General features: G+C 43.3%; 2 protein-coding genes across 2 annotated transcripts; one reads left to right on the plus strand and one right to left on the minus strand.

Moving 5' to 3' along the window:
- Positions 1 to 32061: 32061 nt before the first annotated feature.
- Positions 32062 to 45583, plus strand: LOC143127944 (C-type mannose receptor 2-like). The gene is made up of 7 exons (XM_076289631.1): positions 32062 to 32102; positions 40626 to 40672; positions 42445 to 42831; positions 43014 to 43352; positions 43841 to 44188; positions 44370 to 44470; positions 44969 to 45583. The coding sequence occupies exons 2-7, from the start codon at positions 40636 to 40638 to the stop codon at positions 45092 to 45094; spliced, it is 1338 nt and encodes a 445-aa protein (XP_076145746.1). The 5' UTR covers positions 32062 to 32102; positions 40626 to 40635; the 3' UTR covers positions 45095 to 45583.
- A 3257-nt stretch (positions 45584 to 48840) lies between these two features.
- On the minus strand, positions 48841 to 60717 carry LOC143127874 (putative C-type lectin domain family 20 member A). The gene is made up of 4 exons (XM_076289588.1): positions 60681 to 60717; positions 60143 to 60505; positions 49636 to 49983; positions 48841 to 48878 (listed from the first exon to the last, which is right to left on the minus strand). Exons 1-4 carry the CDS (start codon positions 60715 to 60717, stop codon positions 48841 to 48843), a joined length of 786 nt encoding a protein of 261 aa, XP_076145703.1.
- Positions 60718 to 63395: the final 2678 nt, after the last annotated feature.

The following is a 63395-nucleotide window of genomic DNA, read 5'->3' on the forward strand; positions in this document are numbered from 1 at the left end:
CAATGCAATGGGCTACCTGCAAAACGGGGCTTTCAGTTGGTGTTAATGACTGCTCATTCTGCACCCAGATAACAATTAGTCATTGAATCTATGTTAAATCAACATTAGGCTACTTTGTCAATGTTAAAATCATTGAATCAACCTTGCACCGATTCTACATCACTTTTGCACCCTTCATTAATATTGAAGCAACATTAAAATTCTAACTACAGATCAACGGGATTTCAATGGTATTTCCACTAAAATGAATATTGAAACAATGTTGAAAGTACAACCAAACTAAAGATCAACGGAATTTCAATTGATATTAAACCTCAGTAAACCACTATTAGCCTAATCTGGCAAAATATTGGGAAATTCATACCCTGCTTTATCTACAGCCAGGATAAATTTGTCTGGTGTAGGCTACACAAGCTAGCATAAATAACCATTGACAACTTATCAGCTTAGCAAGTGCATTTATTCACTCTTCATTTAGTAATTGAAGTGTGCTGTTTCGTCCCTTTACACAGGTGTATTAATCAAGCACCATGCAGTCTGCATTCATAATCAAGGTGCATGATTGTATACACCTGTGGAAAGGGACCTGATGAAACCCATGAATAGCATCCATAGCAGTTGCAGTCAGCCTGATCCTCCAGTAGCAGAGTGAAGCGGCACCTAACAGATATAAAAGGGGGGGGAAGAGACAGTTGTTAGATAAATATGTTCAACTGAAAAACAAACTAACAGCTAAGCCTACAATCAGGTCATTTTACGCCACAACCTACCACTCATATTTAAACGAAGGCTAAGTTTCAGCCAGTGACTGTTTGCCATAGAAGGCCATTTCCCTCGTCAGGCCAGCTAACGTTATCGCTAGGAAAGGCGGCTGACAATTTGAGTGTGAAGGCTTAGCACTATCGCCGTCACTGCACACAATCGCGAACCTAGAAACATTCCTGAGGTCTAGCTAACGTAATATAACTTACCTACTGAATCCTCGGTTATCGCTTAATCAAGAACTTATTTGACGTAAGTCCAATATTATCAAACTAACTAGAGTTAAATGTAACATCCTCTCTAGACGTAGCAGCTACGAGTGTGTTGCTAATTGATGGCAGCTAGCGCCAGCTTGCTTGCTTACTTGTCTAGCCGAGTCTTCACATAGATACTCCATTCAAATAGAAAATACAAATGAATTTCAACTTACATTGGGTGTGGTAGGAAAACGTCCGTTTCGTCGTAGTTTGTTGGACGAAGCAGACATCAAGAACGTTAACGGTCTTGAAAAGAATTGAGCAGTGAGCGATTACAGGATGTGTAGGACTAGAGAAAAAAAAATAAATTTAAACCTTTTTAATCCCCTATTTCTCAAAAAGTATAAACTTTTTTAAAAATCTGAAATGATAACTCTCTTGTCCAACTCCAGACCTACACAACGGTTATTTCAACATGTCTGTACGTTAAGCAACAGTTAGACCTGCATTCATTTTTGACAAGGTATAAAGAAAAGGTTATAATAATAAGAAGCCAGGAGATTTCAAGATAGTGGATTCTATCCACTATAATAAAATACATTAGCTGGACATCACTGCCGATGCAATAACACAAACGACATGACACAAAGCCTTTTCTGTACTCTCTGCTTCTGTTGACATTGCATAGGCCTACTAGGCTAGGCCATCAGACTAAGGTCTGAGCGTCATTTCATGTTTGTTGTCAAATCCTTTGCTTAACAGCGTAGTCATGTTTTTCATACAGATTATACACAATTCAAGCCATGATTTATCACGAAAAACCCATGTATTCTGCTGTGTTTTGTATCTCCTGCAAACATAAGCACGAGTCATCACATTAGCCTGTTTCAGAACCATGGAAAACGCATTAGGCTAGATTCCAAGTGCTTTTTCGCCCTGTCTTCTCCTTTGCCCATTAAAAGTCAGGCTGTTAAAACATGTGAGTTTACAACCGCGAAGGCTATCTCTTCTGTGTTACTGCCACGTTCAAGCCCACCGTCAGTAGGGATATTAACCTACGGCTTCATGAAACTTCTTTGAATACGGCAAAGGTGGCCAAGGCCGGCTTTACACGACAACGCTCCCGGGTGAAACCGACAAAATATTTTATCAGATGTGCCTTTCGTTTAGACGGCGACAGCGTTTTGGGGGCTTAAAAACGCAAAAAAATCAACCCACCCTCCAGAGTGGAAATCTTAAAGACGCTCCACAGTCGCGTTCCCGTCTAAAGGGTTGAAAACGCAAAAGTGTGCTCTGAGCTGCTCACGATGGCTATCCTTGCATACGCGTTGATGTCATATCCATGTGCAGTACAGCCAAACAACAACAAACGTCGGATTATTTCCATCAGTCGGACATTCAAGTTGCCTTAGCTGCTATATAGCTATTCAGGAGTCCTTTCAGTAGCATAATGAGTGTCTCTACATGTAAACCGAAGCATTGAGAACCTTGTACAGGCAGTTTATTAAAAAGAAACACATTACCGTTCACGTCTGGTTCACAGGCAGGCGCCTTGGGAAAACAGAACTCTGGGATGGATGTACCGATGTGAAGCACTACTACGGAGAGAAGTAGAAGGAAGTTTCAACGCGTGCGCTCTTGGTGTTGTTGTATGGCAGTGTTTCACAGTACCACCTAGCCACATGCATACTATTTCACACACTTTTGCGACACCGTGTGCATGCAGATTTCCACCCAAAGACGCTTGTCTAAACGCGAAATAAAAAGTGGGAACGCAACGCCACTTTTGCGGATTGTGTTCAGATCGTTGTTGTGTAAAGCTAGCCTAAGTTTAAGTCTACAAACCACAGCAATAAAGCCTAAGGATAAAAAACATGCTATTCAATTTCTGCCTATTACCCAAACTAACCCCACCCCCGCCCCCCCCAAGTCACCCCCAAAACAAGACATGATTGAGAAAAGATTGAAAGAAATCGTAAACTTTATTTTAAACAAACAAATGCAAACAAACAGAACTCTTTTTTTTTTCGATTTACATTTTTTTTTTTTTTTTAAACCAAGTCAACGCAACCAGAACAAAAATCAAACCAACACATCAAGCGGTCCATTTGCTATCCTCGGCAAAGAAAATGTCAAGGTCTTCACCAGCCTTTTGTCCGTCAGCCACCGGACCCTCATGGGCTGGACCGCCAGACGCAGCCGACACAACCTCGGCACCCTAGGCAACAGTCAACGGTACAGACGCAGCTGGCACAAGCTCGGCGTCTTTGGCAATATTTGTCAAATGTCCAATGGACAAAATCATCCCGCTTGAGTTGACGCATACCTCAATTTCTCCGGTGTCGAGGAGGTGCTCCTCAACGACCTCAGCGTCGCTGACTAAGCCGCCCAGGTGCTTCCTGATGTAAACCCACACAACGGAGTTTGTCAGGGTGACACAATGGTCATCGCTGTCGATTTCCAGCTCCAGCGAGCCGCTGTAGGATACGTTGAATGTCGAGCCCTTTTAAAGCATTTTGCAGCCGTCGCATCTGTGTGTGGAGCACTGTCTGGGGAAGTTCCCCTGGCTGTGGTGGCACCTCCGGCAGCGCTACTTCTGCTGAATGCTCACAGCGCTGACGCAGCCGTGCAGAGTGGTGGTGTCCGAGTTGTCCTGGGGCTCCAGAGATTTGGGCAAGCCGACGGCGGCAATCTCGGGTCACGGTGGTGTAACATGCATCAAGGGGTCAGGCAGTACACTTGGTCTCACAGCAGGGCTAATTATATTTCCTTTGCAAGGTTGGATAGAATTTACAGTCTAAAGCATCATCTCAACACTGTAAAGACATGTTCTATTCTGCCAAGCAGTTTTTCCGATCACTGTGCTCTGTGCTGTGATTTGAAGTGTGTTTGTGAAGGCTTTTAGGCCTAGGAGTGCGTACTGGGGTTTTAACACATCACTACCGTATTTTCCGGACTATAAGTCACACTTTTTTTCATAGTTTGGCTGGTCCTGCAACTTATAGTCAGGTGCGACTTATATATGAAAAAAATACATAATTGAACATGTTTTTCAATGTTAATTTATATTAACTGACATGAACCCTACATGAAACATTACCGTCTACAGCCGCGAGAGAGCGCTCTCAAATGCACAAGTCCTGTGCCCTTTCAGTCAGAGATTAGTGCTTGCGCTATGCCTGAAACACACGTGCATACCTAAATCCTCAAATTATGGCCGGGATTCTATTTATAGCCTATCAAAAGCAATCCTATCAAATAACACAGGCACAATTTTGTTCCGCCATGTTAGCAACTTGCTGTTAGCTCCTACTAGCTGCAGAGAGACAGTCTCCTGGCCGCAACATCTTCCTGTGGGCAGTCACAAGCCAAGGTGGGCAAGGCCATGAATAATTGTTTTCACTTCGGCGTCACAGGGAAGGGCTCTTTTTCTGATTCGCTTGTTTTTCCGTGTATTTTCTTTGGCTAATGCGGGCAATGGGGGTAGAAGATCATTTTCACGTGCAGCATGCATATGCAACTTGGAGTGAGCTATAGTCTTTAGAAAGGAACAAGTATTAAACGGTTTCTCGGTGAATGAGACCTTTTAATGTTGTTTGGGGAAATGGAAGTGGTTGCTCAAATTTGCATTTTTCTTGAACCCCCTGTTGGACTACGTTATAGCATTCAGAAGGAAGTGGTGAACTTTTTCTGGGACAAGTTACACTGGGTCCTTCAAGCGATTCTCTTCCTGTCAAAGGCTGGAGGACAAGGAGTGATAAACATGGTCAGTTACAGTTTATCCAGAGACTGCTCACTGCCTCATCTGCACTGGGCTGGAGGCCACTGGCTCTTGGCATCTTACAGTACATGGCATCTGTAACCTGGGACTGAACATTGCTCTTTTTCAAATGGATACAAAGCAACTTGCTCTCGACGGACTGACACCATTCTACAAAAGCCTTTTCAGGGTTTGGAGGATGTTTCCCCATGAGTGGGCTGGTGGGCTATCTTCTGTGCACTTGTTGCTTGGGAAACCTCTTGTGTTGGGGTCGCGATTTGATGTGTCATATAATTTTCCTAGCCTGGCCTTGGCCTGTCTACGTACTTCCGGTCAATTTCTTTTCCCTACAGTACTCCGTCTGGAATAGGTTGATTCACGCTCGTTTACTTCGGCAGTTGGGCAGCCGACCAACCAGCGAACAGTGGGCGTCCCTGAAAGCGATTACGTGCCCAGGCATTGTGTTTCAATTAGCCTACTACGTCCCCGCCCCTGAAGCAGAACGCTTGGAATACATTAACGTAGGGAGAGCGAAAATGACTTATACTTAAAATGACTTAATCTTTGATCAAATGTAAGTTTAGCCTATTAACAGGAGTGTCATGAACGAAGTCACAGTGGAGTAGGATGTTATATCGTCAGCTAAACTTTAGTCATAGATTTTGTCACTAAAGGCTACGAACGTACCCAAGTCAAACTGTAGTTTAGTAGGCTACATGGTCGGGTCAAAATCGCTATTTTTCAAACACTAAGAAGGCTCGACATAACTTGAAACTTTGATCGAAGCATCATCAGTGGCTCTACATATGAACTCGAGCATTAAGAACATTGTTCGTGTACACATAGTTTACTAAAAAGAAAGATTTTGGACAACTCACTCCTTGCAAGATGGCAGCGAGCAGAAAAAAACAAGTGAGTTGTTCAAAACCTCTCTTTTAGTAAAATCTGTGTACACCAACAATGTTCTCAATGCTCGAGTTCATGTGTAGAGACACTGATGATACTTCGATCAAAGTTTCATGTTGTGTCGAGCCTTCATAGTATTTGAAAAATAGCGATTTTGACGCGATTGTATCAAAAAAGTAGTAGCCCTATAGGAATCCCATTCAAAAGGTCATTTCACCCAAACGACAACGCATACAAGCTTAAATGTGGCGCTTTGGACGTACTTATGCATTTATATGAAAGTTTGACTTGGGTACATTCACAATACACTATATAATGCATTTTGGCGAGAGTTACGCAGATGAAACCTGTGATTGTTTGCTGATAAGATGCACCCGTGCTTGTTATGGGCGTACGTGCTGCAGAGAAACTTCTCTATGACGAAACGCCGGTTGTTAGTGATTGGTTCAAAGCGGTTCAAAGGAACTCCAATGATTTTAAACCTCAAAACTGTGCCCTCCCACCCGGAAATAAACGAACGCCTATGGATCTAGGCCAGACTCTCTGCGAAGTCAGAGAGTCTGGTTTCCAGGCTATAATTTTCCTGGTCTTAAAGGGGAACTTGGCAACTATTTCAACGAAATAAACCCGTTTAGAAATCATTTGGATGGTTAAATGACCTGTTCCGGTGAAAATGGTGACTTTTCCCGCTGCCCCTAGCGTCCCCAGGCGGAAAACCAACCTTGCAAAATTGAGACTACCGTCCCGAAAAGATAAGTGAGAAACAAGAAACTAGTTTTAAATTGTGTTTCTTACCTTGTAACATCCACATTGTCTGCCAAACTTATGCTAACCGTTTTGCTAGCTTGTAAACAAATCCATGTGCTTTATCGTTACCTTTGTCCACAGTTTGAAATGGCATAATGCACAATTTCTCCAGCAGAGGGGGAAATCCTGCCAAGTTTCCCTTTAAAACTCTGCTCTTTACAAAAAGAGTCTTGCAGTTCAGGCAAATTGTTAATGCAGCAGGATGTGACCTGCAGAATGCTCGGGCGGCAGCCTCTTACCTAGAAATAAGGTCCCAAAGGTATGCCAAGAAGCATTACCCCTAGATTATGCTAGGGGTAATGTGCAGGGTTCCCACTCTAAGTCAAAAGTAAAATTCCATGACTTTTCCCTGACAAAAAAACCTGAATTTCCATGACTAGTTATATCATTAATTGTACAATATACCGACCAATGATTTCAGAGCAGACTCGCAGCTTTCAAAAATCTTTTGCTTCTTTAGAGCGGGAAATGAATAAATGGGCATTGAATAAATCAACTGGGCTACTCAAGCAAACAGTAAAGCTAATAACCAGACATACTCCAATTCGGCGTGGAAATATTTCAATTAATTATATCTGGCAAGTACATTTTAAACTGCTACAACAAAATTCCCTGATATTCCATGACTTTGCCCCAAAAATTATAAAATTCCCTGACTTTCCATGTCTGGAATAGACTTTCCAAAATGCCATGATATTCCAGAAATGTCATGACACGTGGGAACCCTGTAACACTTACTCGTTGCATTGGACCCAGGGCCAACACTTTGGCCACGGTCAGCTGGTCAACATTGGGCGGCTTCCTCCTCGGAAAGTCCAGGTCGTCGATCACGCCCACGCAGCTGACGCTTGACAGAAGGACGTGGACATGGAAAGAGATACAACCTGACCATAACGCAGTGCTCAGCCCATTGAAAAACAACCACATGAAGGCCAGACAGATACGTACTGATGCTCTTCCGCGCACGCAACAGCCGCACTGCCTGGCTGTTGTCGGAGGCCTGCAGTAACTCGCTTCTCTTCTAGACGGCGAAACAGACCACCCTGTTAAACTCCTCCCGCCCAGTCTGGAGGGTGGCCCTTAAAGTAACGAACATTTTGCCGCGACGTCTTAATAGGCGACACGGTGTGCAAATGGCCAACCATGGTCTCCTCTTCAACCTTTGCCTTTTTTGCTGGGCTGGCCATGTTCATCGGGCAGTTAGTCTGTGCAGTGGAACGGGCTGTCAACTTTCGCTTTCCCGCTTCTAACCTGCACGGGGGCAACCTTTTAACAAGACATGACCACAAATCAGCTTTGAAACATTGTTTCTATCTCTGCTGACAAACACCAGACACCAACCACAAGAAACTTAGCTGTAGCAAATGTCCCTCTCAAGCTGATTGCTTCATAGATAGATACTTTATTGATCCCCAAGGGGAAATTCAAGGTCTCCGTAGCATACAGACATCACGCACAACATGCACTTACAGTAGAAAAAGTAATATACATTTAAGAAAACTCCACTGTACAATAGTAGAAGATAAACATGATGCTCAACTTTTTTCTCCACATTTACAGAAAAATCACACGATAATCAACAGTAAATAACACATGAATAAAACAACAAAAAACCCTGAATCACACCGATGAACAATATAAAAAAGCACAACAGAACACAACAATAATAACAAACAACTTCACTCAGTCATCTCCTTGTCAAGGATCTCTTCCAGCCCATTCAACACATCGAGCGCACCCGTGCACGACCGCACTCCTGACTCCGCCTCGCCCTCGGTGTTACTCCCTCCTGCGCTCTGTGTGCCCGCCGCATCAGCACCCTCGGTGTTACTCCCTCCTGCGCTCTGTGTGCCCACCGCATCAGCACCCTCGGTGTTACTCCCTCCTGCGCTCTGTGTGCCCACCGCATCAGCACCCTTGGCACTCTCCTGCTCCTGCCCGGCTGATGGCCCTGCTGCAGCAAACCCGCCACAACGGACGACCGATCCATCTCCGCTTACGGTGACCTCCACCTCTGAGAGCGCCATGAGCGACTCCTCCAGCGCCGCGCCATCGTGTGCACAGCAGTTGTCCCTCACGTAGGCAAACACCGCAGAGTTGCTCAACGACATAGAGTGCTCAGCCGGAACGGGGAGGAGCGGTTTATCACCACTCCAGAATACGCGATGATGTAGGCCGTGGTTCGCTGTAGAATCCCGCAGCGCTCGCAGCGGTGCGTGGAGCACCTGCCGACCAGGTTGTCCTGCCCTGCGTGGCACCTCGGGCACCTTGGCTTGGCCACAATCTTGACCCCCGTCACCACTCCGCAGACGACCTCCTCGCCGCTGGCAGACGCCTCAGGACAGCGGGCTGACCCACCTCCGCAGTGGTCGTGACCAGCGTGGACGGGGTGGTGGTCACTACCGTCCGGTCTCCCTCCTTCCTCGTGGTGAGAGTGGGAAAGCGATAGGACCTCCCCTCCTGCACTGACAGGATAAGTCGGTCCCACACAGTCAGTCCCGTCTGTCCTGTGGCGTCGCAAATCTCAAACACCTTCAGCTCACACGGCGTTCCACGAACCTGCACGACCCTGTTGGCCGTGGCCTGCACCACCCTGACTTTGATGACGCCAACCTGTTGAAAAAGAAGACAAACACAAACAAAAGTGTCATTAAGGTTTAACAGAGTTTGTCAGGGTGACACAATGGTCCTCGCTGTCGATTTCCAGCTCCAGCGAGCCGCTGTAGGATACGTTGAATGTCGAGCCCTTTTAAAGCATTTTGCAGCCGTCGCATCTGTGTGTGGAGCACTGTCTGGGGAAGTTCCCCTGGCTGTGGTGGCACCTCCGGCAGCGCTACTTCTGCTGAATGCTCACAGCGCTGACACAGCCGTGCAGAGTGGTGGTGTCCGAGTCGTCCTGGGGCTCCAGAGATTTGGGCACGCCGACGGCGCCAATCTCGGGTCACGGTGGTGTATGGCGTGCTCGTGAGCGTTGTAAGGTTGCCCGATTTTCTGGTGGCGAGGTGGCAGACCTTGAAACTCTTGGAGGGCTCCACGGACAGGATGCTCCGCTCCCAGAGGGTGAGCTTGGTGTGGCCGGTTTCATCACAAACGCGATACTCCTTGAGCTCCTTCATCGCCCTAATGGAATGGTCAGATTTTTTTTGTTAGCTAGGGATTCTCTCCCTCTCTCCTGTCATGTACAGGATTTAGTAGATGGGAGGCTTCTGATGGTCAAAGCAGTCTTTGAAGGCTACGCCTGGTATTTTCTAAATGTTTATGCTCCCACAAATGGGGCTGAAACAATTACTTTTTTTAATAGAGTTAATGAAGTGTTAAATGGTCTGGATTCGGAATGTCTTCTTTTTGTGGGGGGTGATTATAACTGTACTGTGAATGACAAGCTGGACAGGAATCAGCTAGAGCCTCATGTTCCCTCCCAGACTGCAGTGATTCAACTGATTAATTCCCATGATCTATGTGACACATGGAGAAACATGCATCAAGGGGTCAGGCAGTACACTTGGTCTCACAGCAGGGCTAATTATATTTCCTTTGCAAGGTTGGATAGAATTTACAGTCTGAAGCATCATCTCAACACTGTAAAGACATGTTCTATTCTGCCAACCAGTTTTTCCGATCACTGTGCTCTGTGCTGTGATTTGTAGTGTGTTTGTGAAGGCTTTTAGGCCTAGGAGTGCGTACTGGGGTTTTAACACATCACTACCGTATTTTCCGGACTATAAGTCACACTTTTTTTCATAGTTTGGCTGGTCCTGCAACTTATAGTCAGGTGCGACTTATATATGAAAAAAATACATAATTGAACATGTTTTTCAATGTTAATTTATATTAACTGACATGAACCCTACATGAAACATTACCGTCTACAGCCGTGAGAGAGCGCTCTCAAATGCACAAGTCCTGTGCCCTTTCAGTCAGAGATTAGTGCTTGCGCTATGCCTGAAACACACGTGCATACCTAAATCCTCAAATTATGGCCGGGATTCTATTAATAGCCTATCAAAAGCAATCCTATCAAATAACACAGGCACAATTTTGTTCCGCCATGTTAGCAACTTGCTGTTAGCTCCTACTAGCTGCAGAGAGACAGTCTCCTGGCCGCAACATCTTCCTGTCTTCCTGTGGGCAGTCACAAGCCAAGGTGGGCAAGGCCATGAATAATTGTTTTCACTTCGGCGTCACAGGGAAGGGCTCTTTTTCTGATTCGCTTGTTTTTCCGTGTATTTTCTTTGGCTAATGCGGGCAATGGGGGTAGAAGATAATTTTCACGTGCAGCATGCATATGCAACTTGGAGTGAGCTATAGTCTTTAGAAAGGAACAAGTATTAAACGGTTTCTCGGTGAATGAGACCTTTAAATGTTGTTTGGGGAAATGGAAGTGGTTGCTCAAATTTGCATTTTTCTTGAACCCCCTGTTGGACTACGTTATAGCATTCAGAAGGAAGTGGTGAACTTTTTCTGGGACAAGTTACACTGGGTCCTTCAAGCGGTTCTCTTCCTGTCAAAGGCTGATGGAGGACAAGGAGTGATAAACATGGTCAGTTACAGTTTATCCAGAGACTGCTCACTGCCTCATCTGCACTGGGCTGGAGGCCACTGGCTCTTGGCATCTTACAGTACATGGCATCTGTAACCTCGGACTGAACATTGCTCTTTTTCAAATGGATACAAAGCAACTTGCTCTCGACGGACTGACACCATTCTACAAAAGCCTTTTCAGGGTTTGGAGGATGTTTCCCCATGAGTGGGCTGGTGGGCTATCTTCTGTGCACTAGTTGCTTGGGAAACCTCTTGTGTTGGGGTCGCGATGTGATGTGTCATATAATTTTCCTAGCCTGGCCTTGGCCTGTCTACGTACTTCCGGTCGATTTCTTTTCCCTACAGTACTCTGTCTGGAATAGGTTGATTCACGCTCGTTTACTTCGGCAGTTGGGCAGCCAACCAACCAGCGAACAGTGGGCGTCCCTGAAAGCGATTACGTACCCAGGCATGGTGTTTCAATTAGCCTACTACAACCCCGCCCCTGAAGCAGATCGCTTGGAATACATCAACGTAGGGAGCGAAAATGACTTATACTTTAAATGACTTAATCTTTGAGCAAATGTAAGTTTAGCCTATTAACAGGAGTGTCATGAACGAAGTCACAGTGGAGTAGGATGTTATATCGTCAGCTAAACTTTAGTCATAGATTTTGTCACTAAAGGCTACGAACGTACCCAAGTCAAACTGTAGTTTAGTAGGCTACATGGTCGGGTCAAAATCGCTATTTTTCAAACACTAAGAAGGCTCGACATAACTTGAAACTTTGATCGAAGCATCATCAGTGGCTCTACATATGAACTCGAGCATTAAGAACATTGTTCGTGTACACATAGTTTACTAAAAAGAAAGATTTTGGACAACTCACTCCTTGCAAGATGGCAGCGAGCAGAAAAAAACAAGTGAGTTGTTCAAAACCTCTCTTTTAGTAAACTGTGTACACCAACAATGTTCTCAATGCTCGAGTTCATGTGTAGAGACACTGATGATACTTCGATCAAAGTTTCATGTTGTGTCGAGCCTTCATAGTATTTGAAAAATAGCGATTTTGACGCGATTGTATCAAAAAAGTAGTAGCCCTATAGCAGTGTTTTTCAACCACTGTGCCGGGGCACACTAGTGTGCCGTGAGAGATCATCAGGTGTGCCGCAGAAAATTACCCAAATGTCACTCAATGGTCCAGAAAAGCAATTGTTGCATCAAATAATTTATAACCACATGCCCTCATTGATTGTATGATTGCACTATTTGTGGTATGTAGGCATTGTACAACGGGGGCCCCATATCCAGTATTCACAGAATCATCACATATCCAGTTCATAACAACAATTAAATTAGATATAGTCACCTACAAATGAAACAGAGGGCGCTTGTTTTATTGAGCAGGTCTTGCATAGAAGCCATAATAAGGCCATATCTGTGTATTATTTGAAATTTTAGGCTATGGTATGTTTATTTTTTCTCTTTACACATGATGTTAGTGTGCCGTGGGACATTTTGTGTCAAAAGTGTGCCGTGGCACAAAAAAGGTTGAAAAATACTGCCCTATAGGAATCCCATTCAAAAGGTCATTTCACCCGAAAACAACAACGCATACAAGCTTAAAAGTGGCGCTTTGGACGTACTTATGCATTTATATGAAAGTTTGACTTGGGTACATTCACATGGGCGAGAGTTATGCAGATGAAACCTGTGATTGTTTGCTGATAAGATGCACCCGTGCTTGTTGGCGTACGTGGTGCAGAGAAACTTCTCTGTATGACGAAACGCCGGTTGTTAGTGATTGGTTCAAAGCGGTTCAAAGGAACTCCAATGATTTTAAACCTCAAAACTGTGCCCTCCAACCCAGAAATAAACGAACGCCTATGGATCTAGGCCAGACTCTCTGCGAAGTCAGAGAGTCTGGTTTCCAGGCTATAATTTTCCTGGTCTTAAAGGGGAACTTGGCAACTATTTCAACGTAATAAACCTGTTTAGAAATCATTTGGATGGTTAAATGACCTGTTCCGGTGAAAATGGTGACTTTTCCCGCTGCCCCTAGCGTCCCCAGGCGGAAAACCAACCTTGCAAAATTGAGACTACCGTCCCGAAAAGATAAGTGAGAAACAAGAAACTAGTTTTAAATTGTGTTTCTTACCTTGTAACATCCACATTGTCTGCCAAACTTATGCTAACCGTTTTGCTAGCTTGTAAACAAATCCATGTGCTTTATCGTTACCTTTGTCCACAGTTTGAAATGGCATAATGCACAATTTCTCCAGCAGAGGGGGAAATCCTGCCAAGTTTCCCTTTAAAACTCTGCTCTTTACAAAAAGAGTCTTGCAGTTCAGGCAAATTGTTAATGCAGCAGGATGTGACCTGCAGAATGCTCGGGCGGCAGCCTCTTACCTAGAAATAAGGTCCGAAAGGTATGCCAAGAAGCTCCTGGATAAATTTAATGGGGTCTTGAGCCACCAGGAGAAAAGTCTTCTGGTAGATTATGCTAGGGGTAATGTGCAGGGTTCCCACTCTAAGTCAAAAGTAAAATTCCATGACTTTTTCCTGACAAAAAAACCTGAATTTCCATGACTAGTTATATCATTAATTGTACAATATACCGACCAATGATTTCAGAGCAGACTCGCAGCTTTCAAAAATCTTTTGCTTCTTTAGAGCGGGAAATGAATAAATGGGCATTGAATAAATCAATTGGGCTACTCAAGCAAACAGTAAAATTAATAACCAGACATATTCCAATTCGGTGTGGAAATATTTGTATCTGGCAAGTACATTTTAAACTGCTACAACAAAATTCCCTGATATTCCATGACTTTGCACCAAAAATGATAAAATTCCCTGACTTTCCAAAATGCCATGATATTCCAGAAATTTCATGACACGTGGGAACCCTGTAACACTTACTCGTTGCATTGGACCCAGGGCCAACACTTGGGCCACGGTCAGCTGGTCAACATTGGGTGGCTTCCTCCTCGGAAAGTCCAGGTCGTCGATCACGCCCACGCTGCTGACGCTTGACAGAAGGACGTCATAGCCACCAGGGTTGCCAAAGCCTGTGATAACAAAATGGAAAGTGATACAACCTGACCATAACGCAGTGCTCAGCCCATTGAAAAACAACCACATGAAGGCCAGACAGATACGTACTGATGCTCTTCCGCACACGCAACAGCCGCACTGCCTGGCTGTTTGTCGGAGGCCTGCAGGAACTCGCTTCTCTTCTAGACGGCGAAACAGACCACCCTGTTAAACTCCTCCCGCCCAGTCTGGGGGGTGGCCTCAAAGTAACGAACATTTTGCCGCAACGTCTTAATAGGCGACACGGCGTGCAAATGGCCAACCACGGTCTCCTCTTCAACCTTTGCCTTTTTTGCTGGGCTGGCCATGTTCATCGGGCAGTTCGTCTGTGCAGTGGAACGGACTGTCAACTTTTGCTTTCCCTCTTCTAACCCGCACGGGGGCAACCTTTTAACAAGACCTTTTAACAAGACATAACCACAAATCAGCTTTGAAACACTGTTTCTATCTCTGCTGACAAACACCAGACACCAACCACAAGAAACTTAGCTGTAGCAAATGTCCCTCTCAAGCTGATTGCTTCATCTACCTTCAGATAGATAGATACTTTATTGATCCCCAAGGGGAAATTCAAGGTCTCCGTAGCATACAGACATCACACACAACATGCGCTTACAGTAGAAAAAGTAATATACATATAAGAAAACTCCACTGTACAATATAAACAGTAGAAGATAAACATGATGCTCAACTTTTTTCTCCACATTTACAGAAAAATCACACGATAATCAACAGTAAATAACACATGAATAAAACAACAAAAAACCCTGAATCACACCGATGAACAATATAAAAAAGCACAACAGAACACAACAATAATAACAAAAAACTTCACTCAGTCATCTCCTTGTCAAGGATCTCTTCCAGCCCATTCAACACATCGAGCGCACCCGTGCACGACCGCACTCCTGACTCCGCCTCGCCCTCGGTGTTACTCCCTCCTGCGCTCTGTGTGCCCACCGCATCAGCACCCTTGGCACTCTCCTGCTCCTGCTCGGCTGATGGCCCTGCTGCAGCAAACCCGCCACAACTGACGACCGATCCATCTCCGCTTACGGTGACCTCCACCTCTGAGAGCGCCATGAGCGACTCCTCCAGCGCTGCGCCATCGTGTGCACAGCTAGAGAGGAAGTTGTCCCCTCACGTAGCCAAACACCGCAGAGTTGGTCAACGACATAGACCGCTCCTCCCCGTTCCGGCTGAGCACTATCACCACTCCAGAATACGTGATGATGTAGGCCGTCGTTCGCTGTAGAATGCCGCAGTGCTCGCAGCGCTGCGTGGTGCACCTGGCGACCAGGTTGTCCTGTCCCGCGTGGCACCTTGGCTTGGCCACAATCTTGACCCCCGTCACCGCTCCGCAGACGACCTCCTCGCCGCTGGCAGACGCCTCAGGACAGCGGGCTGACCCACCTCCGCAGTGGTCGTGACTAGCGTGGACGGGGTGGCGGTCACTACCGTCCGGTCTCCCTCCTTCCTCGTGGTGAGAGTGGGAAAGCGATAGGACCTCCTCTCCTGCACTGACAGGATAAGTCGGTCCCACACAGTCAGTCCCGTCTGTCCTGTGGCGTCGCAAATCTCAAACACCTTCAGCTCACACGGCGTTCCACGAACCTGCACGACCCTGTTGGCCGTGGCCTGCACCACCCTGACTTTGATGACGCCAACCTGTTGAAAAAGAAGACAAACACAAACAAAAGTGTCATTAAGGTTTAACGGAGTTTGTCAGGGTGACACAATGGTCCTCGCTGTCGATTTCCAGCTCCAGCGAGCCGCTGTAGGATACGTTGAATGTCGAGCCCTTTTAAAGCATTTTGCAGCCGTCGCATCTGTGTGTGGAGCACTGTCTGGGGAAGTTCCCCTGGCTGTGGTGGCACCTCCGGCAGCGCTACTTCTGCTGAATGCTCACAGCGCTGACGCAGCCGTGCAGAGTGGTGGTGTCCGAGTCGTCCTGGGGCTCCAGAGATTTGGGCACGCCGACGGCGCCAATCTCGGGTCACGGTAGGGTATGGCGTGCTCGTGAGCGTTGTAAGGTTACCCGATTTTCTGGTGGCGAGGTGGCAGACCTTGAAACTCTTGGAGGGCTCCACGGACAGGATGCTCCGCTCCCAGAGGGTGAGCTTGGTGTGGCCGGTTTCATCACAAACGCGATACTCCTTGAGCTGCTTTATCGCCCTAATGGAATGGTCAGATTTTCTTTGTTAGCTAGGGATTCTCTCCCTCTCTCCTGTCATGTACAGGATTTAGTAGATGGTAGTAGCTTCTGATGGTCAAAGCAGTCTTTGAAGGCTACGCCTGGTATTTTCTAAATGTTTATGCTCCCACAAATGGGGCTGAAAGAATTACTTTTTTTAATAGAGTTAATGAAGTGTTAAATGGTCTGGATTCGGAATGTCTTCTTTTTGTGGGGGGTGATTTTAACTGTACTGTGAATGACAAGCTGGACAGGAATCAGCTAGAGCCTCATGTCCCCTCCCAGACTGCAGTGATTCAACTAATTAATTCCCATGATCTATGTGACACATGGAGAAACATGCATCAAGGGGTCAGGCAGTACACTTGGTCTCACAGCAGGGCTAATTATATTTCCTTTGCAAGGTTGGATAGAATTTACAGTCTGAGGCATCATCTCAACACTGTAAAGTAGGGGTGTCACGATTCTCCAAATCCTCGATTCGATGCAATTTTCGATTTTAAAGTCACGATTCGATTCGATTTTCGATCTTTTTTTCAACATTACTATTAATGCATTCCTTATATGTTATTTACTCTTTTTGGCCTTTTCCTTTTCTGTTTCGGGGGGCTTTTATTTTGAAACCGCTTTTTATTTTGAAACCGTTCCAACCGCGAGGTTGTAATGTAAACAGAACCAACATTAGGCTAAAACAGAGACGTGAACATAGTGAAATGAAACAACACAGAATTATAATTTGATCGTTTCAGCACACTTCGAAGAGACCCAAGGTTAGTGTTCATGGATACTTATCAATGTGCATTTTAAGCCTTAAAGTAACTTTGGACTGTAACTAGATCATCTTTTCACTTGCTAAGTTGAGTAGGGTAAGTTAGTTTTAATTGACGTGAATGAACGAGTACTTCCACACCGGTGATTTCGGTAGGTTGATGTGTATATTGTGATATGTAACTGGCTGCAGCCTAAAATTAGAGGAGTGTTGATGCTGCAGTTCAGCACGTGCGTTTGTGTGTCTTGGCATACATGCTGGATGTGACATTGGGGGTGTGGCTGCATCGTCGATTCTACTTTTAAATTCGAAGTTCGAGATTGAGATGTAATTTCGAACGATTTCGATATAAAATCGAAATCGTGGCACCCTTACTGTAAAGACATGTTCCGGTCGATTTCTTTTCCCTACAGTACTCCGTCTGGAATAGGTTGATTCACGTTCGTTTACTTCGTTTACTTCGGCAGTTGGGCAGCCGACCAACCAGCGAACAGTGGGCGTCCCAGAAAGCGATCTCTTTTAGTAAACTCTGTACACCAACAATGTTCTCAATGCTCGAGTTCATGTGTAGAGACACTGATGATACTTCGATCAAAGTTTCATGTTGTGTCGAGCCTTCATAGTATTTGAAAAATAGCGATTTTGACGCGATTGTATCAAAAAAGTAGTAGCCCTATAGGAATCCCATTCAAAAGGTCATTTCACCCGAAAACGACAACGCATACAAGCTTAAAAGTGGCGCTTTGGACGTACTTATGCATTTATATGAAAGTTTGACTTGGGTACATTCACAATACACTATATGATGCATTTTGGCGAGAGTTACGCAGATGAAACCTGTGATTGTTTGCTGATAAGATGCACCCGTGCTTGTTATGGGCGTACGTGCTGCAGAGAAACTTCTCTGTATGACGAAACGCCGGTTGTTAGTGATTGGTTCAAAGCGGTTCAAAGGAACTCCAATGATTTTAAACCTCAAAACTGTGCCCTCCCACCCGGAAATAAACGAACGCCTATGGATCTAGGCCAGACTCTCTGCGAAGTCAGAGAGTCTGGTTTCCAGGCTATAATTTTCCTGGTCTTAAAGGGGAACTTGGCAACTATTTCAACGTAATAAACCCGTTTAGAAATCATTTGGATGGTTAAATGACCTGTTCCGGTGAAAATGGTGACTTTTCCCGCTGCCCCTAGCGTCCCCAGGCGGAAAACCAACCTTGCAAAATTGAGACTACCGTCCCGAAAAGATAAGTGAGAAACAAGAAACTAGTTTTAAATTGTGTTTCTTACCTTGTAACATCCACATTGTCTGCCAAACTTATGCTAACCGTTTTGCTAGCTTGTAAACAAATCCATGTGCTTTATCGTTACCTTTGTCCACAGTTTGAAATGGCATAATGCACAATTTCTCCAGCAGAGGGGGAAATTGTCGTGGAAAAACCGGTCCACTTCCGAATCCAATGAACAATTTATCACTTAACTACTTACTAATTAGCACTCTGGAACAAGCGTCCGAAGGAGACAATGCAGACAGGAGATCTCTGAAGACTGTTGATCTTTATTCACCGTATTGCAATGATAGTCCAGCCTAAACGATGTCCAGACCAGGTGTCAAGCAATAGGGTGATATGAGATGTCATCAGCTGGCGCCCCCGATGAGATCTGAAATCAAAATGGCTGCGGCCTATCTTTTATACTCCTTAACCTTGAAGTTGGGCCTTCTCGCCTCCCTCGAAAGACACCTGTTGGCCTATCAGCATCCACCAAGGTTACGACTATTGGTGGAACCCACTGTCTCATCATGCATAAAGTCCAGTTGTAACAGGGCTTCTTATCTTGCCACCTGTTACTTGGCCTTGCTGTTACCACCATTACATCATCCAATTACATCATCCTCTCGCTCTCGGCCATCTAGTTCACTGTGAACTCCTTCACCTCGACCATCTAGCCAGGTGTCACTGTGAACTCCTTCACCCCACTCCTTGACTGCTGGTCTGGTCTGTTTAAGATGTGTACAGGCCTTGAAGTCTCATAATAATTGCAGTAATATCAAAGTTTATAAAAACCATACATGCATCCGTTAAGTCATAGAAATCCACCACAAAATCCTGCCAAGTTTCCCTTTAAAACTCTGCTCTTTACAAAAAGAGTCTTGCAGTTCAGGCAAATTGTTAATGCAGCAGGATGTGACCTGCAGAATGCTCGGGCGGCAGCCTCTTACCTAGAAATAAGGTCCCAAAGGTATGCCAAGAAGCTCCTGGATAAATTTAATGGGGTCTTGAGCCACCAGGAGAAAAGTCTTCTGGTAGATTATGCTAGGGGTAATGTGCAGGGTTCCCACTCTAAGTCAAAAGTAAAATTCCATGACTTTTCCCTGACAAAAAAACCTGAATTTCCATGACTAGTTATATCATTAATTGTACAATATACCGACCAATGATTTCAGAGCAGACTCGCAGCTTTCAAAAATCTTTTGCTTCTTTAGAGCGGGAAATGAATAAATGGGCATTGAATAAATCAATTGGGCTACTCAAGCAAACAGTAAAGCTAATAACCAGACATACTCCAATTCGGCGTGGAAATATTTCAATTAATTATATCTGGCAAGTACATTTAAAACTGCTACAACAAAATTCCCTGATATTCCATGACTTTGCCCCAAAAATTATAAAATTCCCTGACTTTCCATGTCTGGAATAGACTTTCCAAAATGCCATGATATTCCAGAAATGTCATGACACGTGGGAACCCTGTAAAACTTACTCGTTGCATTGGACCCAGGGCCAACACTTGGGCCACGGTCAGCTGGTCAACATTGGGCGGCTTCCTCCTCGGAAAGTCCAGGTCGTCGATCACGCCCACGCTGCTGACGCTTGACAGAAGGACGTGGACATGGAAAGAGATACAACCTGACCATAACGCAGTGCTCAGCCCATTGAAAAACAACCACATGAAGGCCAGACAGATACATACTGATGCTCTTCCGCGCACGCAACAGTCGCACCGTCTGGCTGTTGTCGGAGGCCTGCAGGAACTCGCTTCTCTTCTAGACGGCGAAACAGACCACCCTGTTAAACTCCTCCCGCCTGGAGGGTGGCCCCAAAGTAACGAACATCAAATAACAAACAACTTCACTCAGTCATCTCCTTGTCAAGGATCTCTTCCAGCCCATTCAACACATCGAGCGCACCCGTGCACGACCGCACTCCTGACTCCGCCTCGCCCTCGGTGTTACTCCCTCCTGCGCTCTGTGTGCCCGCCGCATCAGCACCCTTGGCACTCTCCTGCTCCTGCTCGGCTGATGGCCCTGCTTGCTCAACGACATAGACCGCTCCTCCCCGTTCCGGCTGAGCACTATCACCACTCCAGAATACGCGATGATGTAGGCCGTCGTTCGCTGTAGAATCCCGCTGCGGTGCGTGGAGCACCTGCCGACCAGGTTGTCCTGCCCTGCGTGGCACCTCGGGCACCTTGGCTTGGCCACAATCTTGACCCCCATCACCACTCCGCAGACGACCTCCTCGCCGCTGGCAGACGCCTCAGGACAGCGGGCTGACCCACCTCCGCAGTGGTCGTGACCAGCGTGGACGGGGTGGTGGTCACTACCGTCCGGTCTCCCTCCTTCCTCGTGGTGAGAGTGGGAAAGCGATAGGACCTCCCCTCCTGCACTGACAGGATAAGTCGGTCCCACACAGTCAGTCCCGTCTGTCCTGTGGCGTCGCAAATCTCAAACACCTTCAGCTCACACAGCGTTCCACGAACCTGCACGACCCTGTTGGCCGTGGCCTGCACCACCCTGACTTTGATGACGCCAACCTGTTGAAAAAGAAGACAAACACAAACAAAAGTGTCATTAAGGTTTAACGGAGTTTGTCAGGGTGACACAATGGTCCTCGCTGTCGATTTCCAGCTCCAGCGAGCCGCTGTAGGATACGTTGAATGTCGAGCCCTTTTAAAGCATTTTGCAGCCGTCGCATCTGTGTGTGGAGCACTGTCTGGGGAAGTTCCCCTGGCTGTGGTGGCACCTCCGGCAGCGCTACTTCTGCTGAATGCTCACAGCGCTGACACAGCCGTGCAGAGTGGTGGTGTCCGAGTCGTCCTGGGGCTCCAGAGATTTGGGCACGCCGACGGCGCCAATCTCGAGTCACGGTGGTGTATGGCGTGCTCGTGAGCGTTGTAAGGTTGCCCGATTTTCTGGTGGCGAGGTGGCAGACCTTGAAACTCTTGGAGGGCTCCACGGACAGGATGCTCCGCTCCCAGAGGGTGAGCTTGGTGTGGCCGGTTTCATCACAAACGCGATACTCCTTGAGCTCCTTCATCGCCCTAATGGAATGGTCAGATTTTTTTTGTTAGCTAGGGATTCTCTCCCTCTCTCCTGTCATGTACAGGATTTAGTAGATGGTAGTAGCTTCTGATGGTCAAAGCAGTCTTTACGCCTGGTATTTTCTAAATGTTTATGCTCCCACAAATGGGGCTGAAAGAATTACTTTTTTTAATAGAGTTAATGAAGTGTTAAATGGTCTGGATTCGGAATGTCTTCTTTTTGTGGGGGGTGATTTTAACTGTACTGTGAATGACAAGCTGGACAGGAATCAGCTAGAGCCTCATGTTCCCTCCCAGACTGCAGTGATTCAACTGATTAATTGCCATGATCTATGTGACACATAGAGAAACATGCATCAAGGGGTCAGGCAGTACACTTGGTCTCACAGCAGGGCTAATTATATTTCCTTTGCAAGGTTGGATAGAATTTACAGTCTGAAGCATCATCTCAACACTGTAAAGACATGTTCTATTCTGCCAACCAGTTTTTTCTGATCACTGTGCTGTGATTTGTAGTGTGTGTGTGAAGGCTTTTAGGCCTAGGAATGCGTACTGGTGTTTTAACACATCACTACCGTATTTTTCGGACTATAAGTCACACTTTTTTTCATAGTTTGGCTGGTCCTGCAACTTATAGTCAGGTGCGACTTATATATGAAAAAAATACATAATTGAACATGTTTTTAAATGTTAATTTATATTAACTGACATGAACCCTACATGAAACATTACCGTCTACAGCCGTGAGAGAGCGCTCTCAAATGCACAAGTCCTGTGCCCTTTCAGTCAGAGATTAGTGCTTGCGCTATGCCTGAAACACACGTGCATACCTAAATCCTCAAATTATGGCCGGGATTCTATTTATAGCCTATCAAAAGCAATCCTATCAAATAACACATGCACAATTTTGTTCCGCCATGTTAGCAACTTGCTGTTAGCTCCTACTAGCTGCAGAGAGACAGTCTCCTGGCCGCAACATCTTCCTGTCTTCCTGTGGGCGGTCACAAGCCAAGGTGGGCGAGGCCATGAATAATTGTTTTCACTGCGGCGTCACAGGGAAGGGCTCTTTTTCTGATTCGCTTGTTTTTCCGTGTATTTTCTTTCATTGGCTAATGCGGGCAATGCGGGTAGAAGATCATTTTCACGTGCAGCATGTGTAACAGAGGTCTCTCCCCTCCCTCGATCACTCTGCGTTGTGTATAAAGGATGGACGCCACGACCAACCTTGATTTTACTGTTTATTGCTCTCTGGAATATAGGACAAAACAAACACAAATCAGGCAGAGAGCGAGCCAGTCGCGTCACAGCTCCTCTGCCTCAGGACAGTAGTAAAAGAGAGCGGCAAGACCACGAGACACGCAGTTAACGGCGTGAATCGCCATAAAAGTACATGTGAAAAGACAATAACAAAAGTACATAAAACATGGCATACCTGGAATATAGGACAAAACAAACACAAATCAGGCAGAGAGCGAGCCAGTCGCGTCACAGCTCCTGCCAATCAAACAGGTAACCCACGTTTAAATACATTCAGTCAATTCACCAGTATGAAGACTGTAACATGTAAAACTGAGGTAATATCCATTGTGTAACGAGCTAACATAAAAACAGTGATTAAACAAACGTAACTCAACACCAGAAAACAGTTCTTTGTGAAAAATGCACAATACAAGTATAGTATATAAAAGATATGATGTATTGTATGCAAGACTCCACATACCTCTGCCTCAGGACAGTAGCAAAAGAGACAGAGGAGGGGGCTACCCGAACACTTAAGGGGTCTTCAGCGTGGGAACCAACCCCTGCCACACCCCCCTACCACCTACTGTACCTCAGAGGCTTGGGAAACTACAAAATATGCTCATAGAACTTGATGAAACGATGGGGAAATTCAGGGAAGCATAATTACCCTTGCTACACATGCATACAGTATGCAACTTGGAGTGAGTCTTCAGAAAGGAACAAGTATTAAACGGTTTCTCGGTGAATGAGACCTTTAAATGTAGTTTGGGGAAATGGAAGTGGTAGCTCCCCCAGTTATCCTATAGGGGCGCACCCTTATAATCAATAACCTTGTGGCGGCATCTTAATGGCACAAATTTGCATGTCTTGAACCCCCTGTTGGACTACTTGATAGCATTCAGAAGGAAGTGGTAAACTTTTTCTGGGACAAGTTACACTGGGTCCCTCAAGCGGTTCTCTTCCTGTCAAAGGCTGATGGAGGACAAGGACTGATAAACCTGGTCAGTTAGTTTATCCAGAGACTGCTCACTGCCTCATCTGCACTGGGCTGGAGTCCACTGGCTCTTGGCATCTTACAGTACATGGCATCTGTAACCTGGGACTGAACATTTCTCTTTTTCAAATGGATACAAAGCAACTTGCTCTCGACGGACTGACACCATTCTACAAAAGCCTTTTCAGGGTTTGGAGGATGTTTACCCATGAGTGGGCTGGTGGGGGCTATCTTCTGTGCACTGGTTGCTTGGGAAACCTCTTGTGTTGGGGTCGCGATTTGATGTGTCATATAATTTTCCTGGTCTTAAAACTCTGCTCTTTACAAAAAGAGTCTTGCAGTTCAGGCAAATTGTTAATGCAGCAGGATGTGACCTGCAGAATGCTCGGGTGGCAGCCTCTTACCTAGGAATAAGGTCCCAAAGGTATGCCAAGAAGCTCCTGGATAAATTTAATGGGGTCTTGAGCAACCAGGAGAAAAGTCTTCTGGTAGATTATGCTAGGGGTAATGTGCAGGGTTCCCACTTTAAGTCAAAGGTAAAATTCCATGACTTTTCCCTGACAAAAAAAAACTGAATTTCCATGACTAGTTATATCATTAATTGTATAATATACCGACCAATGATTTCAGAGCAGACTCGCAGCATTCAAGAATCTTTTGCTTCTTTAGAGCGGGAAATGAATAAATGGGCATTGAATAAATCAATTGGGCTACTCAAGCAAACAGTAAAGCTAATAACCAGACATACTCCAATTCGGCGTGGAAATATTTGAATTAATTATATCTGGCAAGTACATTTTAAACTGCTACAACAAAATTCCCTGATATTCCATGACTTTGCCCCAAAAATGATAACATTACCTGACTTTCCAAAATGCCATGATATTCCAGATATTTCATGACACGTGGGAACCCTGTAACACTTACTCGTTGCATTAGACCCAGGGCCAACACTTGGGCCACGGTCAGCTGGTCAACATTGGGTGGCTTCCTCCTCGGAAAGTCCAGGTCGTCGATCACGCCCACGCTGCTGAAGCTTTACAGAAGGACGTGGACATGGAAAGAGATACAACCTGACCATAACGCAGTGCTCAGCCCATTGAAAAACAACCACATGAAGGCCAGACAGATACGTACTGATGCTCTTCCGCACACGCAACAGCCGCACCGTCTGGCTGTTGCCGGAGGCCTGCAGGAACTCGCTTCTCTTCTAGACGGCGAAACAGACCACCCTGTTAAACTCCTCCCGCCCAGTCTGGAGGGTGGCCTCAAAGTAACGAACATTTTGCCGCAACGTCTTAATAGGCGACACGGCGTGCAAATGGCCAACCACGGTCTCCTCTTCAAGCTTTGCCTTTTTTGCTGGGCTGGCCATGTTCATCGGGCAGTTCGTCTGTGCAGTGGAACGGGCTGTCAACTTTTGCTTTCCCTCTTCTAACCCGCACGGGGGAAACCTTTTAACAAGACATGACCACAAATCAGCTTTGAAACATTGTTTCTATCTCTGCTGACAAACACCAGACACCAACCACAAGAAACTTAGCTGTAGCAAATGTCCCTCTCAAGCTGATTGCTTCATCTACCTTCAGATAGATAGATAGATAGATACTTTATTGATCCCCAAGGGGAAATTCAAGGTCTCCGTAGCATACAGACATCACGCACAACATGCACTTACAGTAGAAAAAGTAATATACATATAAGAAAACTCCACTGTACAATATAAACAGTAGAAGATAAACATGATGCTCAACTTTTTTCTCCACATTTACAGAAAAATCACACGATAATCAACAGTAAATAACACATGAATAAAACATTGAAAAAACCCTGAATCACACCAATGAACAATATAAAAAAGCACAACAGAACACAACAATAATAACAAACAACTTCACTCAGTCATCTCCTTGTCAAGGATCTCTTCCAGCCCATTCAACACATCGAGCGCACCCGTGCACGACCGCACTCCTGACTCCGCCTCGCCCTCGGTGTTACTCCCTCCTGCGCTCTGTGTGCCCACCGCATCAGCACCCTCGGTGTTACTCCCTCCTGCGCTCTGTGTGCCCACCGCATCAGCACCCTTTGCACTCTCCTGCTCCTGCTCAGCTGATGGCCCTGCTGCAGTAAACCCGCCAAAACGGACGACTAATCCATCTCCGCTTACGGTGACCTCCACCTCTGAGAGCGCCATGAGCGACTCATCCAGCGCGGCGCCATCGTGTGCACAGCTAGAGAGGAAGTTGTACATCACGTAGCCAAACACCGCAGAGTTGGTCAATGACAGACCGCTCCTCCCCGTTCCGGCTGAGCACTATCACCACTCCAGAATACGTGATGATGTAGGCCGTCGTTCGCTGTAGAATGCCGCAGCGCTCGCAGCGGTGCGTGGAGCACCTGCCGACCAGGTTGTCCTGCCCTGCGTGGCACCTCGTGCACCTTGGCTTGGCCACAATCTTCACCCCGTCACCGCTCCGCAGACGACCTCCTCGCCGCTGGCAAACGTGGGCCTCAGGACAGCGGGCTGACCCACCTCCGCGCAAGTCGTGACCTGTGTGGACGGGGTGGTGGTCACTACCGTCCGGTCTCCCTCCTTCCTTGTGGTGAGAGTGGGAAAGCGATAGGACCTCCCCTCCTGCACTGACAGGATAAGTCGGTCCCACACAGTCAGTCCCGTCTGTCCTGTGGCATCGCAAATCTCAAACACCTTCAGCTCACACGGTGTTCCACGAACCTGCACGACCCTGTTGGCCGTGGCCTGCACCACCCTGACTTCGATGACGCCAACCTGTTGAAAAAGAAGACAAACACAAACAAAAGTGTCATTAAGGTTCAGTCTGCGTCTCTCGTCAAAACACTTTTCATTGAAACAAAAACACAACAAAAAAAAAAACAATAATTACTAAAACGGTAACTCCAGGGCTCCCACTCTAAGTCAAAAGTGAAATTCCATGACTTTTCCCTGACAAAAAAACCCCTGAATTTCCATGACTAGTTATATCATTAATTGTACAATATACCGAATCTTTTGACTTTGCCCCAAAAATTATAAAATTCCCTGACTTTCCATGTCTGGAATAGACTTTCCAAAATGCCATGATATTCCAGAAATTCCATGACCCGTGGGAACCCTGGATGTGTTATGCAATGATGGGGATGGGTTTCCTTTCACTAGACTCTCACCTGCACTGCTTGAGTGTGGGCATACTAGCCCCTTGCTAGTGCTTGGGGAATGTGACAGGATTGATTTACATAGTTACTGGGAAGGTGGTGTATAAAAACCTGGTCAAGGTGGCTAATACACGAATCCGGCGAAACTACCGGAAGTAAGCGGGCGCCATTACTGAGCTGTTGCTGGGTAGCATTGCGCCAGAGCCTCCTATTGGATTCGTTGCGTCCACTGGGATAACAGCCCGCGATTTACGACTGTCTCACTACTTCTTTTATAATGTCGAGTGGGAAAACATGTTCCGTTTTCAATTGTTCCAATAGCAGCAATAAAATTACCAGTTGGAACAAAAAAAAAAAAAGTGAGATACACAAAATACCCCAGGTCGACTGCCCCTGTTTGGTAGCCTAACGTTACCATACGGTTTGCACAGATAGCAGTTAGCTGTACCTTACCCTTTCCTTTTGAAATGTGAAAATTAGATAAACAATGGTCACAAATGAAAAACATGAATTTGTTTATTTGATATCCATTCATTTATTTATTGTTGCCAAATGGACAGATATTTTTATAGTTTCCTCGTTAGCTAGCCTAGCTAGCATAGTTATTGCTAACGTTAGCTAGCTACAGTTTGCTTACATACCATATTGGATTGGTTGTGTCCACTGGGATAACAGCCCGCGATTTACGACTGTCTCACTACTTCTTTCATAATGTCGAGTAGGAAAACATGCCAAATGGACAGATATTTGTATAGTTTCCTCGTTAGCTAGCATAGTCATTGCTAACGTTAGCTAGCTACAGTAGTTAAGTAGATATAATATCAACCTAGTCCCAATTATGTCTTTATTTCCTCGTCCTCTACTCTAAGCTATTTTCATAAATAATCTGTAAGATCGCTTGTACCTTCATCTGTGACCGGAGGCCACTGTCTAACATCATCAACCCAACAAGCCATACTGCCTGGGTGCAGCTGTCATTGAGGGTGCTTTATCACAGAGATTTGTTTACATACCAGTAACAGCTCAGTAATGGCGTCGCCACAAGATGGCAGCCTCCACAGAACTCTCGTCGGATTCGTGTATAAGGCTACTCTGAAAGGTAGAATGGATACGGTGTGGAGAGACAAGTTGGGCATTGATAGTGTCTGACCTAAATCCAGCTATAAACGACATCTGTCCATTTTGTACGGAAAGGGAGACACTTTTTCATTGTTTTATGGAGTGTGATAGCAGACAGAATTAAGACAGCTTAAGTCTTTTGCTTTTTTCTTTGGGAATAGTGTTCACAAGACAAGGTTTTATACTGGGGTTTTATAATCAGAAGCACAGGGCTTATTATTGTGAGCTTATTAATTTCATTGTTGGTCAGGCCAAGCTGGCAATCTACATCAGCAGGAAAAACAAGGTTCAGCGGAACATGAGAGATGATGCATTAGAATATTACTTAAGACCAATACAAAAAACGTTTTTTTTGAAATGTTGGCCAACTGAAAAGTATGAGCATGTACAGCACTCAATACTTAGTTGGGGCTCTTTTTGCCTGAATTACTGCAGCAATGCGGCGTGGCATGGAGTCGATCAGTCTGTGGCACTGCTCAGGTGTCATGAGAGCCCAGGTTGTTCTGATAGTGGCCTTCAGCTCTTCTGCATTGTTGGGTCTGGCGTATCGCATCTTCTTCTTCACAATACCTAAGGTCAGGAGAGTTTGCTGGCCAATTAAGAACAGGCATACCATGGTCCTTAAACCAGGTACTGGTAGCTTTGGCACTGCGTGCAGGTGCCAAGTCCTGTTGAAAATGAAATCTGCATCTCCATAAAGTTGGTCAGCAGCAGGAAGCATGAAGTGCTCTAAAACTTTCTGGTAGATGGCTGTGTTGACCCTGGACCTCAGAAAACACAGTGGACCAACATCAGCAGATGAGATGACATGGCATCTATATGGGCAAAGATGGCAGCTTTGGTTTCTTTTTGTAGGTGAACTTCAGAAGTCTATTCAGACTGCATGGTGCTTGATTAATACACCTGTAGAAAGGCACCTGATGAAACCCATGAATAGGTTCACATTTTGAGTGAACCTCTTCTTACTGATTACCAGTGTTGGGGAGTAACGGAATACATGTACCGGTGTTACGTATTCAGAATACAAATTATGAGTAACTGTATTCCGATACAGTTAAATATAAATAAAGTTAAATAGTTGGTGTTTAGAATACAGTTACATTGTTGAAATCAATGGATTACATGACGATACTTCTCTGTTTCATAAGTTTATTAACTCTCTAAATAAAATAAGGCAACTCCATTTCCCAGAAGCTCCTGAAAGCAATCTATGATTTCCATGTTTAAATCCAAGCCCCGCCGTCTTGCACTAGCCTCAAAACGCAGCCAGCGCGCATTATGGACGTGTCATCGGAGACCCTGAAATGACTGTTTGCACAGCAAATTAGGAGTAAAGTAAGTGGAGGTAACTCCTGTTCCTCGCTGATCGCGGTTCCTGATGTCTGTTCAAAGGATATTTTCCCAAGTATTAATAGCTCAGGCTACTTCGGCCAATCGGTTACACAGTTTGCTAATCAATAAACAGAGCCTAGTTCACGTGTTGATTTAGACCTACAATTAAAGCAATCTCTAAAATAGGCACTGCATTCTAAGTTTTTTATTCTAACTTAAAATAGCTTTATGGATTATTTTTTTTTTCTAATTAGATCTACATTTACGTTTTAAAATGAATTATATGGTGCAGCCTCTGAAGAATTATTCTTGCGAGTAGGCTAGCATATTTTAACGTGCGGTTTTCGATTGTCATTACGCAATCACGTTCATTTTGAGAGCACTGATATACAGTAGCCTAGATAGTGTTTACATTTACAGGTCATTTGCGTTCCACCTGTCATATGCGCCCCTAACTTGTACTGGGTTGATGCCACCGAAAAATCTCACAGGCACTAATATATTTTCTGGCTACGCCCTTAAAGTAGCCTATTTATTTAGTTTGTTTTAATTAGCCTAGTCGCCTGCTGTACAGTAGTTTTAGTGGTAACCTTGCTATTTATGACCGCCGCGCAGCGAAGCGGCGGTCATATAGGTTTAGTCAGATTTATTTTTTTATTTTTCTTTTTTTCTTTTTTTTCTTTTTCGCATGTCCAAATTTCTGTCAATGATTCCCGGGACACTGAAAGACCGGGGTAGACGAAACTTGGTGGGCATGTAACCCCATATGGATAGCATGGAACCATCGTTTTTCGTTTTGATCTGTAGCCCCCCCGCTGGACTGCACCCCCCGAAAGGAGGGTAGGGCAGACACAATTTTCTGTGAATATCTCGAGAACCGTAAGGTTTAGGAGGACCATTTTTTTTTTGTATGTTGATCTCAAGGGGCCATGTCAACCCATTCCATAACCACTCATTTCATGTATAGCGCCACCTAGTTAAACACAAAAAAGTAAAAATGAGGTGTTGTAATCGCAGGTATCTGTGACCTAACATAGTCAAAACTGCACGAAATTGGAAGTGTAGGATCGATCATTATGACACCCTCTGAATGCACGCCAAGTTTCGTGGAATTCCGTTCATGGGGGGCCACACAATAAATTAATTTATGTTACTATACACCAACTGGCCTGTAGGTGGCCGGAGACAGTTTTCTGTGAATATCTCGAGAACCGTAGGGCCTAGGAGGTCCACCTTTTTTTTGTATGTTGATCTCAAGGGGCCATGTCAACCCATCCCATTACCACTTATTTCATGTATAGCGCCACCTAGTTAAAAATTAAAAAGCAAAAAATTAGGTGTTTTCATCACAATATCTCTGGCTGACATGGTCAAAACTGCACGAAATTGATATTGTAGGATCATTATGACACCCTCCGAATGCATGCCAAGTTTTGTGTACTTTCGTTCATGGGGGGCCTTACAATAAAACAATTTATGTGTACATTTAGTGACGTACACCAACAAGGATTCCCGGGACACTGAAAGACTGGGGTACACAAAACTTGGTGGGCATGTACCCCCACATGGATAGCATGGAACTGTCATTTTTCGTTTTGATCTGTAGCCCCCCCGCTGGACTGGACCCCCCGAAAGGAGGGTAGGGCAGACACAGTTTTCTGTGAATATCTCGAAAACCGTAGGGTTTAGGAGGACCATTTTTTTTTTGTATGTTGATCTCAAGGGGCCATGTCAACCCATTCCATAACCACTCATTTCATGTATAGCGCCACCTAGTTAAACACAAAAAAGTAAAAATGAGGTGTTGTAATTGAAGGTATCTGTGACCTAACATAGCTCCCAAAAGGAGGGTAGGGCAGACACAGTTCTCTGTGAATATCTTGAGAACTATAGGGCCTAGGATGACCATTTTTTTCCGTATGTTTGCCTCCAGGGGTCATGTTAACCCATTTCATGTGCACACATGTGCACAAACAGATACACACACACACACACATACATTCACAGTAATCATACGTATGACACATACTCACACAGTAGACATATGTACGCTTACGCAGATACGCAGGCACACACACAAGCACGCACACACACACACACACACACACACACATAACATAAACATAACACAAACAATCAAGAATTTCTCAGAATTATGAACAGGCAAGATGGAGGTGGGGTTGTATAAAATGAATTTTACATGTGAAATCTATGAACTAATAATGTTTTAGTACTTGTTGTCTAGCAGATACCAGTGAGAATTTAGTGTGGATAATGCAATTTAGTGAGACAGTTAGAATCATATAGGCCTTTCAGCGTGATTTCTTTTTGTGGAAAAAATGTGCTGGACTGGGCGGCGGTCATATTTTGTACCGCTCTGCGGTACATCTAGTTTTGTATTGTTTTTATCATTACAGTAGGTAATTTTCATACCTGACACACACACACACACGACAGACAATCTCCTTAACTATGCCAATGTTACCGTCCAATCTCCTTAACTATGCCAATGTTACCGTCCAATCTCCTTAACTATGCCAATGTTACCGTCCAGGCACAGCCCATGCTCAAGCACAAGGTAATTTACCGATCCCAGTTCCTGTCAGACTTTCACAATAAAGGCATAACGCCACAAAAATACACTAAAAAAGGACACTTATATGATTAAACACACACACTTTGTGCCATCCTCCACTTAAACACAAAGTTTCACTACAAGAGTCCAAAAGTTTGTGATGTTTTGCATGTTGTGTATGCGTTCATGACTTTTAGAGTTTATTGTTAAAGGACACGTAGGCAAATCCGTGTATGTGGGTGAGGGAAGGATGAGGACTAATTTTGCATAAAGGGCGTTCTATCAGTTGATGACAACAACCATAACCAGACTGACTGACTCTGGAGCTGTCTGACAGGTAAGGCTAATTTAAAAAAAATATATAGTCTACTTATGATGTCTGTGGACACAAAATTAATACGTTATCTACAAATGTAGGGGAGATTTTTTTTTAGCCCCTATTTTAGGGTATGGTTTTTCCCAGCATCCAGGAACCATGACTGACAAAAGCATACAAACAATAGCCAAAGCAGCAGTTAATTAGCGGGTAGATAATTTGTAACTAATTAAGTATTCAGAAGTACAAGTATTTGTCCTTTTTCATGTATTGTAATGTAATGTTTATCCTTTGGTCAGTCATAGGACTTGAACAGACCTTTAGTTCCTTACATCCAACAAAAACATTTGACCTATTTTCATAACTTTGCAACTGTTTAAATGGATGCAACAATATCATTTAACTCATTAATCATTCTCTGTTCACAAATCTAAAATATTTTCACTGTTAAATACAAAACCAGATAACTCAATTATGTGTAGTCAGGGCTCGAACTATCTTTTTATCTTTAAGGGGGTCTCTCTATCTCATAAAAGTTGGCACATCCCGCGCATAGCCTAAAGGCGATACATTATAGGCGCGAGTGGCGCTTTTGCGCAGTATTCGCATAGTTGGCCTAGACTATAACTTGACACACGCACACAACAGACAGAGATTTTTCATATAAATTGATTCCTTTTAGTTAATTTCAACATATTATTGATTGCAATAGTCCATATTTCATTTCAATTTCACAATTCAAAGAAATAGTGATTTAGTCGTGCCATTCTCAATTTCACAACGTGACTCATTTGAACCAGACCACCGTCTCAGATAGGCTATCCAGTGTCAAACACAATAATGCATTTACTTATACACAGGGAAAATGCATAACTGGCAGAAATTAATAAAGCCATTGCAGCCAAACTATGTCCTGGTATTATAGGCTAATGTACACATTACTGTACGGGTGTTCAGTTGTCTCGTGTGTTGAACCGTGGAAATAAATAGACGAACCATTTTGGAATTTGCACCGAGATGTCGGGTAGGCTAGCCATTGAATATTCCGCCATCAGAGATTGCTAACAGGTGTTTCAAAATATCTGGGAACTTTCCGGAGCTCTGAATTGCAAAGGATAGCTACAGATCAATTCACACAACCATTGAAGTGGGCCATAATGTATGGCTTTGTCAATAAACATAGAAGAGGCAAAGCAAGTTCAACAGCAAACAGGACTTTTTTTTAGCACATATCAAACCAGGCTAGCCTAATGAACTCGCTAAGGACTTGCTAGTGCTGTCAAATTCGATCGTATGCGGTTTGCTTATATAGTCTAGTGCACCATGGTGTGGTGGTGAAGTGCTGTCATGCTGCGTTCAAGAGCGTAGGGTAGGTCTACTGTACGTCCAGTAGTAGCCTATATTTTAATTTAACGTCTTTAATGATGGGAGCCAGTCCTCACTCTAAGCAGGGCTGGACTGGGACCAACCATAAGTATTTGATATGCTGATGATATATGCGCACATTGTGTTTCAAAAAGTAAATATAAAGCGCAGTAGCCTACATGGAAGAGCTGTTAAGAGTTTAACATGTTAAAAAAATGTATACGCTCTTTCACTACTTACAGAGACTGTGTGCACCAAAATCTATAGGCTACTATTATTATGCTGTTTTAAGTCTGACTGAATAAAATGAGTCCTGTAATTATTTCCTATGTTGAGCATTTACACGCTTTTAGCCTACAATCTCCCCAGATAATATTGTAACGATTTGATATCGAACCACACAGTTGTCCAATCAAAAGGTTTAATAGCGGAAGCAGGAATCAGCCAACACTAAGACAAAGACACCATTACATAGAAAACACCAGGGAAGTCAATAAAACAAGCACGATACACGAACAGGGTAACGTTAGTCACATAAAATACACCGGGCAAAACACATGAGGTACAACGTAAAGAAAGACTACACAAGCTAACACATACATGACAAGGTAAACGCAATTACACTAACTAAAACCGACATTACACAAACCAGCATTCACACACATTGCATTCTGGGAGGCTAGCACTCAGTCCAAAAGACGCCGACGTTACACAGCCCCCTCGCGAGCTATTGCCGTCCTCGGCAATATCTCCTCGCTTAGCCATTGCCATAACGTCGGTGTGGGCATTCACTCACTCAGTCCATCAGTCTGTGGTACCGCCAACAACACGTGGGGTGCACACGCCGCAGGAGCTCACTCAACGGGGAGCCACGCTGCTAGCAATCCAGTGCGGGCGTGCTAGCAGCCACGTGGCCGTCCCCGCTCGTCACCAGCTCCCTCTCAGCAGCCGCCCTCAGGCTGCACTTTACGCGGCGTGTCACCGCGGCACTCCTCCTCTCCAGACGGGGCCCTAGGTGGCCTTACTACCGTAGACTGTGGCACCAAGCACCGGAACTCACGGGTCAACTGTAGCTGCACCTCCGTTGCTCCACTCCACAGTCGCACCGACCAGGATAGGCAGGCACCAGCTCCGCTGCAGCCGGACCACGCTGAGCTCTCAGGCCGTCAGCTACCGGTTTCGGCGTCCCTCCTCACGCTGCCTCCTCGCAGAGCTGTCCTCCTCTGCTCCCAGCCCGCTCCACTCCGTCATGGTCGCGACGAAGGCTTGACCCCCCTCTTCTGCCTCGTGCTATCTCCCAACACAGCGAACCTTTTTTTCTTCTCTGGCGCCGGCCAACAGGCCAACTAGAACGGGCGCCCACACAGCACGGTGCCTCTCACATGCACCCAAACGTTTTAAAGTTCAGAGTTCACAGTGGCCTTCCGTCGAAGCTGCCCCACCGTCGTGAGCTCGCTGCCCTCAGCGGCCCCGCCAACCGACCATCGTCTAGGAACCTCCTCCCCGCCGCACTCCCTCGGCTCTGCTCACGCGTCGCGCCTCGCAGCGGAGTCAGCGCCCAAGCCAGCGTCGTCTTCTCCGCGAACGCTTCTTCAGGCCCCTCTTCCGGCAAGATCTTCTCCCATGGCCGCAGGCAGCTCCAGACGATAGCTCCTCTCCTCCGTCGGCAGTAGCGATAGAAGGCCCCGAGCTTTTTAATAGCCCTTACAAGGGCTCTCTCTGCATCCTCTTGCGTGGGCCTCCACCCAGTGATGAGGTCTCCCGCTCCCAGCTGCTCCCGCTGAGTGGAGGCCATGTTCGAAAGTCGCTTCTGACACCAATGTAACGATTTGATATCGAACCACACAGTTGTCCAATCAAAAGGTTTAATAGCGGAAGCAGGAATCAGCCAACACTAAGACAAAGACACCATTACATAGGAAACACCAGGGAAGTCAATAAAACAAGCACGATACACGAACAGGGTAACGTTAGTCACATAAAATACACCGGGCAAAACACATGAGGTACAACGTAAAGAAAGACTACACAAGCTAACACATACATGACAAGGTAAACGCAATTACACTAACTAAAACCGACATTACACAAACCAGCATTCACACACATTGCATTCTGGGAGGCTAGCACTCAGTCCAAAAGACGCCGACGTTACAATATTAAGTGAAGATACACACATCCGAAAACATTTTCATTGTTACGGGCTATCATAATTTCTGTGTCATTCTAGTGTCTTTCTGAGTGCGTGCGTGTGTAGCCTACGTGTGTGTATCTGCCTGTATGCGCACAGAAATGTGATATGTTTGCTTGTTGTACTGCGTCAAGATTGACAACAATTTCCACCAATCATGACTGACTTCAGATCTCAAAAAGTTGAGTGCGTTGAGGCCGACCACTCGTTGATTTGTTGTGGATAACTTATTTTATTTTTTATCCTCTCCGCGTCGACGACAATCGAATAGCGCAATGTAAAATGCAGATGGCTTCTTTGCTACTGATGCATGTTGCAGAAAAACGCTCAAATGCATCAATCGAAAGCGGAGGAGCAGGTGGTCACCCAGCCCTACACACAACAGCCCTCCCTGCATGAAACGTCCCTCTTCATTCTGCTAACATTTACAGTAGCTATTCTGACCTCTTCCTCAATTTGTCCCTGCTGGGTAACGTCTCTCTCCAGTAGTCTCCTTCCTCTGTGTCACTAGACTGCACATCAAACGTAACGTCTCTCTCCTCCTTTTCCGAATCCACCTGTACTTCGCCTTCCTCTGTGTTACTACACTGCACATCAAAGCTGTGTTCCACTCCTTCAGCGTGTGCACTCGATGTCGACGGCCCTGCACCCGGTGTAACAGTCGACCTTGGGGTGAACATTTCTGTGATTTTGACATATTTTGCTGCGTCCACTTGTAGGCTTTTTAGCCTTTTGTCTCGCAGCTTCTGTGGGCCCCCTTGCGCTTTTGTGGTTTATTAGGCCTACTATCCATTTTCAGTTTCACAGGAAACTCACTTCTCTCCGCGGTCAGACAGCTCAAATGGCAAAATTTGATGACCCTGGGAGGGGAGGGGGAGGGCTGAGAGATGTCATAACCAATGGGCCGCGTTTCGTGTCTCAAATACTGTCGCAGTGGATTTTTTTTTTTATTATTATTATTAAATTATGACAGCCCCGGCCCAAAAATGTGCGTCGGCCCATGGCCAGTCCTTGCCTGACTCTAAGGGAGCTCGGCTCCCTCTGGCTCCCACGTAATTCACACACAGTAGTACATTATTTATCGTTTAATGATCTATGTGGTGAATTTCAGGTGTCTAATTATATTCCAATTTCCCAATGATCATGGAGGTTTGTCTGGGTTCTCCCAGGCTACATGGAGGATGTTCTGATGAAGAATATATTGTCAACATCATTATCATAGGCCATTATCTATTCAGCCGAGTTCAAATTGGACTATTGAAAAAAATTAACTTCAACTGCATTATTGCATTCAAAGAATCAAATGTGGTTAAAAGTAGCGAGTACTCATGCTCATTAATTCAAAAACAGTGGAGTCAAAAGTACAGTATTTGCCTTTTAAATGTAGTGGAGTAAAAGTCACAAGTTTCCAAAAAGATTAATACTCAAGTAAAGTACAGATACTCAAAAATCATACTTAAGTACCAGTGTTGGGAGTAATGCGTTACAAAAGTAATGTAATTACTGTAATATATTGCTGTTTGCAGTAATGCGGTAATGTAAGGCATTACTAAAAAAATTGGGTAATATTTTACTCGGTACAAACTTCATGCATTACAATGCATTTTAACCCGAAATTAAGTGGTGTTTTTTTTTTTATACATATTCGCAAACACCACCGCGAGAACAACAGAGAAGAAAAAATTGCGCATAATAGTAGAACGTTATCTCCTGATACTAGTTGAAGATGACTGTGGCTGCAGCTGACTCGAAGTCGGATTATTTGCTGGATAGACATAAGCCTACGATCATTATTTTCAGCTTGTCAGAGACAAGGATATGAAGAACATAATAGTTAAGTAAGTGCACTTTGTGTGCGAAACCGAAAGATCTCTCTATGCCTCGCGAAATAGCACAAGTAGTTTAATGAAACATCTAAAGTGGTGCCATGCTAATCTTTTTGATTCTTGTTACAGTTTTTTCTGATTGCTTAAGCACATTTTTTGTAACTATGGCTTTTTTTGCAAAACTCTACACACAAATGGCAAAACCTCTCACCCAATCAGCAAAACATTGTAGTTCTCTTGCAAAAGCTAACACACCTTGCTTAACTCTTCACACCTTCGTAAAAATGGTGTTTTCGTATCTAACAGTAAACACAAGCCATCACAATAGTAAGCACACAATGTGCCAACAACACACTGATGGTATGAATAAAAAACACATCTGGCTTTTGCTTTCTCTGTGCACAAGGTAGACTATGTCAGTTTGAGGTCATACTTTTGTCATAGTTCTGCAAACATACAGGGATCCAAACTTCAAGTATTAGTGTTTATTTACACACATCAAAACAAACACAAGTGTGTTTTTCCAAGTCAAAACACAAAATAGCATTTCACTGAGACAAAACAAATCAGTCTACATCGAGTCGTCTCTCTCAAAGTTCTGTCTACATCACATGCAATGTCCTAGTCCAAGGCACCGGGAAAAATATATTCTGGAATGACGTATCCAGGCCTGACATGACAATATCCCCACATGTAGACTGTTTTTTTTGTCTGTAAAAGGGCTATTTCTTTCTCTTCTCACTCTTCCTGCTCACTCCATTGTACCCATTGTACATTACCTGTGGCTTGTTTATAGTGCTTAGGCTGATTGCAAAGTGAACTAATTATCTAAAACAGTTTTCACATGAGAAAGTGTGCCAGAGAGTTGGCAAAATAGTGTAAATAATAGCCATTGTGCCTACAGTTGTGCAAAGTGTGTGTTACAAAATTGCAAACTGAGTGCAAAGCAGTGTTTGTGCTTTTAGTTTTGCGAACTCAGTGAGTGGTTTTGCCATTTGTGTGTAGAGTTTTGCAAAAAAAGCCATAGTTACAAAAAATGTGTTTAAGCATTCAGAAAAAACTGTAAAACACAAACTATGCTCTTAGTAGTGCATGTCAGCTTTGTGCTGTGAACTTAAATTAAAGAGAATAAAGGGATAGAAATGCAGAAAAAGATTGTGTAGCATGGCCCCGCTCCCACCACGCGCATCATGCACTTTGCGTAGGGCACCAAAGGACAGAGGGGGCACCCAAATATAGCCAATTAAAAGCTTAAAATAGCTTTACTGCAAACGGCGTTTCACTCAATAACGTTTACAATCTCAAAATGCACTAACACCATGTTACATGCAAGTTTGATACTTTTTGGGTTCTCTCAATCTCCACCACGTAGTACTAGAATGGAATTGGTGGGTCTTCAATAATTAGTTTTCCAAGCATTTCATGAAGCACATGATATGCCGAGTCGACTGAAACGCATTCCATTCAGATAGCTAGGTGGCTACCAGGCACATAATTCACTTTTAATTGCAAAAAGAAATGTGAAGCAACATGTCATTGCACACTTCCATTTCCAAAGCAATGAAAGCTGCTTATAACAACTTAACATTGTGCATATTATTGTTAATATTGTGCTATCAATGTAACTCAAATAAACAAGAGCTGGCAAAAGGACATAATGAGAACATAAAGATAAATGTTGTTAAAGTGACAGTGCACCATTTATAAGTAAAACAGCATTTTGTTCAGAAATTAATGTTTAAAAACACACAGTAATGGTCTTAAATTATAAGCCTTTTTATTTTACTTTAGGTGTTTGAGTTATCATTTAAATGTCACTCACTCAAAGCCACTCACTTAGGGCACCGAAATGGCCAGCAGGCCACCATCTTGACATTTCTTTATGTAAGCTTTGATTTAGGCTCTCTGTTGATTTTAATGAGAAGGCCTAGGCCTTAAAGTTACAGTATTTCTATCACAATTTACCAGACTTTGACCTTTTGTCGGTTTTTAACAAAATTCTGACTATGATTGTTCCTTGTATTGCATCATGAGCACTGCTCCTATTGCATTCTACTGTTAGCCTTAAGCCTAGCTCAGTCATTATGCTATACCACATCTCCCTCCATTGGAAGAGCAATGAGCTGCATTGAGCGTAATAAACTGCATTTAGAATGCCAAATCCATATTTCTAGATATTTTGGTGAAAGTAACTTAAAAGTAATGCAATAGTAGTGTAATGCCTTACAATTCAGAGACAGTAATATTATAATGTAACAAATTACTTTGAAATGACAGTAATAAGTAATACATAATACATTACGATTTTAAGGTAACTTGCCCAACACTGTTAAGTACAGTAATCAAGTAAATGTACTGTCCACACCTGGCTGTGTGAAGGTGAAAAGTTCCCACCCATGTCTATCAACTTCGTAGGGATTTGTTAGCAACAATAAATTAGTAGATAGACCAAGAAAAGATGCTGGAATTATCTACCCTGGAAATCCAGAGTTCTCGCGAGAGCACAATGGAATTGTCTCTAGACACTCTGGCAATGAGCAATGATGCACGTTACTTTTTCCCCTTGCATTCCGGGGAACCAGCTAAACTGATGAAGACAACGCTGCAATGTTGGAGGAGAGTACACATCGTTCGTAGTGTTATCCGATTGCGTCGAAGTCCGAAATCATTCAGAGTAAACATGGTCTAGTGTTATCCATTTGCGTGCAGTGATATTTTTAAATGCATGCTTGTTGCCACCCCTCGGGTTGGGCCATTAGCCTACATTGTTCGTACATTGTCACCGGCAAGACTTGAACATAATTGTTTCGGGGGGTGGATGAATACAAGGGGCAGACTGAGGACGGAGAAGCACTGCTGGCCTCTGGATTCTGAAGGCTGATGTGTGTGTGGTGTGTTTGGGTCTGAGAGAGAGAGAGAGAGAGAACCGAAAAAAGTAACACCATTGTGAATTAGTTGGTAACTGATTGTCTTTCAATATCTTTTTGCTAATGTCTTTTTTTGCTATTCATCCAATACAATTTGATGTCAGAAACAGCCAAGAATGTTTTATATTGTTTGTTTTCTTCACTGCATAATGTATAATGTAAAACATTATCTCCAGCAATTTTGAATTATTTTAATTTATTCAAATGTATTTATTTAATAATTTAATTTCTTCAGACCATCAGTCATGACCCTGCTTCTCATTACTTTCCTGCTGGTCTCAGGTCAGTCTACTCTTTATAGTGTGTGTGTGTGTGTGTGTGTATGTGTGTGTGTGCACGTTTACTTATTCTCAAGTATGGACACGAATAACTGTATACTAACTAGATGTACCGCAGAGCGGTACAAAATATGACCGCCGCCTAGTCCAGCACATTTTTTCCACAAAAATAAATCACGCTGAAAGGCCTATATGATTCTAACTGTCTCACTAAATTGCATTAGCCACACTCAATTCTCACTGGTATCTGCTAGACAACAAGTACCAAAACATGATTAGTTCATAGATTTCACATGTAAAATTCATTTTATACAACCCCACCCCCATCTTGCCTGTTCATAATTCTGAGAAATTCTTGAATTGTGTGCATGTGTGCGTGTACACGTTTATGTTTATGTGTGTGGGTGTGTGTGTGTGTGTGTGTGCGTGCGTATGTGTGTTTGTGCATGTGCATGCATACGTACATATGTCTACTGTGTGAGTATGTGTCATACGTATGATTACTGTGAATGTATGTGTGTGCGTGTGTATCTGTTTATGCACATGTGTGCACATGGAATGGGTTAACATGACCCCTGGAGGCAAACATACGGAAAAAATTGGTCATCCTAGGCCCTCAAGATATTCACAGAAAACTGTGTCTGCCCTACCCTCCTTTCGGGGGGTCCAGTACAGTGGGGGGGCTACAGATCAAAACGAAAAACGACGGTTCCATGCTATCCATGTGGGGTTACATGCCCACCAAGTTTTGTGTACCCCGGTCTTTCAGTGTCCCGGGAATCCTTGTTGGTGTACAGTCACTAAATGTACACATAAATTATTTTATTGTAAGGCCCCCCATGAACGAAAGTTCACAAAACTTGGCATGCATTCGGAGGGTGTCATAATGATCCTACACTTTCAATTTCGTGCAGTTTTGACCATGTCAGCCAGAGATATTGTGATGAAAACACCTAATTTTTTGCTTTTTAATTTTTAACTAGGTGGTGCTATACATTAAATAAGTGGTAATGGGATGGGTTGACATGCCCCCTTAAGACCAACATACAAAAAAAAGGTGGACCTCCTAGGCCCTACGGTTCTCGAGATATTCACAGAAAACTGTCTCTGGCCACCTACAGGCCAGTTGGTGTATAGTAACATAAATTCATTTATTGTGTGGCCCCCCATGAACGGAATTCCACGAAACTTGGCGTGCATTCAGAGGGTGTCATAATGATCCTACACTTGCAATTTCGTGCAGTTTTGACTATGTTAGGTCACAGATACCTGCGATTACAACACCTCATTTTTACTTTTTTGTGTTTAACTAGGTGGCGCTATACATGAAATGAGTGGTTATAGAATGGGTTGACATGGCCCCTTGAGATCAACATACAGAAAAAATGGTCCTCCTAAACCTTACGGTTCTCGAGATATTCACAGAAAACTGTGTCTGCCCTACCCTCCTTTCGGGGGGTGCAGTCCAGCGGGGGGGCTACAGATCAAAACGAAAAACGATGGTTCCATGCTATCCATATGGGGTTACATGCCCACCAAGTTTCGACTACCCCGGTCTTTCAGTGTCCCGGGAATCATTGACGGAAATTTGGACATGCGAAAAAGAAAAAAAAAAAAAAAAAAAATCTGACTAAACCTATATGACCGCCGCTTCGCTGCGCGGCGGTCATAATTAGTATGTGTGTGTGGATGCGAGATTTCTCTGTGTGTATCTGTGTATAGTTCTATATCTGTGTGTGTGTGTGTGTGTGTGTGTGTGTACTCCTCTCTCCTCAGGTCTGGGCAGTCTCTCCTCCTCTGTACCACGTCAGTTCCATGTGGTGAAGGAACAGAAGAACTGGACAGAAGCTCAGCAGTACTGCAGAGAGGAGTTCACTGACCTCGCCACCATAGACAACATGACAGAGAATGAGAAGGTGAAGAGCATGATCCATGATGGAGGTGTCAGTCAGGCTTGGATTGGGCTGAAGCAGGGAAGCAGTCCCAAGTGGCAGTGGACTCTGGCCGACAGGGATTTCTACAGAGAGAATGAAACAGAGTTCAGGAACTGGGGTAAAAAACAACCAGAGGAGGGTGATGAATACTGTGTTGTTCAGGATGAGCATCGAGGGCTATGGCATGATTACTATTGCAGAAAAACGTTCCCCTTCATCTGTTACAATGGTGAGAAGCCACCTTCAGGCATTCAGAAGCTTGTTTGTTCACTCAGTCATACACACAAGAAGCCAGTCTCTGCAAGGAAACCAATCAGTTTATTACAACCTTGTGTTCAAATTCACATTTCACATTCACAATTGAGACTGCTGTTTCAGTCTCTGTTAACCATGACATATGCATTCCCACAGGGGGAAACTCCACACAGCCCTATGTGCTGGTTACTGAGAAGAAGAACTGGACCGATGCTCAGAGATACTGCAGAGAGAACCACACAGACCTGGCCAGTGTGAGGAATCAGACCGAAAATGACCAGATAGACAATGTTAGAGGAGGAGGATATAACCCTGCTTGGATCGGCCTGTTCAGAGATGCCTGGGAGTGGTCAGATGTCAGCAGCTCCTCATTTCGGCTCTGGGACTTTGGAGAACCCAATTATGACGGGATAAAAAACTGTGCTCAGGTCCATACCAACGGCTGGTGGAACAAGGTAGAATGTTCTGACCCTGGAGCCTTCATCTGCTATGAAGGTCAGTCAGATGCAGCGGTGGAACACTCAAGCTTCAGAAAGTAATGGCACATGATTGTGTTCTTCTTGTGCACTTTACTCAGGCGATTCCACTCATTAGCTGAATTACCTGGCTGAGGAGTGGTGTGGCTAATTAGCATACAGCACATGACACAAACTCCTTACAGTCATCGTGCAAGACCAAAAACAGTGCAGTTCAATGTTTAAATCAATGTATCAATGTGGGTACTTTATATCTTAAAACTGGCATGGGCATTTTAAAGGCAAATGGCCGCAATGGATGGTTGTAGGTGGTGTTTTAATATGCTCTTTCTTAATCCAAATACATCATTTCTATATATTCCTACATTTGTATATATTTAATATGCATGTGAATGTTGCCCTGTGCAGCCCCTAAAATGGACATCTGGTCCCTCTGCACAAATGGTGACTGCAGATCGAATGAGAATTTTAACAGGACTCACACAGGAAGCTCTGTTTTCCCTCCAGACAAGCTGGTTCTGGTCCGTGAGAATAAGACCTGGAGAGAGGCGCTGCAGTACTGCCGAGAGCACCATGTGGACCTGGTGTCTGTGACGTCCGAGCGGGTCCAGCGCTGGGTGAGGGAGCGGGCTAAAGGAGCCTCCACTGCTCACGTGTGGCTGGGCCTGCGTCACACCTGTGGCCTGGGCATCTGGTCCTGGGTCAGCGGAGAGATGATCTGGTACAACCACTGGGCCCCAGGACAAGAGCGAGTGGAGTCCTGCAAACACAGAGCGGGGGCAGTGGAGTCTGGAGGGGGGCAGTGGGTCAACCTGCCGGAGACCGAGAAACTCAACTTCATCTGCACCACTGAGGGTGAGTCTGTTTCAGCTCATGGACATAGATCTGGAAAGCTGGAAGTGTTCTGTTTTTCATGTGTGTGTATCAAGTCTTTATCCGTGGCAAAAATGATTTAAGCATTAAGTCCCAAGTGGTTAATGTACCATCTCAAATACCGTATTTAAACATATGCATGTGTGTGTGTGTCTCTGTGCAGCCCCCAAACAGGTGAAGAGGCAGATGGTGAGAGTGGAGATTCAGACGGACTCTCAGGAGAACGTGGATGACCCTTCCATGCAGCAGGCCTTCCTACAGCAGGTGAGGCAGACCTCTACATGCGAGTCTGACCTGTGCTTTGATGGAGCTGAATGCTGAATGTTTATGGAATTAATGTCTTTTCTCTCTTTCGGCTACTTTGACACCATAATTCTGGACAAAAGATAATAAAAATGAAATATGTTATATTCAATGTTTTTGAATTTATCACAGAAAAAAGCCCACCATGGTTTTGCCATAAACTACACAGTTGTACTCAGATGCATTGTAACAGATTGCCCTATACTAGTGTCATGTAAAGGCGTGTGCTATTTGAGCACATTCGGTCTGAAATGTAGCCTACAGTGCTGGAGAACTTGTAGTTGAGTGTTTCTTAAAGATGCCATCAGCAATTCTGAATGACGTCACATCCTTTTGTTTTTGAACAAAACCCCAACAAAACACGAGAGAGCCAAAATCACCAAGCCCCTCCTCAAACATCCCTTCCATTGCTCCTTGTGTGAAGGCTCCATGATAAATGAATCGGGTTCTGCTCTCCAGATTCAGCAGAGACTGAGGGAGAGTGGGATGCCAGCAGACGCCAAACTGACCTGGATGAGACAACCAGACGGAAAGATCTTCCAAGAGAAGAAGACTGAGAAGATAAGAGAGAGAGATAAGATTTAAAACACATTCTACTGTTTTTCACATGTAGATGTGAAAATAGATGTAATGAGATGTAAATACCAATTGCACACACAGCACAGTAAACTGAGTGGTAAGCGTGTCTTGTTCTTTCTAAAATCGCTTGTCTGTTTGACTCCCCTCATAAAATCTGTAACACTGTCTTTTGTTTCAGTTCCTTTCTGTCTGGTTATATTCCTTTGCTGAGGAGTTTATTCATATCATATCATATACCATAGTGACACCTCAGACAACATAAAAACGCTTTTACACATGTACTCCTAATGACAACTAGTTGTAACCTTTCGTATTGTGTTGTTTGAAACCTATGTGTTATTTTATATGTCATACGATTCTAGAAGTTGATTATGACAGACTGATTGTGCAGTGTTCTATGTTTGATTGAATTATTAATTGTTTTAATTATAACTTGTTTTACGGATACATGATGGTCTGTTGTTTCAAGGCAGCATGTTGGTACATTTAACTACAATAAATAAAATACTAACCCCAAAGAATCTTTTCAGTGTTATTTATTTTGGTCTAAAGTGTTTACATTTTGTTGTACTGAACTGTACACTTTGACACAAGGGGACTTCATTCAGATCTAATATGACAATCTCACTATAATACACACAGTGCTACCAACTTGTACATTGACATCAGCCACCAACAGACAGAGAGTTCCTAACTGCCTCACTGTTTGTGTGCTATATTAGCACATATGCATAACCCCTCCCTCCATGCCACAGCCGAACTGTGGCCACACTTATACCTTTTCTTAAAATAGTTATATATATATAGATATATAGACTTTATTCTTACACTGTTGGACTTACTCATTTGCACTATCACCATGACCACTATCACCATTGCACTATCACCATGACACTCACTCACACAGAGCACCTTACCTTACTATGCACAGAGAATCACAGGCTCAGTCCCTGCCTCAGTCATTGCAAGCCCCTCTTGATTGAATAATCACCACTATGTGGATACTGTTTTTAGAATTGATTTAGATTAAGTGTTAGTTAGTATAATTTGTATTTTAGTATATTTAGTATATTCTTTATCTTCTACTGTCCTTATTGCTTAGTTGTGTTTTTATATTATATACTTTTAATTACTTTTTCTGCTGTTAGTGAATGTGTGTGTGTTGTCTGTATGCTACTGAGACCTTGAATTTCCCCTGGGGATCAATAAAGTATCTATCTATCATCTATCTATCTATCTAATCCTCACTCCCTCACACTAACACTGTAGCATGTTAGCGTGTGTTCAAGATCCGCCGCAGGGCATGCGCTGAATAGGCCGACACCACACCCATTACATCATCATCCTGCAAACTGCAACTATTTCAGAGCTGAATAAACAAAGCTCTGTTTTTATAATAAAAAAGTATTGGTGTTATGCCGTAATTTGCCATAAAGAAACCACAAGATCTTTCACTTCCTTTTGTTTTGCTTGGCCTCACTTTTTGGTCCTGGCTGCATTGCCTCACTGTTTGGTCTTGGTTTATAACTACTTTGTATGGCTAATAATAGACTTATATTTTCCCAGGAAGTGGGAATATGGAATGGAATTCCAAATGGAATATGGAAAGTAGCAGTAGCAGTTTGCATTTTACATTTATAGTGCTGAGTATGGAAATGCACCATAGTTTATCTTTTATTTCTCTGCATTGTGTAGGCTACACTCACAAATACATAATATACAGAGGTTAAATTGGGCTGGGCTGTCCGGGGAGCCACCAAGAGGTCCGAATCAAATCAGACCAGGTAGGCTAAATTCCTCAATCTCCATGAAGCTGCACAATGAAGTTTAAACATGAAATAGTCTTATTCTCCCATTGAAGCCTAAACCCCATCACTAGTTGCTAGTTTGTGTGGTTTATTTTGCCTACTTACACTCTGCGAAAAGCTTTATAGCCTATGTCTCTTATCTTTTACAAAGAACAAAGGGGCAAAAATGTACATGCTGAAGGAAAAAGGGAATATTCAAAAGTTACTTATTGTGAGAATGGTCTCTTCTGGTCAGACAGTGAGGCCCAGTGAGTGTGTGAGTGAGTAGGAGTGAGTTCAAATGTGTGTGCGTCAAAAGGGGAAGGTGGCAAAATATGAGCGAGGAGTGGAAGCGGTGGGAAAGGGAGAGTGACAGGTGTTCTTATAGCCAACACCTGCACCAGGTGTGCCTAATGATCCATTAACGTCCTGACTGCAGCCTGCAGCCTCTCTATTACTGCCTTTATGCCGACCGTAAACTCGGAGGACCTGACTTTTCCGTCCTCAAAAAAAGTGTGTGTTCATGAGATCAGCTCGGAAAACAAATACAGGAAATGCATAAATAAGTTATTAGAACTGCTTACTATGGTTTAGCAAGAAGGAACATGTCTTGAGGGTTTCTATCTATAGTGTAATTTAGTGATGAATTACCTTGCCTATTTGTAATGAGAGTGAGATTGGCCTCTTGTGTTGTTGCGAGGGAGGCCGCCATGGTTGGAGAATATAATAGTGACGTCAAATCGGATACGTCGGGGCACAAGACTTCCGCACGAGTCGCCGAGCAAAAAATCTTACACTCTGGGGGGCATGAACTTGGGGGCTCACAGACATTCACTAGTGTAGAGCACTACACAGTGAATAGCAACCATAGAGCATAGCATTATTTCAGGCTGGGAAAAGAGTCACGGCCAGCTTCTCAGAGTCTGCCAGTAACTGGGCTGACTGCCCAGCTGATCATTCATTGCTATTACATTGGTGTAAATCCTTCAGAGCGCCTTATTTAAACTGCCTAAGCCTGTCTACTCTTGCCGCCTTCTCTGCAAGCCTTTTTGCAACCCACCTCCTCCTTATCTCCTCCTCATCTGACTTATCAATGTCTAGTTGCCATTGGCGCATGCTCTGTTCTGTACCCTACACTGTAATAAAGGAAAATAATAATAATAATAATAATAATATAATAAGCTTTATTTGCATAGCACCTTTCATACACATAATGCATAGTGTGTGTGTGTGTGTGTGTGTGTATGTATGGTTCCGTCATGGTTTCTGTAGATGCAGATGTAGATGACCACAGGCTGATAAAGACCGGGCATCCCATGTGGTCTGAAGCACATAGAGACTATATTGCATTAGGAATGACCACTGACTCACCACCTTCCTCTACACCTTCTGCCAGTAGAGGGCAGCAGAGAGCCACTCCCCTGCATCACAGTGCTGAGAACAGAGCGCCACACTCATTCTATCTTACTGGCCAGCATCTCCACACAGGACAAGGGGCCCAAAACATCAGTAGTTTCAATGAGGCTTTTAACATTGGTATTTGTACACGTTGTGACTATAGAAGTGAACTATGACTGAACTATGTTCATTTCGGTATTCAGAAATATGTTTTTTTTTTTATTTCCGGCCGAAGCTGCATTGTATTGATTTTAAAGTGGCAGTAGACCGTGGTTCACGTATTCTAAGCCATTTAAAGCAAACTTTTATATTTTTCTGTCAGTCATATATATTATATAGAATATCCAAATTGAATGCAGAATTGTCAACATTTCGAAAGAAATATAAGTTGAAGCATATTCTAGTTAGCCTGCTGAGACTGCACTAAGTTATAATGTAAACAGAATGCTGAGACTGCACTAAGTTATAATGTAAACAGAATGGACGGAACATGAAAACCGGACGGATTTGCAGTTTTGGGAATAAGGTGGATAGCCAACACCTGCACCAGGTGTGCCTAATGATCCATTACCGTCCTGACTGCAGCCTGTCTACAGCTCCAACACCTGCAGGGGGCGCAGGGGGTCGTAACGAGAGAAGAGACGAGTGCTGCCCCGCGGCACGACTCCTCATGACAAGGTATGCTGATCAAAGTCATTTTTATTAGGCGTTTGCATAGTACATTTTACATTTTACATTCCAAATAAGAAATGTTCATCATATTAATTAGAAATAGTCATGTCTGGTAGACTACAGTAAACATTCATAAATTCTACATCTTGACAAGTATGTGATAATAGTTGGTAGATAGTTAGTAGTACTCATAGTAGTGTATGTGATAGTAGTTGGTAGTTAGTTAGTAGTAATCATAGTAGTGTATGTGATAGTAGTTATTAGTTAGTTAGTAGTACTCATAGTAGTGTATGAGTGGTGAGCATCAAGGGGAGCTTTAGGACCCTGAGGAGTTTCTCCAACGCTGCTCAGGACTGGGGATCCAGTCTTACTGCTCTGTAAAGAGGACGTGAACACACATGTACACACACACACACACACACACACACAAAAATACACTCATTCACACATACACACACAAACGCACATACACACACACAGACACACATCCGTAAACTGAAGTTAAACCAACACTGTAATATTCCTATTTCCTCCATTAAAGTTTCTCAGTCCAGGACTAGGCTTAATTGATGTACTGAAGAGGCCAGTTTACATTATTTTTTATCAGAAGATCAACCTTCCACCCGCAAAGACACACACATACACACACACATACACACTCATGTCTGTATTAGGGAGAGATGGACTCACCTTCAGTGGTGCAGATGAAGTTGAGTTTGTCGGTCTCAGTCAGGTTGCTAACCCACTGCCCCCCTCCAGACTCAACTGCCCCCACTCTGTGTTTGCAGGACTCCACTTGCTCTTGTCCTGGGGCCCAGTGGTTGTAGCAGACGTTCTCTCCACAGACCCAGAACCAGCCCAAGCCACAGCCGTGACGCAGGCCCAGCCACACGTGAGCAGTGGAGGCTCCTTTAGCCCGCTCCCTCACCCAGCGCTGGACCCGCTCGGACGTCACAGACACCAGGTCCACATGGAGCTCTCGGCAGTACTGCAGCGCCTCTTGCCAGGTCTTATTCTTACGGATCAGAACCAGCTTGTCTGGAGGGAAAATAGAGGAAAGTGAGATGCATGTGTTCAGTGTTGAGATTCTGAGATTCTCATTTTATCTTCAGTAACTACATGTGCAGGGTGACCAGATGGACAATTCAGAGACGGATGGCAGCCACACCAGCAGATAGTGACATAAATCAGAACACCATTTAGAGACAGTGACACTGTAAGGAGACAATGGTGAATCAAGCTGAAAAAAGACTGACCTTCATAGCAGATGAAGTTCTGAGTTCTGAAAAGTTCCGGCTACATGGTGCTTCATTCCACTGACCACTGGACTTAATTTCAGTGCACTTATCTGCATCACCTTTACCATTGGGTTCTCCAGATTTCCAGTGGCAGAATGAGGAGCTGCTGCCATCTGACCACTCCCAGGCGTCTCTGAACAGGCCAATCCAGACAGATGTACCTCCACTAACCATGTTTATCTGGTCATTCTCTGCCTGATTCCTCATGCTGGCCAGGTCTGTGTGCTCATCTCTGCAGTATATCTGAGCATCTGCCCAGTTCTTCTCATCAGTAACCAGCACATAGGGATGTGTGGAGTCTCCCCCTGTGGTAATTAATGCATGGGTCACAGTTAACTGAGTTTCAGCACAGCTTTACGGTCTGAGCTAGTGTGAGTGTAACAAACTGTTACTGAACAGTTTGGCCATCTGTATCCATGAGTGAGTCTGAACTGAACTAATGTGAGTTTACCTGAAGTCATAACCTACTGATTTATTGACCTGCAAAATTTGCCTGCATGTATTGCTGAGTGAACTAGACTGCATTTCCGGCAGGAACTGCGAAAGTGTGCTTGCCCTGGTCTGGTCACCAACGTGAGCAGACAGTGACATACGCTATGCTGAACCTGGCTTGATCCAAGCATTCTAACAGTGCCTTTCAGTGTTGGAGCAGTGGCAATACCTCAAAAGCTCTATTCAACTATTGCCTTGCGGGGTGAATGCGGTTCGTTGGATTTTACCTGTGGCCTGCCTTCGAATTTAGCTTCTATGACTAAAATCAAATCAATAAAATAAAACAACAGCAGTGATTGGCTGCAAAAATAAATAATGTCACGCGTCTTGCACCTCTCAAACTGGGCTATCAGGTAACCTAGAGAAAAATTTGAAATTATGAAATATGACTAAGGCATTAAAATGCTGCTTGTTTGTCAGGATACTTTTTCACTGATTTATTTTAAAAACATGAGCTATGAGTGTAAATGTTATATATTCCATCCCCTAATTCTGTTTTACTGGTTTATTTGACAAATAATCTATATGGATTTGCTCTATAAAGACCTTATGTCTGTTTGGGATTGTTTTGAGAGCCTATTGATGTATCTCAGAATAAAGGAATGTCCACAACATTAGTGATGTTTTTTTTGTGTGTGAATGTATTTTACTTAACTCATTGAATGTAGCTGGATACTCATGAACGCATGTCTCTAATAGCCACAATAGGAGTAATTTTAGCAACACCGTATTTTGTGTGGCCCATAACGACCCAGTGGATCATGAAAATGTGCCAAAATTCACATTCCTTGCTTGTTGTTGGTACATTAATCCCATTCAGATTGCCACTTATCTGAGATGTAAGAGTTCAGTATAGGTTTAAGGTCTGGGGCAGGGATTTGACATTCTGTGACTTCTTCATTGAGGGCTTGCTTAGCAGCACTGTCCGCTTTCTCATTTCCCCTCAGACCAACATGGCCTGGGACCCAGCAAAAAACTACACTCAAGTTCTGGTTCTTTAGACGTTCTAGTTGATCAAGCTCAGCTTTGGTTGTACTTTTTGCGTGACATTAAAGCCTACTGGAAAGATTTTTAATTGCAATTTAATTGAATGCAATTTACTTTTACGATTAAATAAAATTAATTTATCCCTCTCACCCATAGTTTTTTATTTATTTACAAATGTACATAGGCCTACTGTAATTACATTTATACATAGTTATTCTACTGATCTTTATACTATTCATCCTGCACATAGACATATTCTTACTACTACTCTTATAATGTTGTTTCTGCACTACAATGACACTGTTTCCACACGGCACATAGCTGTATGTTATGTACATATCTGTTATATATTTGTCATATTGAATATCCATATTTATTCTGTTTTATTATATTCTGTTAATACACTGCATATATCTATATTATTATTTCTACTATTATAATGTTACTGCTACATCTACATAGCCTACATTATTCTACTTATTGTATGAGATAACTGCTAATAGGGATGGGCATCGTTAAGAAATTATCAATATCGATGCCATTGTCGAGTCTGCTTATCGATGCGATTCCTTATCGATTCCCATATCGATTCCTGTACCATTTGCTGAACACTTATAGGATGGCTTTGAGAGTTGTTGGCTTTGAATGTCTAATTTAAAGTGATTTTAGAGAATGAATACCAAATGTGCAATATCAAAAAAGAAGTTAAATGCTTTAAAATTTAAAAAAGTAAACATTTCTAAAACAAAGCTTTGTATTGGAATCGTTAGTGTAATCGTTAACGTGTGGATGTCTACGATTCCGATGGATTGGAATGTTTGGAACCGGTTCCTAACCGATACCTGGAACCGATTCCCAAGCCTAACTGCTAATACACTGTACATATTTATATTTAATTCATATTACTCTAAACCACGTTCTGTAAATCAACTGTATACTACTGTCTACACTGCACTATATTTCTTGACCTGTCTCTGTATGTTTCATCACCTTTCTATACTTTGCCTCACATTGCAACACAGCTCAGATCTTTGGTTGCTATGAAGGCCAGTTGTTCTAAATGGATGGTTGCTATGGCCAAAGGCCAGTTCTATCTCTGCTGTTGTCAAGCCGTTGTCAAGCGGGCATATCGTAGAATTCTGATTAACCTTATCTTATTGAAAACATCTCTATTTTACTTAGCCCACTTCCATACAGTGGGTCCCATTAAGAAGCGGCCACTTCATTCACCGTGATTCACACAGCAGCATTATTAAATTAATCTGTCACCATACGCCTATGCCTACGTTTGCAAAGAAAACATTTTAATTTGATTCACATGAAACGTTACATTTCATGTACATGTTGACAATGAGTAGGCTAGTTTTGGTTGTTGGTGGTGTTATTGCATCCCTTAGTTATGCCCACAATGCAAGTTCCCTCGCGATTGGAAGCTCCTGTAGACAATAGTAGACGCATTTCAAAACATCGCGTTAGGAGTCCTTGCCACTTCTTTTAAGCTGTCACAGACGTAGGTGCTACTTTTAGGGCTAAAGTGCTTCGTGAATTACTGTTAGTAAAAAAAAATAGCAGTCCTAAAGTTACACGTGACGAAGTTACGAGTGCAAGCATCTCATATCAAATGACCATGGCATTACCTAAACAACATAAATCCCAATTAGCAACATACATCTCCTCCCTATTCACCTTATTCAGCCCTGCCCATTTTTTAAAATTCCACGTTGTCTTTAAACTTACGGTCGGCTAGCTACGTCTAGTTAGCTTCATTGGGATAACACGGCAGAAGAGGATAGAGGATAACTTGGGAGGAAAACGACAAATGCCATCAGGAGGTCACATTGCAATATTGTACTTCGCTACCCAAGGCTATTCACCCCTACGGAGTGGGTAGACGATGCGGCAGTGGCCGCTGTATCTTATGGAGAAACTCGCAAATCCTTATCTGTATGGTAACTATGGTAACTATTTTAGAAAGTCATTACAGAACAGCCGCTCCAAAGTCAGTTTTTTCCTAATTTCAGATAGGAAAGCTGTATAACAGAAATGTCTTAAGTCACCAAAATCCTAAATAAACGTTCCTAACTTTAGGATGACCCATAATATATGATGCCAGTCATCTCGATAGAGCTCTGCTATCTCAATGTATCGCAATGGATGTACTGCTCATAGTCAGCCGCAAATATGGTTTGACCCCAAAAAAATTCTAACAAAAGGTTTCTCAGTGGTTTATAGTAGTATCAGATGTACGGAAGCGTATTGCATTCATGACATAAAATAAAAATGCACCCTGTTTGTCTGAATTAATGACTTGGCACATCCTGTTTTTCTGAATTGTTGAGTTAACTATCTCATCAATACAGAAAAACAGCCCTGTTTCTCTGAATTAACAAGTTATTCTGATTTTCTGAATTAACGAGAAAATTATCTCGTTAATTCAGAAAAACAGAGCTGTGACTTGCATGAGATAAGCTTATAGATACCTGGACTAGGTGTTTTAATGTTTGTTTTAGGTGTTTGGTTTGGCTGTCAAACCCTCCGCAGCAAACTGAAAAAGTCCGATTTAACTTGGGTTTTATCAAAGAATGTCTGTGGAGATGCATAAATATAGAACACTGCTAGATTCTAAATCACATTCAGTATTTTGTGTTTTAGCTAGCAGCTAGCAGTAGCTAGTTATAGGGATGTTGGCTGTGATGCCTAGCCTACAATGCAGCCTGCATAGGCTACCGATCATTTTGATCATCACCTCTGTTGCTGTTTGCTTGGCCGTCTTTACAACTGTTTTTCTGAATTAACGAGATAATTTTCTTGTTAATTCAGAAAATCAGAATAACTCGTTAATTCAGAGAAACAGGGCTGTTTTTCTGTATTGATGAGATAGTTAACTCAACAATTCAGAAAAACAGGATGTGCTAAGTCATTAATTCAGACAAACAGGGTGCATTTTTTTTTTTATTGCATGAATGCAATACGCTTCCGTACAGATGTACTTAAAAACATACTAAACGTTTACCAAAGTTTGACTCCAAGAAAGGCCCCATTTTCAAAATGGCCGCCGTCAGGTCCTTAAAATGACCATTACTCCTTTGTATTCCTCCTAGACCAGGAATAATGGTACATGAATGGTACCTGGTACATGTTTTGGCCATGTAACATTCTAATTAGCATATTTGCATGATAGATAAGTGATTACAAGTACCATTATATATTAAAGCAATTGGTTACAAGTATATTTATGCAAAAAATAAGTACATTTCCCTGAAGTCACTGCATATTTCTCCCTTCTCAAATCGTTTTACCAAGTGTTGGTGGTTTCTGTGGTTCATAACCATTCTTTTGATTCCAATAAAGAATAAATTCATTAGAATTATGTGGTACTGTAAAATTAGTCAAAACAGGGCTGGAACGTGAAGGCTCAGTACCGCTAACCCCTTTTATTTTTTTGTTTTTATTTTTTAATATATTTTTTATAATGCATTTTGGGTTTTTTCTTTTGGTTTTTTTTATATATTTTTTAATACTTTTCTTATTTATACATAGCTTTTTCTGTTTTCTTTAGTTGTTTCCTCTTATTCTGGTTTATCTTTTATACTTTTTTGCACTGTGACCTTCACTAGATTTACCATTAGTCGTCACACTCTTCCTTCCATAGAGGTTGATTATAGTGATTCTCGCAATTCCCAATTTGACATGGTCCACAAGCAGGCATGCATGGTAGTCTGGTAGCAAATGCAGTGGATCATCTGCTTTCTGGGGCAGCAGTCTTACTAGTCATAACTGGCAGGAACCAATTGTCCACTAGTTTCCATCCCCAACCCACTGTGTTCATGTCACCTTCCTTTCCAATCCACACCATGATCTGGAAGTAAAACCTTTGGCAGTGGCATTTGGTTGAGGACTCAGTTGGAGGCAGAAGTTCTGGGGTTACAAATAATGTGGCGGTAACAATTTTCTTGCTAAACAAGTTGTAGCGCAAAGACGCACCTCCATTCACAGACGCACCGTGACTATCACTGTCAATAGTCGATCATAATCTCCAAAAGGCAGATATTCTCCTTCAGAATCAGATTAGGTGAATAACATAGCCTAGCCAAGACTTCATCACACTTGAACGTTTTTTCAACATTTGGTGTCGGCCTATTTCTACTTCAATTTGTGCAAAATTATGGCCTGCATCGCTTCCGCGTCATTACAAACAAATGCAACAAAAAAACTTTTTGCAGCGAATTTGGGCTTGAATCAAAGCTCTGGAGGTCTAGCAACTAGTGGAGGAGAGTACAAATGGGATTTGTCACCGTACTTGGAGCTATCGTCTATTTTAACCAGTGTTGTTGTTTGTCGCAATTAAAAAGAAATTACCCTCAAGAGCCGAATTACATTATTATTTTGAAATTAGGTCTCGGGAATTGGCTCGCGGGCCGGGAGTTTGAGACCCCTGATTTAACTATTCAGCCATTGCAACTGTTAGTTGTCATCAACTATGACTCCCGCCAACTGTTTCCTTTGCCCACAACTGTTTCAAAATAAAAGTCCTCACTACAATAATTCCCTATTAAATAATTTAACAATTTAAACTATTCAACTATTTAACTGTTCAGCCATTTCAACTCTCTGTTGTCATCAACTATGACTCCCTCCAACTGTTTACTCTGCCCACAACTGTTTCCAAATAAAAGTTTGTTTTGCATTTTATGTTAATGTATGTTTTGCTTTTTCATGCACTGGTAATTTCCTCGAAATTACATGTTCTAGTTTGCACTTTGCGATTAAACCCTTAGCGATCTGGCTCCGTAGTGAGGATCAAGTTTTATCAACTTGATAAAAATGGCAATACTACCCAAATTCCTTTACCTCTTCCAACACATCCCAGTCATAATCAACAAATCTTTTTTTTCCTACACTGGATTGCCATTAACTCCTTCTTCTGGAGGAGCAAACCGGCAGTCAACCTCCCTTGGTCCACACAGAACTTTCCTTCTCAAATCACTCAGTTAAAGGTGTTTTTTTTTCTCCTTTTCTAAACTGTCAGCTAAATATAATTTACATAATGCCCATCTCTTCATGTATTTTCAAATTAGACACTTTGTGCAGAAGCTATTTCCCAACTTCCCTGAACATCCCCCTGAGTCAAAAATGTACTCTCTCCTATCCCTCAACCCTAGTCAAAGATGCCTCATCTCTATTCATAGCTACTTGGATACTTTACACACAGACCCTACCAAAGCCTTGAAAAACATGTGGGAACAGGACCTGGCCATTTCAATTTCAGAGACACAGTGGGAGCATATGCTTGACCTGGTTCACTCTTCCTCCATGTGTGCTAGGCATGGCCTGTTGCAATGCAAGATCTTGTATAGAGCACACCTTACTCATGCTAAGCTAGCTAGGATATACCCTGATAGAAGTGGTGCTTGTAATAGGTGCAAGGGGTCACCAGCCGATCTGGTGCATATGCTTTGGTCTTGCCCAAGATATTCCAAACCTTTGGGAGTGCCCTTATCTGTCCTTGCACTTCTTTCCCACATCTGTGTTGAAATTTTAGCTTTAAGAATTCTTGCAGTAGAAAGTTCCATCATAATAACATCCTGAAAGTATAACAGCCATTTTTTAACAGGAAGTGTATGTGGCGGTATCCACCTCTGCACAATTAGTTTCTTTGCTAAAGCCTGCAAGGCAGACTTTACGCTGTTTTTCTGTAAACTTAATTTGTAAGTCATCATTAAGCAATAACAGTCTAGGTTGTAAAGGAATATCCATTTCCAATAACTCTGACAAGTGGACACCATTTCTAGATTACATAGCATCTATTGCTATTAGCCCTGAGAACATTTGAGCTGGCGGAACTCCCTCACAAGCATTAGTCTTTATCTAATCTTTATTATTTTTAACATTTTTTTATTGCCTGTGTTATATTGGTTAGTTATTTTGTTGATTGGTTTTGTTTGATTCTTTCTTTTATATATATGTATATATTATTTTATATATTTTGTTGTTGTTTATTAAGTGTGTGGTGGGTTGGATGGGATAGTGTAGGGTGGGGTGGAATAAGCTGACATTACTGCTACTTTGCCTTTTATATCTTTATATGTGTACATTGTAATCATTGTACACCTTTATACTCAAAAACATATATAGAGGATGCATTACCTTATTCAAATTGAAATGAATGACCATTTTAGAGGGTTCATACACAGGCCTCTGTTCAGGCTAATTCAGAGTTGTTTATGATCAAAGTTATACAACTCCAATTTAAGTTACTTTTAGGTGCAATAACTTTTACATTTAATGTCTTTTTGCTAAAGTCTGTTTTAGCAAAAAAAAGGGTATGTGTCCAAAAACACATACAGAGTAGGAGTTACATGACTAAATCGTTTACATCTCTGGTTCACCACAAACAAAGATAAATCTTTACAGTAATTTCACAAATCATGTATTCTAAGTATGTAATCATGTCAGTGCAATTTAGACAAGTCCAATGGATTCATAGACCCAGAAAACATGGGGTTAGACACCAAGATTACTTGGCTAGGTCAAATAATGAAGGAGTTACGATATTTTAAGGGATTTCTGCCCATCTTGGACGCCATCTTGAAAATTACACTTTTCTAGTGGTCAAACTTTGGTAAACTTTTAGTATGTTATTAAGGACACCTAATGCTACAAAAAACAGCTGAAAAACCTTTTGTTAGAATTTTTTTAGGGTTAGGTGTTTTTTTTCCATATATGCAGCCGCCTATCAATCGGAAGTTCGGAGACAATGTGGGCAAAGCTAGCGCCCCCATGTTTGCGCGCGGAATAAGGTGAATAGCTAGCCACACAAGAAATTAATGATACTAAATCTCTGCTTAGCATGCTTCTCCGCTTAGCATTCTAATAACAGAAGGGGCACATTTATGTTGACCACTACAACATGACTCATTATGTCTGTAACGTTAACTGTATAAAACACTTACTTTCATAAAGGACGCACACCATCCAGCACATGGAAACCAATATTTTAGGTTATTGGCCACAAACTCAAAACGTGTCTCTCTGAAGCCCTGTTCTAGAATCTTTGCTCTGAAGGCTGTGTTGCTAGGCGACATCAAATAAACGAAATGATAGTCTTTCAGTATTAAATGTGTACGTGTGATTCCGAATGGATGTGTGTGGTTTGCAATTAGGATAAACAAGAAATAACATTTCCAATAATTTCCCATGATAAATTACATAATATTTGCACCTTCCTTACTTGTGAATCTCACACCGTATTTCAAGTAGGCTACACTAGTGAAATGTAATACAACGCTGCCACCTAGCGTTCAGATAGGTAGGCTATTTAACATTAACGTGACGCTTGTTTATTCTTTCGTCAACTCCATGCTTTTAGGAAAACAATCTTTTTATCATAGTTCCCTCTTCAATGGCGATTACCAGCTCGTTTTTGTAACAGAGATAGCTGTTTATTGTCCCTAGGTTTACAGAAACACCTATTCATATAAATACAGGAAATCAAGTTAACGCTGCCGACCACTGCTTTGTCTATTACATGGCCCAGAATGCCTTGCATGTCTTTACAACAAAACAACACAGTAAAACCTAAATGCCCGTAAACAAATGCATTTGCATACTTGTAACATTTTTAATAATACTCTCCCTTCATGATATGTAACAATAATGAAAAATGTAATTTGAATACCGTCAATGTGAAAACAACTCTATTATGTAAGCTATATATAGCTACTGTTCTCCTTGCTATTTCAGTTCGTAAGTCCATACTATCCCATGGCAGAGCAAGTATTTCATGATTGGGCAAGGTTGCCTGGAGACATTGTGCATACATGGAAGGCATTGTGATATAAGGTGAATGGTGAAAAGTGAATGGTGTGAGTTACCAAATACCTGTGGGTGGTTTGCCAAATGATGGAAACTTTTGGAATATTTCTTTTTTTTTTTTAGCTTATGCACCCTCACACTGGAGTCCCCAGTTCATATACAAAATTTGGTATCGATATGTGACAGTGTTCCTGAGATATGGACGACTTCCTGTTTCGGAGCTTCGCCGCCGATTTCGTTTGGCTGTGACGGGCAAACGCTTTCGAAAATCAAAAATCCTTCCGCTAACATTTGTGAGGCTTGGTCCAAGGATAATGTACGTCAAGTTTCGTGGCGTTCGGACCAAATTTGTGACCTGTGAAAATTTAGTTTCGCTTTCTGTTCAATCCAATATGGCGGACGAACGACACGCCCACCTGACGTCATCTTCGCGACCAACTTACACCGGTACTGACCGGACGTTTTAAAGTTGGAACGGTGTCTCTGTCTCAAAGGGCCTAGGCGCTAGAGCTGACAAAAAATTAGGGAGACGGGAATAATAAAACTTAAGAAGAACAATAAGTGTGCTGCTTTCAGCAAGCACACTTAATGAATAGTCTCCTCACCATCATAGCAGATGAAGGGTCTGTTATTACGGCAGGGGGCATCATACCACAATCCTTTGTAATTATTTGCACATATGTGTCCACTTTCATCTGGTTGATCTTTATCCCAGTTCCTGAACTCTGCTTCATTCTCTCTGTAGAAATCCCTGTCGGCCAGAGACCACTGCCACTTTCCCTGCTTCAGCCCAATCCAAGCATTTCCAGCACTTATTATGTTATTCACCTTCTTATTCTCTGTCATGTCGTCTATGGTGGCGAGGTCAGTGAACTCCTCTCTGCAGTACTGCTGAGCTTCTGTCCAGTTCTTGTTTTCCTTCACCACATGGAACTGACGTGGTACAGAGGAGGAGAGACTCCACAGACCTGAGTGGAGAGGAGTGAGCACACACACACACACACACACACACACACACACACACACACACATAATTGTTTTAGTGGAGGGCATATAGAATAAGATTCATGATTCATGATATTTGTATTATAAATGAGTCTCATTCTCTTAACTCAAACACACACACACATACTGGAGACTGACCTGAGAACAGCAGTGTAGCAATGAGAAGCAGAGTCATCATGTCTGATCTCCTGAAGTCTTTAAGTGTACAGTAGTCTTGCGGTGTAGCAGGCACTTTTCAACTTACAAAACATAAAAAAACCCAGAATATTACAAACCACAAAAAATAACGCAAAATGCACGGCACAACAAATTGCATTAGACAACACTAAATATCTGTTAATAAACAACATTTTCTACAACAAGAACAACCAGCAGTAACCTTACATACTGACCAACTAGTTGCTTATTAAGGATTTGCAAAGAATAAATTACCTATTGGTTAAGAATAAGAAATTGTTCAATAAAGACCTAATACATGTTCCATTATGCGTGTGTTACCGTATGTTAAGTGTTACCGTATAAAGTGCTGGTTTGATTAAGATGAATGAACTGGGTCTTACCTGTCAGACAGTTCTGGAGTTGTTCCTCTGTTGTCACCCCTTCTGGTTACGCTGGCTGGTTGTCTCAAATGCCACAACCCCAGAAAAACACACACATGCCCACACACTTGTTGAGAGACATTCATACACACAGACACACATACAGACACACACACAGACATTCACACACACACACACATTTTGATACTTTATCTGGAAGATTATTGTAAAAATCTGAATATTTGTAAACGGTAGCAGCAGCCTGAGGCAGTCTGAAGCTGTCGTGCTGCTGTTCCACAGTGTTTTAAGTGCACCACCAGCATTCCAGTTCCCAAGAAGCACATAGTGACCTGCCTAAATGACTATCGTCCCATTGCACACACACATCATGAAGTGCTCAGAAAAAATAGTCCTGTCACATATCCAGCTCACTTGAACACAGTCCAGTTTGCTGTCTGACAAAAGCAGTCCACTGACGACACCATTTCTACTGTCCTGCACCTTGCTCTTGTCAGCTCACCCACTCCACCCTTGGGTTGGAGTCACTTGAATGTAGTCCCACCACACAGTTTGCTGTTGCTTCACCAGATGTCAGATATCCCCTATATTTCCAGAATACACCACTTAGCATGCTAGTAGCGTCAACATGTCTCCAAGGTTTTTGCAGGCCTTTTAGCTTGTAAACTCAGTATATCAGTTAAGAGCAAAAGTCCTTACTGTTACCTTAAAGGAACCGTATGTAAGAAAAATATTTCAATGAATCATAAAATGGCCCTGATATGTCACTAGACATTAAGAAATCATGTTCATTTCAAATACTTATATCACTGACAACAGTAGTTCAGCCAGGATATTGTCATTTAAAAAGTGAAGTTGCAGCCCTCAACTGTTGTTGATGTTGTGTTTTGTCATGTCATGTTGTGTTTTGGCCTGATGCGCCACCCTCCACCTATCTACTAATCACGAAGTCAGTAGTGTTTCGCCATCCGCGTGTGCAACCTCGAGTCAGGGGGGAGGGGGAGGGGATACACCACTCTTCAGTATTTTGAAAGTGATTGCAGTACCAGTTTTGCCCACAATCTTACATATGGTTCCTTTAAACAAAGGCCTTCATCATGCAAGTGATGTGATCATGTCAAAAGGTATCATGGCTGAGGCCTTGTCTGCCATTAGGCCTAATGTGCATCCATTTCCAATAGCAGGACAATAGAGGGACAGGGGGGCATCCCTCCAGAAGCTTCCAGGAAAGCCCATCTGCATACTGTTTCCTGTTCTGGATTGGGCCTGAAGGCTTCTCTGAGTTGCTTGTGAGTATACTGTGCATTGTGCCATTGTAGTATTAATCGGCCTCAGGGCAGTGCCATGGAGGTTCACATTGTTGCGCCATTTCCCCACTGTGTTTGAATAACAAAACAAGCACGACAGGCATGGCCTGGGGTGAGAAGGTTGTTGTCCATTGTTGGCCAATGCAAATGTGTTGGAGTGGGTTATGGACAAGCTGGATATTGTGGAGAGAAAACGATCTTGTCCCTGTTATGGCCGGCTCGTAGACCATAAAACATATCTTAGTAGCACTACTGAGACGTTGTTACTCTGCCGAGCACATGAGGAATTTGGGGCAGCCGTGGCCTACTGGTTAGACTTGTAACCGGAAGGATGCCGATTCGAACCCCGAACAGTAGGAACGGCTGAAGTGCCCTTCAGCAAGACACTTAACCCCTCACTGCTCCCTGAGCGCCGCTGTAGCAGGCAGCTCACTGTGTCGGGATTAATGTGTGCTTCACCTCACTATGTGTTCACTGTGTGCTGAGTGTGTTTCACTAATTCACGGATTGGGATAAATGCAAAGATCAAATTTCCCTCACGGGATCAAAAGAGTATATACAGTATACATACTTACTATACTTATCCTGAAGAAACATAAAAAGAGGTGGCAGACAGTGAAGTCAGTTTTTAACAAAAGTAATATATGAATCAAAAGTAAACGGAGAGAAAAGGTAAAGGATAAATGTATGCATGTGTGTTTGCGGTATGTGAGTGAGTAGGAGTGAGTGCAAGTGCATCTGCGTCAAAAGGGGGAAGGTGGCAAAATATGAGAGAGGAGTGGAAGCGATGGGGAAGGGAGAGTGAAAGGTGTTCTCACCAGGTGTGCCTAATGAGCCATTAACGTCCTGACTGCAGCCTGTCTACAGCTCCAACACCTGCAGGGGGCGCAGGGGGTCGTAACGAGAGAAGAGAAGAGTGCTGCCCCACGGCACGACTCCTCATGACAAGGTACCTGGTGAAGGTTTACCGAGGGATCCGGTCTGCTCTT

Source organism: Alosa pseudoharengus, unplaced genomic scaffold, assembly GCF_046254945.1.
Source record: "Alosa pseudoharengus isolate Yale_2024_CS ecotype anadromous, Long Island Sound unplaced genomic scaffold, YU_APseudo_1.1 YU_APseudo_1.1_scf_17, whole genome shotgun sequence".
Lineage (NCBI taxonomy): Eukaryota > Metazoa > Chordata > Actinopteri > Clupeiformes > Clupeidae > Alosa > Alosa pseudoharengus.

Coding starts and splice junctions, on each gene's coding strand:
- LOC143127944 (XM_076289631.1), top strand. CDS start 40,636: ATGACCCTGCTTCTCATTACTTTCCTGCTGGTCTCAG. Junction 44,189..44,369: donor CTTCATCTGCACCACTGAGG/GTGAGTCTGTTT, acceptor GTCTCTGTGCAG/CCCCCAAACAGGTGAAGAGG. Junction 44,471..44,968: donor AGCAGGCCTTCCTACAGCAG/GTGAGGCAGACC, acceptor TCTGCTCTCCAG/ATTCAGCAGAGACTGAGGGA.
- LOC143127874 (XM_076289588.1), bottom strand. CDS start 60,717: ATGACTCTGCTTCTCATTGCTACACTGCTGTTCTCAG. Junction 49,984..60,142: donor ACCCTTCATCTGCTATGATG/GTGAGGAGACTA, acceptor TTTTCCCTCCAG/ACAAGCTGGTTCTGATCCGT. Junction 48,879..49,635: donor CTTCATCTGCACCACTGAAG/GTGAGTCCATCT, acceptor CGCCCCCTGCAG/GTGTTGGAGCTGTAGACAGG.